A 62,812-nucleotide genomic window follows, 5' to 3' on the forward strand; every position below is an offset into this window, starting at 1 on the left:
ACACACACACACGTCTAAAAAGCTATAAGGCACGCATTCCAAAGTTCCTCTCTCTGCATATCCCTGCAATAATTTTCCGCTTTCCTTCGATAAAATTGCCAAATAATAATGAATCATTTCATAAATAATGGGTTTAGGGGCTTATCAGGGCAGGCGGGCCACTGCCAGCGCCTTATCTCTCTTGGCCACATTGCTCCGGTGTTCCGCTCTCCATACTAAATAGGAAACTGGACGTGATGTGGGAATGAGATCCCTGCGCCGTGAAGCCACCCAACACTTTTTTTCTTTTTTACAGTAAAGGGAGGCGGGAAAAAAAATTACATCCAGCCGCCATGAACAGGCCACAAAATGGCTCCAGTAATTTTCACCAATGAAAAGCAAATGGTGAGTAAAGAGAAAGGAGATTTTCTTTTGAAAAACGAACGCGCTCTTGTTTTCTCAGGGTTTATTCTTTTCTCCGAGATCTCGCTTCACTGGTCTCGTATTGGGAAATATTACGTGGAATATAGAAGGGGCAACGTGTTAATAGGTATACAATATATATATATATATATATATATATATATATATATATATATAAAAACCAAACACCTAAAACCGCATCACCGCACCGTTCTCAAAATAGAAGATCCTCTCTCCCAATCTGGGTGTGTATTTTTACACACACGTAGACCACACTCTCGGCACACTAAAATAAGAGAGGGAGGGAAGCGGACAAGGAGAAATATCAAATAATATGCCCATGGTAAATTAATTTGCGTTTTCGTTTATTTATTTGCTTGTCTCCAACGGGCTTGGTTTTTATTTGGAAAGCACCTGGATATTCCAACCATTGGCAGGTTAGCAGAACTTCAAGAGTCGAGGCGTCTCTCACTTAGGGCAGCTGCTCTTAGGTTCCTTTGAATCCGGATCTGGGTTGGTATCGGGTTGATCCGTCTGCGGAGGCGGTGTGGTTCTGATATATGATGGCTTAAGCTGCAGTCCTAAACACACTGAACTGGGAGTAATTCTCATGGATTTCAATGGGACTGACTTCTGAGTAGATACAAATAGGATTGCACACCATACACTTCTCGGGGGCGGGTGTGAAGGGAACCGACAAGTCGGCGTGGAATCTGCGAAACGGTAAAAACAAATGAAGTCAGGATCAGTACAGAGTGAGGGGGGAAGGGTTGCCGGGGGGGGGGGGCGGACGGATGAAGACGTTCAGAAATTCCAGGATTCACGATTCCCCCCCCCCCCATTCTCTCGCCTCCCCGCAAGATAATTCGATTTGCGGGGACGGAAATGAAATACGGTCTTCAACTGCGAGGTGCGAGGTATTAACGCGCGACGGAAGGGAAGCGCCGAGGAGAGAGGAGTAATAGGAAAATCCGTGCCTGGGAAGGGTTGCTCGGTCTCTCGCCTCGGTCTCTCTTGTTCTATTGCCTGCGAAGGAAGCGTGGGCGGTGGCGCACGTGAACTTCTCGCCTTCTTTTGGCCCAGTGCGCTTACATGTTCATTATTCGTGATCTGAAAGGGAACATGTTTGCAGTTGGGTAATATATTGAAGGAGCGGGTGAACTAGAAACATTTGATCAGCCTGGCCAAGTTCTACAAATCCGGATGTCCTTATTGCTGCTCCTGTGTGGGGCCTTCCCGACAGCGGGGAAGGCAGGAGGGGAAACCGGTTCCAGATTCAAGAGATCGGTTGTAATATTTCGCATTGGAATTTGTTCCCCTCGCCAACCCAACCCGGTCCTTTAGCGTTGTGATTCTGCACATTTCCTATACAATTACTTTCTATTTGTGGGCGTGCGGTGGGGCGAGTCTCTCCCCCTCTTCGAATTTCCCCGTCAAACTATTTCTGTAGACAGTTCCAGAAAACAAGAGGCGTAGAACAGTATTTCACAGTTGAGGAATATACATACATTTGTAATAATAGTAATATCCATTTCCTCTGGTCACCATGTTTGTGTATAGCAGCCTTCTAATTTCTCCCCTGTGATAAAAATAAGACAAATACTCTGGTCTATTAATGTAGAGAGTGACTTGTCTTCATTGTACAACACAGCAGATAATTTATTTTAGCACATTCATATTTTATTATGAATGTCCATACCACAATGATAACAGTCCTAGAGAGATGGCTGTGTGTGTGCCTATGAGCTGAAAGAGAAATAATAAATTGCACATACCTGTAAGATAGAGCAGAGATACACCTTTATGTGGGAATTTAGAGAGTAGGTACCAGGGTTGAATCCAGACTCAGTCATACTTGGGACAGGCCCACTGAAATCAATGGGACTTCAGTCTAAGGATAACTCTGTCTGGATCCAGTCTTCACTCCTGATGGTGGCGAAATTCAATTTTCGTGGAAAGAAATGATAGTGTTTGTGCTTCATGTCAATGCTAAACCGTAGTTAAGAATATAAAAACCAAAGGACTAGCTGTGGCTAGTCAGATGCCCCAGAATATATCTCACAATTCTTTCTGTGCGTGTGTGTGTGTGCGTGTGTGTGTATACACACACACACACACACACACTGTTTCCCCCCTAAATCGATGCTTTATTTTATTTATATATAATCGTGGTGCCCCCTAATGAATGTATTGTAATTTTAATATTAAACGGCGTTTTATGACACCGTTATTATTATGTCTTAACGGTCTTATTGTAAGGGTTTTTTTAATGGCCTTAAAAAAAAAGACTTTAAAAGTAAATATAAAATAAATAAGGCAAGAGACCAATGATAATCTCCTGCCGTTTCTTACAGCATCTAATGATCAAAGGTCTGCTGCTCCTGCTTAAGGAGGCTCTACAGCCTTTGATAAACGCATCTTCTTCCATGAATTTGTCTACCTTCCTCGTCGTGGCTACATTTTGTCATAGTACTTCTCCTTGACCGCGAAATCGAGGCCTACTTCCCCTGTCCATTTTCCCTTTCGCATTTGGGAATTTCTCTACCGAACAGATTATTGCCCATAATAGTTGCGAGGCTGGCCGAATAAATCCGAGGCTGCCGTCCGTCTCTGGATGCACAGAGTCCCTGCAGAACAAAACCCCAAACGCCACACGCTCCTCCAGATCTCCACAAAGACGTCTGAATTGCTCTGCATCTTATCTTCGAGATGCAGGCCGCTTACCTCTCCGGCAGCCCCGTTGACTCAAGGTTACAGTGGCTATGTCAGGAGTAGGGCTCAACTGCCTTGAGATCGTGGCTTCCTTACGAAAATAAAGAGTCGGATCCCCCCGCCGCCACTCCCCACGATATATCGGGAAGGAAGCATCGAGGTAATTAAACGATCATTTGATTTGCGCCAAGCAAAGATTTTAAAAGCAGGGCGCAAAAAGCAAGCTTCGTGGTCAGACAGGAATCGTCCTTGCCTGGAAGTTAAAAAGACAACGGGAAAAAATTGCCCCTCCCCAAATTGCAAAAGACCACCCTAAAAAACAAGGAGGGTGTTTTTCTGTAGGAACTAGTAATTACCTATACCTTTTCCAGTCCTCAAATGGAGTTGGGAGAATATTTAGGGGTACACAGGGGAAATTGAATTGGCCTGTGGCCTCTCTTTGGTGAGACTGATTTCTGTGTGAGAGTATAACTCCCAGCATAGACGGCATCGGAGGGGGCGCGAAGGGAGGACAAGCCCTCCTGCCAACAACTAGCCTCCCCCTCAAATGCTGGACCCCCGTTCTTACTTGAAGGAAAGACATTTTTTATATACAAATTAGAATCGAATCATAAACTGGAAATTAAAATTAGGCTGAAATCCTATATGCTTACTTGAAAATGGACTCCATCAAAACCAATAGGACTTCCTTCAGAGAAAATACTTTTAGGATGGGGGCGTTAATGTGAAATACACCGTTATTCTTCCTTCCCGATGAATTTTGTCCCCTCCTGTATTTTTCCCCTCGTTTTCCTGTTTGCAATATTTTATTTCTGCTTCCCAGACCCACATCTCAGTAACTCTCCTGTCCTCAACCCCACGCCAATTCCTCGACCCGCATGGATGCGGATTTTTCCTGCTCCGAGATTTTCAATGCCCCAAACCCATCGGGCCAGCCCCCGCCGAATTCAAGCCACTTTGCTTCCATCCGTGTGTCTCCTTCAGCACCTTCCAGAAGTGGGAGGGGGAGAGGCGGCCTTGACAATGAGAAGCGCTTTGTTGAACCAGGAGAAGTGAGGTCGCTACTTAAATCTGACAGATGTGGATTATACTTCCCTGCGCAATATCAGAAGGTCCAATTAAAAGGGGGAGGGAGGCCGGGGAGGGGGGAAATCTCGAGTGGCCAGAGACTGAGCTAGGCTATTTTTATGACGCTTTTCATATTCTCAAGCCACTCTTCCCTCCCGCCCCCGCCCACCCCCCAGCTGCCACCCAAAGATCAACCTCAACTGCGCACTCGCAGAGAGGCCCAGAGAAATAAAGATGAAATCCCGCGTCCTTCTAAACAGAGATTTACCAGGAGCCAGGAGGGAAATCCCGTTGTGGCATCACTAGTATTTTCGGGAATCACGCTAGTTAAAGTTGGCTTAATGGAATCTAAAGGTCCTTGAGAAACAATGGCTAACTTTTCATTGGAGGAGGAGAGTAATCCATTAAGGCTATAACCTTCTTACCTGGGAGTAAGCCCAAGTAAGTCAATGGGACTTACTTCTGAGTAGACATGTTGCAACCTAACAGTGCAATCAGTGCGTGTCCGCTCAGACGTAAGTCCCACCGAGTTCATTGGGGCTCACTCCCGGGTAAGTGGGAGTGAGCTGAGCCCCGGAGCATAAATAACAGAATTCGTTACCTCAAGATGTAGTGATGACCACCAACTTGGATGGCTTTAAAAGGGAGTTAGACAGATTCCTGGAGAAGGCTATCAATGGCTACTAGGCTTGAGGGCTATGTGCTACCTCCGTATGCCTGTGTACACCAGTTGCTGGGGAACATGGGGGGCGGGTGCTGTTGTGCTGGTGTCCTGCTTGTGGGTTCCTGGTCAACAGCTGGTTGGCCACTGTGTGAACAGAATGCTGGACTAGATGGACCCTTGGTCTGATCCAGGATGGCTCTTATGTTCTTAAGTGGGTATAAGATTGCAGCTTAAACTTGAGCAAAATCGATCTCAAGTCCAATGGGTTTAGATGGTGCTTGCTGTGCCGCCTCAAGCACCTTAATTCGGAATGAAACTGGCGCAGGCCCTCATATTTCAAAGACAATGACTTCAGAATTGGTAGCTTTTTCAAGGCTGCGTACAAAACACGCAAGAACCATACGGACCAGTAGCAACCGAGACGAATTGGAAGGCGTCTTTCCCCCTTGAAATCGAAGGGAGCCTTGGGCTGCAATCTTCCCCCCCTCACCCTGGAGTAAGGCCCACTGAATTCAAGGACGCCTCCTTCTAAGTAGACGTGGAAGGGAGTGTAGTGCGAGGGCGGTACTGTAAATCACTTCAGAAAAGCCCCACGGCGGGCTTGGATAGGTCCTGGCGGATTCCAGGGGTTGCGCCTCGAGTTCGTTGGCGAACACTCTATAGCGCCCATTTCCCCCACCCAGTTAAGGGGGGCGGATTTATACGTGAGGCGTGAAATTAACAACCCACAGCTCAGCGGAGAAAGCCAAACGGAAAAAATTACATGGCATGCATTTAAGCGATCTTAAAATATGAGTTTCTTTAGGCCTTATCGCCAACCAGGCCCGATAGAAATTCGCTTCATACGCTGTGTTTCTCTATACTTTATTTTTGTCCCATTTTGTTTAAAAACAAAACAAGTCTCTTAAACTGAAACTCCAAGACGGGCGGTTAAGGGTGTAATCCTCAACACATTTTGAACTAGGGAATCCTTCCCGTTGTATGTTCTGTGGAACTCCTCCTGAGTAAACATGCTACCGCTGGGGAGGCCATCACATGGGCAGCCCGGTCCTCCTAAGCGCGCTTATTTGGAAGTACGTCCCACTGATTTCTGTGGGACTTACTCCCCCCCCCGCCAAGTGAGTTTAAGATCGCAGCCCAAAAGGGCTAATTTCAGGGTATTTGAGGTAAGGGCGGGGTTGCAGAAACTAAAGACGAGCGTAGCCAATAATGATTTGGATTTAAACTCATTTGGGTTGACTGATTTCAATAATACATCCCGAGCCTAACATTTACTGGGGAAAAGGCCCATTGATGTCCATGGAGAAACTCAGTTTAATTGGATTGTGAACTGGCTGATGTCCAAGTCCCCGACTTTAACGGGGTGCCTTGTCAGAACAGAGCCAAATGTAAAGGAGAAAGGACAAGACAAAAGGAGGGGGTTTGAAGCGCAAGCTGGTTCGGGACAAGCAACTCCTCTGTTTGTGGATCAGAGCTGACTCTGATAAATCTGACTCTGTTCTCTGATCTGGGCGCAGCTGAGATTGGGAAGGTGCTTTATTTACTGTGGCGGTGCCATGGCAAGGCAAGTGGAAGGACTGCTCCAGATGGGGGTCTACCCCGCCGCTCCACTATTACATCCCAACGTGTCGATATTTCTATGCAAAGCTAATGTAAAAGCTGAGGAATAGAGTTCTCCTTAGCGACATCGTAAGGGTAGCATTACTGCAGAACATAAACCTGCGCGAATATTTCTCATCCTCCGCCTCTCCCATAGGCAGAATAAATTAAGGAGGAAACGTGAACTCAGTTACAGCTGGGTTTTTTTTACAGCCTGCTACAGATAGTCTGGGTTAAATCAATCTTCTCTCTCTCCTGCTCGGTCTTCAATTGTGGTAGATATGACTTCTTATTGTATACTCCCCGCCTATTATCACTGGCACGGATGTTGAATGAAAAGCTTTTGGGGCATGCTGGCTGCGTGGTAACTGACTTTCTTCTTTTTCTCCTCCTCCTCCTCGCTGGGCTTGAGTCGAATTAATTCGAGCACGACACATCTGCCCCCGCGCCCATCCGCTTTTGGCTGACATGGTCATTTCGCCACCACGAACTTCAGCCAAATGGTTTGTCTGATCCTCTGGCCCTCCCCAACCTGATGCCCTCCGGATGTTTGGGACGACAACTCCCAGCATTCCTGACCATTGGCCATGCGGGCTGGGCCTGATGGGAGTTGAAGTCCAACACATCTGGTTGGGGAAGGCTGCGGCCTATCCCATGAAAGAATGGCATTCCCTACTGGACATCCATTCCGTTAGGAAACGCACTCGGTCCCAAGCGTTGTGTGTGTCATGCGTCCGACTACCGAATTACTAAATTGTGACGGGGGATTTAAAAGAGTGGATAAAAGAGAAGGCAGAAGAGAGACATGGCAAGGATGGACTAGAGGACTCTAGAAGAGGACAGGGCTGAGGAGAAGATACGCCCCCCCCCCTTCCAGGGCTTCTCCTTCCTCCTGTGGAGCGCAGGGAGGTCTTGGAGCCGCTCGATGAAGGTCCCTCTGCCCCGTTCTTTGGGCCCGTCGACGTCCCCGAGGTTGCCGGGCCCAAAGGCCACAAAAGCCGCGCTCTCCGTCGCCCGGGCAAATGCCCGCAAGAGCTACGCGGCAAGCCCGTCTCCTTGCCCTGCCCGTCTCCTTGCCCTGCTGCCAATGGCAGGCGGGCAACGTCTGAAGGCGGCGTTGCTTTCCCGGTCCTTTGGTTCCTTATTTTTCTTTCCCCCTCCAGCGCTTTTGGCTTTAACTTTCTCTTCTCTCTCTCTTATGCCTCCCCACGATCCTTCTCCTCGTTTATCGCTTTACCTGCGTATCGCTTCCCTTCTCCTTCCTCTTTTCGTTCCTTGTCTTCTCTCTCTCCTCCCTTTCTCTTCGTTCGTTCATCTTCCTGGGTTTTCTGCCTTCCCCATTCCTCCCCCCTCCCCCTCCCCCCCTTCTTTCTCTCTTCCCACTGCCTTCTCCTTCTCCTCTTCATGTTTTCTCTTCCCCCACGTTCCCTTTCCCTCCCCCTCACTCCACCACCAATTTTCTCTTTCTCCTCCTTTTCCTCTCCCCTCCCCTCCCCCCGCCCGCGCCCCTCCTTCACCGCTCTCCGCTTGGTCTTTCTCTCCACCAGGATGCTGATGGAGAGGTCCCCCAGTGACCCGCCGCGGGATGCAGCGCACGGAGCCGGAGCCGGAGCGGAGGGCGTCGGCGAGCCGGACTTGGGCTTGGGCTCCGGCAGCAGCAGCGGCGGCGGCGGCGATCCTCGGCGGCGCGGGGAAGGGATGGCCCTCCCGGGGGAGCCGGCGTTGCTCAACGGGGTTGCCAAGGAGACCGGCCGGCCGCCCCCCTCCCCCGGCCCAGGGCCCCCCGCCGCGCCGGTGCCCGTGATCGAGCTGGTGCGCGGCGGCCGCCCCCCTATAAAGGCCAGAGACGCGCCGGCCGGGGCCCTGCGGAGCCCGCGCGAGCGCGACAGCAGCAGCAGCAGAGCGCCGCGCTCCGAGCCGGCCGCAGCCCTCGCCCTCGCCCTCGCCAGCGCCGCGGGCACCAGCGCGGGCACGCCCCCCGCCGGCGGCAGCGGCAGCGGCGGCGGCGGCGCCGACGCCCGCATGGTGCAGCTCAGCCCCACCGCAGCGCCCGCGCTCCCGCTCCAGCCGCCCGCCAGAGCCATGCTCTACGGCCTCGGAGCCCCGCTCAGCGCCGCCAGCAGGTCCGTTGCAGAGCCCGGCCGCGACAGCTTCGCTTGGGGGCGGGCGGGCGAGGGCTTCCGCGGGCGTCTTCTGCCCGCCATCCATCTCAGGGACTTGGGGTGGGGGGTGGGGGGTTCGAATACTTCGCAAAAAATCATTTCTAACATCCTGCGCTCCCTGAGCTTTCTTTCCTTTTAAAACTTTTTTAGCCTTTCCTTGAGCTGTTTTCTTGTCTCCTTTCTTTCGATTTTCCTTCGCTTTCGAAAATAAGCATCTAAAATTTTTTTGGGGGGGGTTGGTCCCTGCTTTTGGTATTCTCTCGGTGCTAAACCTGGGCTGTGTGAAAGGCTCTCTGTCCCCCACCCTCTTTTGCATTCATTGTCAGTCGTCTTCCTGGGATGTGATTTTAGGGTCATGGACTAAATGTAGGTTTCGTCTATAAGAGACAATGGGCCATGCTTCGCCAAAAAGCAGAATGGGCCTTCCGAGCAAAATATCCTTTGTACCCATCTATCTACGCAGACGATTTATGTATAGGCAATTCTCCCCTGAAAGCAACGAGGCTTACGAAGACTAAGTGCCAAAATTGAACAGCTTGCTGATATCTGCATACATCCTTTCCCAGAATGTACCACTTACGAAACCCTTTACAGCAAGATCTTTTAAAATGTTGCCTCCCCCCCCCCCCCGTTGTTGAAGTGTATGTGACAGGAAGATGGTAAAGCACTCCATATGGTGACATGCAATAGGACTGTTACCCGTAAGAGGAGCGGTAATGAGAAAAAGCATAGACGTAACAAAGGTGATATTGGTGTTCTGAACTTTCCCACTCTCTAGGGAACTGTGTGTGGCACTGGCCAAGTATATGAAGCGAGAGAAAACATTTCCTCCCACAGATTATACTGAGTGTTTAATAAATGTGTTGCCACCATTACTTAGGCAATTGTTGAAGGTGTTTCTCTCTGCCTGCAGAAATGCAACACAGTTTAATGGCAATTCGCCTGTATGTTGTAGTGAAATCTCTGTAAAGCAATAGCCAAGCTGCCCTCTTCAAGGTTAGCAGGTGCTTTGACAATGATTTCTTGGACCCAAGTACTTAAACCTGGTACGCATCCCTTGGGCTAATTTTTCTTTAAGTGCTGCAAATTATACCTTAATTCTCTGATCAGAAGCACTGTAAAAGGCTACCAGTCTCCATTGGAATCCTGAAACCATTTAGAAGACAAATGGGTTTTGACAGAACTTACATCCAAATAAATTTGCTTAGAATTGCAGCCGAAGCTGTGTGCATGTGTTTATGTGTGACAGGCATTTATAAATGTGTGTACACAAATTATGAATGCTTACACCCAAAGAACATTCAGACACACACACTCATCCACGCAAACATAGCTATATCTGTATCTTCAGCTGAAGAAAACGACATTGAACCATTTCTCATTGGCTCTAGCAGAAGTCTGCTGAACGGGTCTTTCCTCACTTTTTTTGTGTTTTCTGTCCCTTGCTTCGCAGTGGATTTTTTGGAGAGCCAGACAACTTCTCAATGTACAACAACAACAATCGGGTGAAAAGAAGACCATCCCCATATGAAGTGGAGCTTTCTGATGGTGAGGAGATTTTTCTTCTTCTTCTCCATCCATCCTGGATGGGGTGATTGCTGGAGCATCAGGAACTGTATCTGCTAGTTAATTTCCTGTTATTGGTAGGGTAGGAAAATTGCTTAGAGCAGATTATGGCCTAGAAGTTGGACCTGCAGCAAAATATTCAGGGTTCCACACAGCCTGCCATGTCTTCTTCTAGGATATTCTCCATGCACTCAACAGTAAGCCAGCATTTCATGGCCACTGAGCTGTTTTGAGAATTTTAAATTTTTATTTTAAATCCTTTGGATTTTCTACCTCTAACAACACTCTAAAAAATATTTTTTATACTTCTGCAAACCTTGGAGTTCTCCCAACTCTCTATTGTGTGTGGAGAGTATTGTTTTGGCTACAAAAGGGTCCATGCTCAGATAATGACTTTTTAGTATAGAGGATGGTTAGGGGCACTGTCCTATATATGTTTAGACAGAAAAACGTCCTACAACTCCTGGCATTCCTCAGCCAGCATGGCTAGCTGGGGAATGTTGGGAATTGTAGGACTTTTTCTCTGTCTAAATATGCGTAGGATTGCACCCTAAGACAATAAATAGCTGTGGTGGCACTGATGATAATGGATATACTAGGATTAAACACAAATCATTCAAAAGGAGCCAATATTTGACCGATATTTGTGACTCCTCCAGTGTTGGTCTTGAAATGTCTATTCGTGTAGTACACAATGCCTGTGAAGCAAATTAATCAAAGCTGGCAATATTGGGTTTGTGGGCAGGACCTATAGAACTTCAGCTGAGGCTGCCAGGTTGCAGCTCAGAGATCCCCCCTTTCCCTTTACATCTGCTGTTGAACTGGGAAATGAGGCAGCACATTTTTCCTGCCCATTTCCCCCCAAGTCCTGTCATGCAACCTCTCCCTTGCAGGGACAGGTCTGCAGGTGTTCTGCACAAGAGATGGGGGAGAGAAATGGATTACAGTAAACAAGGGGTGTTGAACTTCTTTCAGCAGAATTCCATTGTGGGGAACCTCTTGTTGGCCGTATTCCTGTGGTGGGCGGGGCCAAAGGCAAAAGGGGTGGTGACAGAAGCAAAAAGGGCAGGGCTAACATTGCAAAACATACCAGCATATTTTAGCTTAAAGTTCTCACTGCCAGTCACTCAGCCTTAGGAGAGGCATTTCAACTTTTCAGAAAGGCACATAAGCTGGGAAAACCACCAAATGATTGGTGGTCAGGAAAGGAATGTGGACATCTGGTGAACCTCAAAGGGCCACATTGGGTTGCAGGCAGGCCAGATTGGCCCCCGGGACTGAGATTTTGCACTCCTGCAGTAACAGCTAAGTGAGAGGTGTTCGTTCTTGAATTTTTGCAATTTCCATAACAGCGGAACAGCCCCAGAGAAGTAAAGTCTAGATTACTGTATGATTTATGAGTTGCAGATGGGAAAAAATGGAAAGGAAAAGCAACAGCTTTCTCCCCTCTCTGTTCAGTAGTCAATGTAACAGTAAAAGGAGATGGTGGTGGTGATGGCCTCCAAATAGTAATCTGGTGACTATAACTGCAACTCATAAACAATTTTCAAATGTAGACTATCGTTCCAGGCTGCTCCCCAGTTCTGGAACTCACAGATGTCCAGCCACAGACACTGACAATTTTATTGTTTTTATTATATTATGTTTTTAATTAATGGTGTAAGCTGCCTGGGTTCTGATATTAAAATAAAAATCAGAACGTTGTAAGACCTATTTGTATAGGGTGGTCCTTGGAGCTAAGTGGTGAGTTATCAACAACAACAACAACAACGAGGGGGAAATATCAATGAAGTTTTAATATGAAGACATTTTATTCTGTGTTATTAGCATTCTTTTTCATTGTTGTTGCTTTTGTGATCCTACAAACTTTTAGGATGAGGATTGGTTATAAACTGAAATACTTTCATGCATATATATACAGATACTGGAACTGAAGTCCATGGATTTTAAGGCTTCTCTGGAGTGAATGGTTGAGAGTAGGTTTGTTTGCACATCAACTCTGTAGTGATCGTATATATGTCTACACAGTGGTGTAGTGGTAAATTTGAAGTTCAGGCACTTATCATGACAGGCCCCATAGCTACACCCCCAAGGAGGGTCAAAACGTTTTGGCAGCTGTGTTAATCCATATCAACAAAACAGTTCTAGAGGTTTTAGCAGTACCAGGAGGAGGTCTTTTGTAAAGCTAATGGGTCTTACTTGCCCATTCAAGACCAACCCACCCCAAAATACTTTGCATTACAACAGGAAACAATATGCTGTTGTGGGGAAAATTCATCCCCCCCAGCTACTGTTGAAAGATTGCAGCTAAGCTTAGAGGGAACAGGGGAGTCTGAGCGGAGTGGGGCTGGCAGATGACATCTGCATCCCTCCCAATAAAAAAGTGCCAGTGCTGCATCCCTATTAGCCCCAGCTCCACTACCCCACTGTATATACATGACTAGTGGGTTGTGTTCTGCTTGGTTAGCTTATACTGAGGATGTTAACTTCAGACCCTTGGCTCAGCTGTCTGGGCTTTGTATAAGTCAGGCCTGTACAACTGTGACTCACCAAGCTGAACATAGTCCACAAGTCACATGTATTGCAACCTTCCAGATTCTTGACAGCTCTTCCGCTGTTGTAGTCTCAGGCAGGCAACAAAACACAGGAAGTTTATTGAGCCCCCTGGTAGGCTGCAATGTATGGTTTGGGGCTGCCTTTGCTTTCGCAAGTCACAGGTTGTGTAGGCCTGGATTAAACAAAGCCAAAGCAAGCATGAGGAGCAGGTTTTATTGATATGGAGTAATAACATGAATTAGCATGTTTGGTAACAACCCAGGAAACTGTTAGGTGAGTGGGGCATATGCTGCCATTCACACCAATTTACCCAAGAACCGTTATGAAGAAATTAGGTTATTGTGACCATAGTAACTTAACTATGCTTGGATAATTTAACTGGCTAAATGCTGTACAGAAATCAGGATCATTTCTCAGTGTGAGATCACCACTTAAGGAAGATGGTCAGGATTTGTAATATGCTTTAAAGCAATAGACATCTCCCTTGATTTGTTCATGATCTTGCTGCTTTTCTACATGTGCTAATTAATTTTTTTAAGGGATCAAACTAAGATTAAAAAAAAACATGGAAAAGACCCATATAGCTGACTTTTTCTAATATTTAATGTTCAATCTCAGGTTTCAGATTTAGCCAACTTATTGACATATATTGGCAAGGTGCTTCTGCCGCCTCCTCCTCCTCCTCCTCTTCTCTTTTTCTCCCTTGCACAAGTGCCACAATCCACCAAGGCATACTTAAACTACAGTGGGTTGTGGCACGTGCCAACTGCCCTTTTGAATATTCAAGTTGGGGTGGGCGTTCTCCGTGGTGGGCGGTCCCCATGGCTTATTGTGTCGTGCCTGTTATTTATTTATTTCACAGCAGTAAATTGCCTTACAATGACGTCTGAAGGCATAATATTATGTCACAGGAATGCTGAACCTCTTTCTGTCCAAGGCCTGAATTCCATTTTGGAGACTCTCTCACAGGCAGAATTCCAGTGGTGGGCAGAAACAAATGCAAAAGGAGTGGGACCAAAGGCAAAAGAGGGCAGAGCCAAAACACCAAACATACCAATATATCTTAGCTGCAGGCTCTCACAGCCAGTAACTAAGTCTTAGGAGAGGCATGTCAGTTATTTAGAATGGGCGGGGGGCTGCACAAAAGCCACGAAACCACCAAACCGTGGGGGGGGGGAGGCGGTGGGGCCGGGGGAGGGGGCATTTGACCTTTGTGATGCAGTTGACTGAATACGACACCTTGACTAGGGCAAGGCCTAAAATACTGGATGTGTATCTGTGGCATCTGCACTCAAGTCCCCTTCCAGCTGTGAATTGTGCCAAAGATGCATCATCACATGCAATACTCTGTGCCAAAGCATGGGAGATGAACCGGGATGTCAGTGGATCCTAACTATCAGCTATTCCTTTAACCATATTAACAGGCACTTACAGGAAGTCAAACAGGATGTGGCCTCCCTGGCAAAATAACAGTAAGAATAAATAAATGGCTGAGGAAGGTCCTTCCTGCAGTGCTCCTGCTTTGGCTTGTGGCATACTGTGGGACAGGGGTAGGCAATGTGGTGCCTGTGTGCACCAGTATGGCGTGGACACCTTGCTTGATGCCCACCAAGGTGCCCTACTCCTCCCACTTAAAAAAAAAATTAACACATTTTCTTACCGGCAGCTGGGGTTGCTGTGAAATAGGTTTCTGTTGGTGCTGAGAACTGTGGGTTCAAAGGAGTTGTTTAGTGCGTAGAGGTTCAGACATCCCCCTCTGCCTTATACTCAGTCTTTTGGGCAGGTAACTTGTCCTTTGCCGCACCTCTCACGGCAGTCATTTTGTGGTGGGTCCCAGGACAGTTTCTCAAATTGCCAAATGTGCCCAGAGCCCCAAAACGTTGCCTACCCCTGCAGTGGTAGGTTGATTGGGAGTATATGGGATGGGGACTGAAGGATGGATGATGGTTCTGCCTCATCGCAACAGTGACAAGGACCACTTTTTTGTATCCACCAACTCCATGCTCCTATGAAAATAACACAGTGCTATCACCATTTTTGCCAATACCTCTGTAGCATAAGGGGAAGAAATATCTCTTCAGTTGATGGACTTTAGGGCTTAGGACTCTGAGTAGCCATCAAAAGTCAGGGTAGAAAATTTAGATTAGCAAATCTATTTGGATAATGCTTACTTTAAAAAAAGTTTTGCTCTCATAATAATAATGTGCCTTCAAGGGCGATTTTTACAGTTGGTTGTTCAGGCCTCATTTAATTTTAGCTTTCGTGTGCATGGGCGGTGAACATATCCTCGCAGTTTGAGCACTTGAGTGGAATCAGAGGTAGTACCCATTTTCTCAGTTGTGACATAGTCTTAAAATAAGCCTTCAAGATTTCTGAGCTGTGCACAAATGGCTGCAGAAGGTAGCCACAGTTTTCAAATGTTACTGTCATTCTCATTGTCATTAAAAGCATCAGGTGGATAGAGCTCCTTTAGTTGAACCTCTAGCGATGAGGGATCCATAATTTGTACATCCATAATTTGTACATGCATGTACAAGGATGCAACAATCTAAAACTGTCACCTCACATGGATTCCTAGTCCTAACCCACCCCCATAATTCCCAGCAACCCCAAGAGCTCCTTGACACAATTTGACTGTTTTGCTCCAGTTGCCTGCCTCCACACCTGACACAAATACATAAGATGAACTTTGGAATGTGGAGAGGGCATTTCTTCACCACAACATACTTATTAATCATTTATGTCAAATTTTATATCCTGGCCCTCTAGCTCGTGCCTGTGCACCACTCAGGGTGGCTCACAGCAACCTAAAACCACAATGCAAGAAAAAATACAATGCAAGCTACAAATACCAAAAGCAAAATAAATAAATAAAAAAAATACAGAGGAGGTGACCATTGAACTTTAAGCAAAGCAAGCACTTAGCAGGCAAAATGGAGGAGCTGTGGCAACGGAGGGGCTGTGGCTCAGTGGCAGAGCACCTGCTTTGCCTGCAGAAGGTCCCAGGTTCAATCCCCGGTGTCTTCAGGTAGAGCTGAAAGAATTTCTGCCTGAAACCTGGAGAGCCTCTGCCAGTTCATTCATTCATTGATTCATTCATTCATTATATTTCTATATCTCCCCATAGCTGAAGCTCTCTGGGCAGCTCACAAAAATTAAAACCCATTAAAATACATTATATAAAATATAAAACCATTCATGTAATGATATAGAACAAATAACACACACAACAACAACATATATCGAAAACAATTTAAAACAATCAGCCAGAGACAATCAAGAGACTCATGATACACTGCCAAATGCCTGAGAGAACAGAGGAGTTTTAACCTGGCGCTGAAAAGATGACAATGTTGGCGCCAGGTGGGTTTCACCAGGGAGACTATTCCATAAATGGGGAGCCACCACCAAGAAGGCCCCCTCCCTTCTTGCTGCCATCTGATCCTCCCTCAATGTTGACAGTAGTAGATGGACCAATGGTCTGACTTAATATAAGGCAGCTTCCCCTGTTGCTGAAAGCCTGCTGGAATAGAACTCCCTTCACCGACCAATGCAAAACATCCGGGAGGGGGACCATCTGTATTTCAGGAGCTGTTCCGCAATATTAGTATAGCCTGTCCTTCTGATCTAAGGCAGCAGGCAGATTGGTATGGGGGAAGGAAATCATTCAGGGATCATGGATCCAAGCCATTTAGGGCTTTAAGCATAATCACCAACACTTTGAATTGTGCCAGGATGGAATCAAATTGGCCATCAGCGCAAGATGGGTGTAACACCAACCATCATCCTTGCGATGCATTCTGGACCAGCTGTGGCTTCTGAAGACTCTTCAAAGGATTGAGAAGCCAATCCTTGCAGAAGCATTCTGACATATGTATGGGGATGGTGGGAAGACAAACATTCTCAGGTTTCAAAATAATGGTTACCAGTGTATGTAGATATGGTTCTTCATGAGAGAACTGGCTCTTAGTCTGACTGGAGAGTAGAGACCAGTGGAGGCTGGTGGCTCCGATTTCAGTGGGGCTGTGAATCAATCTGGGGTTTGAGTCACAACCAGCCAGAACTCTAAAGGAGCTATCCAAGGTGCTGAGACCTACCCCCAAATAGGTCCAGCACCTTTGGTAGCTCCTTTAGAGTACTGGCTGGTTCTGACTGAAACCCAGAATGGATTATAGCCCCACCAAAATTGAAGCCACCAGCCTGCACTAGTAGAAAGTGTATCTGTGAGCATATGAAGAATTATTTTTCTTAAGCCTTTAATTCACCTCTATCTTGGCCTGGGATCAAGCAGGGCTCACTGGTATGGACACCTTCCCTGCTTCTGTGAGCCACCATTTTAAGTTTTCCACAATGTCTCAGGGTCAAGGGAGTTGAGTGAAATTTTAAATGGCCGCTCTTAGCACCTGCCTCTGCCACCAGGTAACCCTGTGACCAGAGGCTCACTGATGTTGGAGGGGGACCACCAGAGGGCGCCAGAGGGAACTAAGACTTCTGAATCAGAGGGCAGAGCATTCAGTCTTAGTACATCTCATTTTGCAAACTGGGAACCAAAGCCAGGTTTATGGCATCACTTTTCTTGTTACTGTTTAGCATCAGCAGCTTCAGATTAACTTTTTGCAACAGTTGCAAATTGCCTTCCCAGCCCCAGATTCCTCAGTGCATCCCCAGAGAGATCCTAGAATAGGGGTGGGCAACTTGAAGCCTTCCAGATGTTTTGGTCTGCGACTCCCATCAGCCAGCATAGCCAGTGGGGGGATGATGAGAGTTGTAGGCCAAAGCATCTGGAGGGCCACAAGTTGCCCACCCCAGTCCTTGGTACATGATGATCCACTCACCCCAATTACCCTTTGACATCACTGCTGCTGATTTTAAAAGTACCTGTTTCATACCAGGGTAAATGATTGCCAATTAAGTCAACTGTGTGGAGACTCCTTAACCTGAGTGATGCACTGTTCCATACAGAATACAGATAAAAGGTTGCTTGCAGAAAAGGGAATGGCGTTTGCTGCTGCCTTCTGCTTTAACATAGGGTGATTCTTGCTCTTATGCACAGGGTTGAACTGGCCGCCTGGGTTGGCATTGGGAAAGAAATTCCCTCCACGGCACATTGGCAGACACCGGGGCTTTTCCACCTTCCTCTGGAGCCTTGAGCACGGTCATCTGTTAGGATCAGGTGGGCGCATCCCACACGATCAACTTCCTGTTTTGGTTTTAGGGTGGGTTAGCTGGCGGGGGGCACTGGTGGGTCTCAGGCCTTGACCCCCCTGTGTGGTCTATAGGGTGAGGTGATGGCAGCCAAGCCCTGGTATCCACTAAACCTGCATATTTGTGTTGTCATTTGATTAAAGCTTATGATGTGCAAATTTCTTGGAAATGGGTTGTGAGTTACGCTCATACAGTTGTATTCAGTGGGAAGCTTTTCCCTAATGGAAGCCACTTCTTGGGCACCCGATTTTTGATGATTCCCCCCTAGCCACTGCAGCCCCCTGTACCCCCTGTAAAGTAGCTCCTGGGGGTTGGAGGATCCTTTGAATTAGTATGGGATATGACACAGGCGGGGGTGGGTAGGGATCAACAAAACTCTGGTTTATGTGAGTGGAAGTGCTTTTTAGGAGCACTGCTTTCCCCAACCTGGTGCCCTCTAGATGTGTTGGACTACAGCTCCCAACATGGGGGTCATAGTCCAATACATCTGAAAGGCACCAGGTTGGGGAAAGCTGTAGCAGAACAAAACCACCGCTGGATTTATCCCATAGTCTGCAAACAGCTGAACTTCTGTTTCCAGCCCTGGAACTCAGTTGCAAGGATATTTGGATCTAAAGGACCCAAATACTCACAACATAGGGTGTTGTATCATGAACATCAGATCATCTAATTGGATGGCATGGATATTAGAAGATGGAATAATTCACAGACCAAATAACAGGCCATAGATTTTTATACTTAGTGTTTTAATTTGACAACAGACAGACTTTTAAAGATCTCTCTCTCTCATTCTCTCTCTCTCTCTCTCTCTCTCTCTCTCGTGCATAGTATTTATATTGTGCTTTCTCTAAATGCTTAAGTATTTCACATACATCTTAGTAACCCTTGGGTAGTATCCAATATTAGTTCTTCATTTCAGTGGGTCTACTCTATGTAGGACTAGTATTGGATACTATCCCTTATGTCAGCCCTTTAAGATAGGCCAGGGTGATCATTCCCATATTACAGATGTGAGACAGAGGCTGAGAGAATAGTGGCTTGCGTGAGACACCTAGTGGGTTCCAAGCCTGCGCTGCAATTTGAGCAGGAGACTTCCAGTCACAATGCACTAGCTCTAAAGAAAAGTCAAAAGAACTGTGAGTGCGGTACTATATTCACTCAGTATATTGTCCATCTATATTATTGATTAATTCTCAAGATTGCCCTCTTCCAGATTTTTGATTGAATACAATATCTATGCCGTATAAGTTGCTTTTACCATAGGTCAGAGGTCTCCATCCTTTTTGGGCTGATGGACACATCTGGAATTCTGAGAGTGTTGTGGGAGGTGTCACAAAATAGCTGCCATGGTGTGGGAGCGTGTCCATTCACAAAATGACTGCCATGACAGGCATGGCAAGTCACAAAACACCCATTTCCCAGAAGGCACATTGGGCAAGCTAAAAGAAATCTAACTTGCCCAAGAACCTAAGTATGGGGCAGAGGTGGGATATGAGTGCCAAAACACAAAACCACTCTTTTGAACCCACAATTTTCAGTTCCAGCACCCACTTCACAGAAGGTAAACTCATGATTCTCAGAGACTTGGCCAAGAAACTGAGAGGAAGGCAGAGGTCAGGTCTGTGCCCCAAATACCAGGCCACATATTTGCTCCCACAAAGCACAGTGCATTTCATAGAAGGCAAACAGGTGATGCTCAGAGAAACACAAACATACACACACAGACACAACCCAGGCAAACCACTAACTCAAGTCAAAAAATCCCCCAACCCAAAGACAGGCAAAACCAACCAACCAACCAACCAACCAACCATAGAAACCCACACCAGAAAAAAAACCCCACGCACATAGGCAATATACACACATATGCAGCACAGACAAAACACCCCCTTGGCTCTCCCCTTTAGCCTATAGATTACCCTTTTCTTTTCTTCTTTCTGGGTGGCTGGGGGAACTTCAAAACAAAGCACCGGGTTGCAGCTGCCTGCCATTTTTATTGTCTAAGAATACATTTTGGAAATAAAGATGGCGCTGGAGGCTGGTGCTTTGTTTTACAGCATGACAGCCTCCCAGTTTAAAAAATATATATTTTAATTTTTAAAATCTTAAACACATTTTTTAAAAATCAGGAGAGTCAGGAAGCCTGGCGAGCACTAAGGGAGATGTCCGTGGGCACACTGGTGTCCATGGGAACCATGTTGGGCTCTCCAGTATTGTGATGTAATGCTGCTTGGTGGCTGTAGTACAGGGGTGAGCAACTTGTGGCCCTCCAGAAGTTTTGGCCTACAACTTGCACGATTCCTCACCCTTGGCTTTGCTGGCTAGGGCTGATGGGAACTGCAGGCCAAAACATCTGGAGGGCCACATGTGGCTCACCCCGCTGCAGAGGATATGAATTTGCATACTATTTTAGGCATAAAGATTTCAATCCCAATCCTACCTCTCCTGCATTAGTAGTACTAGGTAGTACTAGGAATAAACACACCAAAATATCTGCAACTAAACAGACAACAGATAGGAAAATCGGTTTCCAGGGACATCTGATCTCCGGCCTTTGCTGAGAATCTGTCAACAATGGTTCCTGTTGGTCACATTAAGGAGGCGGATGGCGATCTGCCTACCAGGAAGACAGTAGCTTGCCTGAAAGCCATAATGGATTAGATCACACAACAGGGCTTTCCTGCCTCCTCTCCATTGCATCCCTCTGCATCCCACTAAAAATCTGCCCCTGAGGTCCAAGGATCTTCTGGCATGGCATGAGATTGGGTGCAGCAGGAGGAGGGAGTCAGCAGAATTGGAGGAGCAGGTTGCATGAGTGTGAGGGCCTTTCTGATTACACTTGAGCACCTTTGGATCCAACCCAATGTTTTAAAGATTGTTATCACAGCTCTTAAATGGCCTGGGAATAAGGGTATTATTCCCTTATTCCCAGTACAAGCAATGGGACTCCTTTCCAATAGACTGTACTGCTCCCAAAAGACAAACCCTTTGTATTGTTTTAAAGAGAAACAAGAAAAGTATACAGGCAGCAGTGTGAACTGCTTTGTATATATCTTTTATCAATGGATAATAAGAACATCTGGTTTAAAATGGTGCTTCCACTCCCCCCCCCCCAATCATTCTAGTTCAATTTTATAGAAAAAAAATGCTTTTGGAAAGAAATGCAGTGGAGTAGAACATTTCAGAGAAATTCTCATGGGTTGGGTTCAGGAACCTTGTGCTTACCTCATTTATGAGGTGGCCAGGGAGTGTGTGTTAATGGCCTGTCTTTCATTGCACACTCAACTCTCCAGCAGCCTACAGCCTACTCAGCTTCCCGCACTTCATTTAAAACTAGGCTGACCATATTTCCTTGAGACAAAAACGGGATATTGGGATGACAAAAACGGGACGGGGTTATTGTAACATTCTGCTATCACAAGCTGGTATATGCTAATGTCCCACCGGAGAGGTCTGCTGTAATAAAAAAAATAGCTAACAGCCTGTTGAACCGAAATATGAGTCTGAAAAGTCCAAATTAAACTGAATGTAGGGCAGAAAGAATCTCTGTGGGCGGAATGTTGGTAGAAATAACAGTAAGACTCCCCTTCCTGGCTCCCACACGCTGAATGGGGCTTAGCGACCGCCTTTTGAATTCCCCACCACTGCAGACAAGCCAGGGGGCGGCGTCTGATCGTCGCTAGCTCAAGAAGCCTGGCCCTGACTGGATAAAGTAAATGGAGCTTCCTCTTTCGTCACACTAGTAGTTTTACTGCACGCACTGATTAGCATAGAGCCTTATGATAAACACATTCGGGTTTTTTTTTACAAAAAATAAAAAACAGGACAAAATTGACATTGATATTAAAACGACGGGAAAGTCGGGAAATATGAAAAAAACGGTACCATCCCATTTAAAACGGTATGTATGGTCAGCCTATTTACAACCCAGAGGAAGACATCATGAGGTAGCTCCTCTCATAGGACATAGGGATCAGGAAGTGCAGGCAGCCTGGGAGGCTGCAGAGCAATGGAGAGATGTATAATAGAAAGGAAAAAAAAATATATACACACACTCCACTCCTGGCCACTGCCAAATTTTCACCACCATTTATGTGGCGGCCCCCTTCACCCCCACACTATGCCCTTCAGTGCACTAGGTATGGAACATGGTGAAAGGTGCAAAAAGGTGACCAATCTGCCAACACATGTGCCGCTGTCTCCATTTGCAGTGGCAGCAGAAAGGACAAAAAGGAAACAAAGAAAGAAGCCATGCTAGATCCCCTGCCTGTGGTAAGCCCTACCTGTGGGAAACTGTTGGTGAATTTTTCATTTTCCTGGAGAAATTTGGTGAAATTTCCCCCCTCGCCCCCAATTACTCTCCCTACACATGATGCTGGGAAAGACTGAGGGCAAAAGGAGAAGGGGACGGCAGAGGATGAGATGGCTAGAGAGCATCACCGATGCAATGAATATGGACTTGAGCACACTCCGGGAGAGAGCGCAGGACAGGAAGGCCTGGCGTGCTATGGTCCACGGGGTCACGAAGAGTTGAACGCGACTGAATGACTGAACAACAACAACAAAGGGATGTCAGAGAAATCCACAATGGAATCAAATGAGTTCAGTTTTCTATGACCCACGGATTGCTCAGTGGACTGGCTTTTTCTGAGCTGCATGGATTCTGTAGACTCGCAGACCAAATTTTTTACTCTCCAGAGTATTATGCAAATTTAGTTGTAGAAAATACATAAAATAAAACACCAGTCAAAAATGTACATTTCCCCCATATGCTAAATCACGAAAATGCATATGGTTGGGGTTTTTTTGCACATTTGGAGGGGGATTTGCGCATTTTGCAAGTATGCATTTTTGCAAGTGTGGATTTGTGCAAATGCAGGAAATTGGAAAAAATCCAATTCCATCAATGAGCAGATGATGGAACAAAAGGCATCTGACAATCCGCAAAACACAGACAGAACAGACTTTACAAAATCCATACATCCCTGGGCAAAGCTCAAGTTTAAAATGGTGTTTGGGCAAAGCTTTACAATCTAGGTTCTCTTTCTACAACATGATGATAGTGAAGCAGCACCGTTGTTGCCTATTTCTGTCTCCTACAATATGAATGTTCCTTACTCTTACAGATGCTCTGATTACTAGCCAGCCAAGTTGCATTGTGGGAGGTTTTGCTGTTCTACCAGAAAGATAGATAGAATATGCAAAGCCCCTGCAGGCTAGGGCTGACTGTAGCCTGCCCCACATATTATGGGAAGAAGGAACTGGGCATCTGTCTTTTTTAATCTCCTGTTGGTGCTAAGGTATATCCAGGGCCCCACAGTCCAGGTGGGCCCCAGTGACTACTCAGAGAGTGGCAGGTGATGAGGGCAGCAGAAGTATACTCCATTTTATTTCTGTAGTCATGATGGTGCTATGACTTAAGTGAGTTTGAAATGCAAAGCTACACATGCCCAAATTGTTTTTTTTAAAACAGCATTGGCAAACAGCTTTGTTGTTGTTGTTGTTGTTCTAACATATAAGGACTGTAGAAGCAGCTGTAACGCACAGAATAGTGATGGGGTGTGTGTGTGAAATGTTAGTTGTTTGTCTCACAACTGAGGTAAGACACATGGGCCATCTAAAAGGGAGCCCCAAAAGAACAGTAAGTCCAGGGTCTAAAATTACCTCGCTGCACATATGCCATCTCTGAATGCCAGGGTAGTTCTGCTAAGATATTTACAGTTTGTATGCCACTTTTTTTTTTAAACGAGCCATTTGATTCAGAGCTTTTCTACATGTTAATTTGCTGTATCTATTTTTGGTTTCGTCACAGAATTGAGATGTGAGCATTACACAAAGAGCATTTCCTTAACTGCTTTTTCACTGCATAACCTTTAGGTGGCACTGTGGTATAGTGGAATAGTGTAAATATTGTATTTTCTTTTGCATTCACAATTAAATGTAGCATTGCCCTTGCTCTAAAAAAACTCACCGAAAGTGCTGGTTAGACACAGAAGCAAAATGGGAGGGTCATGACATCATCTAAAGAACCCATAAACAACCATGAGTAAGGAATGACCACATGATAAATGCCTTGTGTAGAAAAGCCCTCAGTGTCTCTATATAAATATATATAATTTCCTGAGCATTTCTTTTCATTTTTAGGTCCGCATACAAAGGTGGTCCGTCGAATATTTACAAATAGCCGCGAGAGGTGGAGGCAGCAGAACGTCAATGGGGCATTTGCTGAGCTCCGGAAGCTCATTCCAACTCACCCACCTGACAAAAAGCTGAGCAAGAACGAAATCTTACGTCTGGCTATGAAATACATCAATTTCTTGGCCAAGCTGCTCAATGACCAGGAAGAAGAAGGGAACCAAAGGGGTAAAGTCAGCAAAGATACTGGCATAGTGCAAGAAGACCTTCTTCAGGACCTGTTGTCCCCAAACTCGAGCTGTGGAAGCTCATTAGATGGAGCAGGAAGCCCAGACAGTTTCACAGAAGAGCACGAGACATTAGATCCTAAGCACACAAGAGGTCTCCACCATTCCATTCTTCCCATAGAAAGCAATGCACAGCGATGATGAACCTACAAAGAGGTGCAGGCAAGCCTGTGAATACCTGGTATTTGGAATTTATGCATGTCCTCCCCCTCCTCCTCCTCATCTAGAAAGAAAGAAAGAAAGAAAGAAATGGGTACTTCATAAGTTCTCCTTTCAACCTGAAGAAGTTGAGAAAGGACAGGAATGAATAGCAGGATGAGAAAGACTAGCCGGATAACATCAAGTGCATCTTTATTGCTTAGGTCACTGGTGAAAGGTTGCCTTGCCATCACTGTGCCCCTTAACATTGGAGGGATATAAAATGCAGGCAGCTTTTCTTGCCTTCTTACAAGGTTTACAAAAGATCAGACGGCTACTCCACCCTTCTGCAGATTGCTGATGTGTCACCCACCCTCCTTTCAGCCATTCAAACCCAAGCATCTTCCATAATGTGTTTACATACGTGGTGAGAGAAGCCCTTAAAAATCCTTCATGCAGCGTGGTGGTTTTTTCTCCAGTTCACTTTGAGGAAATTTATGCAACTTGTCTGCCTTCACTCAAGAGCGTTGCCTTTTTAAGGAAGAAAGGAAATACCCCTTGCGAAGGAACAGTTGACTTTGTGTTGTGGGTTTGTTTGGTTCCCCCCCCCCCCGCTCCTCGTCCTCCTCCTCTCCTTCTTTTTTTATTATAAATCTAGCCCAACTTTGGATTGTTTGAGGTCTTGTATTTATGATGTGGAATTCTTTTTGTTTAATTCCAACATGCAGTATCTGCTGAACTAAAAAGGTACCCCAGTGGGGGGTTTGTATCTCAACTTCTGACACCTCATCACAGTGATGTTTTCTTCTGACAAGGGTGAGCAACAGTGTTTTCTTGGAGTTGTCTTCTTGGGATCCCCCTGCTTTTATTTTTCCTGAGACAAGTGCGATGAGAAATTGTGTGTGCGTGCGTGTATATTTATATAGAAAACTGGTATATAAACAGTGTTTCAGTTATGCACTTTGACTTGTTTGGATCTGCTTATGTAAAAGATATGGGGCACAATCTACCAGGAACTTCTCCTGCATGAGATCCATGGAAATAAGTGGAGGTTGTACAAGAGCACATCCATGTTTATGGCTGGTGCCATCAGTCAGCAAAGTTGGGTACTTACTGCATCCAAGAGGCTGGCAAACAGAGGTGTAGTCAAGGCAGGGCTCACAGGGATGCAGTGTCGGTGCTTTTTTTATTAGCAGAGATGCTGACGTCCTCTGCCGCCCCCCTCAGACTCCCCTTTCCCTCTGAGCTTAGCTACAATTCCCACAGTAGTGTGTGGGGGGTGAATTTTCCCAGCAACAATATATTGTTCCCTGTTGTAATGCAAAGTATGTTGGGATGGCTTGGCCTTGAGCCTCGTGTGGCACAGAGTGGTAGGCGGCAGTACTGGAACCGAAACTCTCCCCACGACCTGAGTTCGATCCCAGAGGAAGCCGGGTCCCAGGTAGCCGGCTCAGGTTGACTCAGCCTTCCATCCTTCCGGGGTCGGTAAAATGAGTACCCAGCTTGCTGGGGGAAAGGTAGTCACGATTGGGGAAGGCAATGGCAAACCACCCCACTATAGTCTGCCATGAAAACGCCAGCGCAAGCGGCATCCCTCTAGGGGTCAGCAATGACCTGGTCAGCAATGACCTGGTGCTTGCACAGGAGGAACCTTTCCCTTTTCCTGGCCTTGAATGAGAAATTAAGACCCATTCACTTTACAAAAGACCTCCTCCTAGCAGAGATGAAAACTACTAGAACTGTTTTGTTGATATGGATCAACACAGCTGCCTGGATTTTAGGACGTTCCTTGGAAGCATATCATGAGGAGCGCCTGCACTTCAAAATTTCCCACTACAACACTGCTGGCCAATGGCCAACAGTACTCTGTGCCAGGCAGTCCAGGGCTGTATAGAGGAGAAGCCCCAGAGGATCATGCTTGTGGGAAGCTGCATGCAATCCAAGCTAACTTGCATTTGGCTGTGCGATATAGCCCTGCGATTGTGTGTTTCCTGTAGCAGGTACCCTCTGCCCACGGCTGTTTTCTATATGCCGCTTCACCTGGTCAAGCTCAGACACTGGATCCAACGTTTTTGCCATTGTGAGGTCGCAATTCACAAGCCACTATACTCCTCACAGTCTCATTGAAGCTCCATTGACATCTATGATACCATTTCAGGATTAGTATGAGTTTGGGGGGTTACAGCCAACACTTGTTTGTATAGAGATTGCAGAATCAGGAAAACTTTACAATTCTCACGGCCACTTTACCCAGTCCATTTGTTTTAGGTGTGCACCTGAGATCGAAGTGTCTCAGATCTCAGATTTAAATGTACACCTAAAAATTTAAAGTGTGAATGTGTTAAGCAACATATTTCCAAATGTATGTATCACTCAAGCCTACACGTTGGGGACCCCTAATTGTCTGAGGCTCCCAGGTTTGCCGCTGTGCTATCTGTTCTGTGTAGCTACAGAGGTTTTACAGGTTCAAGACATGATTCAGAATCCTGTGCATGCATCCATTATTGGCTCCGAAGGACACAGCTTTGCAAACATATGGAAGATTTTCCTCTCCTGGATTACAGCCCTAGTCTTGCTTTTTCTTTCCTTTATTTTTTTAATTAAGAAAAATTGTTTGGGCATCCAAACAGCTTCATAGTAGGGTGTTGTTTTAAAAATAATAATGCTGACCATGTCTGATTTTTATGTGTGGGGGTTGTGTTCAAGTTAAACTATTTTCCTTTTGGGCAAACAGCTATGAAAGAGAGAGAGAAGAAGTGTGTGTGTGTGTGTGTGTGAGAGAGAGAGAGAGAGAGAGAGAGAAATTAATTTCCCACATTCATGCAGTGGTCCTATAAACATCCAAAGTTATGTGGAGAGTTTGCTGTGGAAGAAATGGTTTGTTGTCTGCTGCTTTTAAATGTCTCCCTTCAAACATTTTTTTTATTAGTAGGAAGCAATGACAGAAAAATCCATAGACAGGAAATGGAATTTGAAGGTCAGGTTAAATTAATTGCAAAGCACTAAAGAGTGGTTTTTAAGCTGCAAGCCTAAACACATTTCCTAGGGGTTCTGTGCAGCCACCACAGTTAGTCCAAGTCTTGGATGTTTTCGCCCAGCCCTAGTTGTGCTTTCTTGTTTTTCTGTCTTTACTCTTTACAGGCAAATGGGAAGTTGGATGCACTTCCCTCCAGTCCTTTGGCCAAGGAAAGCTATGACATAGATAGGGTGGCCCATCCCTAAATAAAGGGTAAGATTGGCTTTGATAGAACTGCCAGCAATATGTATGGGAGAAGGAGAAATGCATTTCTGCACAAGGTCTGCAGTGGATTTATAATGCTGCCGCTCTTTTTTTGGCATCAAAAAAGTTAAGAACTCCTAGTGTAGTAGACAGCAGTTCCCTGGGAATGGTATGACAAGCATATACCTGGCCAGCCTGTAGAGCAGGGATAGGGTATCTGTAGATCTCCAGATGTTCATGAACTACAATTCCCATCATCCCTCACCATTGGCAATGCTGGCTGGTGCTGATGGGAGTTGCAGTCCAACACATCTGGAGGACCACATGTTCCACATCCCTGCTGCTGAGGAAACAGGTGCCTCAGGCACTCCTCTCCATTGAGTGATGCTTTAACTTAGCAGCCATAATTACTGTAATGGTAATAAAATGTTCAGAACTGGGATGGGAAGAAAGGAGATCAGGATCTCCAGGTAGAACTCCAGATAATTTGCAGTACATCAGCAAGGGGTATTGGGGGGGGTGTCTCCCAATAGTTTAACAGTGGTAACAGCAACGTGGCTCCCTGCCACCCAAATTAGGGTGTTGAAATCCCTGATCTGTACTGACTTAGATGTAGAGCTGTACTTTTATATGCAGGCTATCCCATTGTATGGCGAAGTACAGTATATTATTGGTTCACCTGAGCTGCCATTGTGCAGTTGGCTTTGGGCTTTAGCAAAAAACAAAAGAGGTCCCATGAGCCTGAACTCTGCCCATGTCTGGTCCAGATGATTCACCTGGGCAACCACTGTCACGTTAGTGGTAATCTAAGGGCTACTCTACACCTGTATGTTCTAAGTGGGCCTGATCCAGAGATTGTCACCCAGAACCTATTGATGGATCAGGCTGAGTGACATTACTGCTCAATTACATGCAGTGTTCTAATTCAGAATACTTATGAAAATCTCTAAACTTACTACACACACAAAAAAGAACCCCTTCCGAAATGCCCAGTTTGTAATAAAGTCATCATAGACTTGCACACCTTCTCTAACTTGAAACATAGTTTTGTCAATTTAATCATGAGGGCGATATGTGAAATTCTGCAGTTACTAATTGGACATCATCAGCATGTGAGTAAGCATCCATAGGATCTTGCTGCATGTCTGTTTATTCCATGATACCCTTCAATTTTCCCAAAAGAACAACTGTAGGATCACAAGAGCTATCATATATCCTTGGTTTTTAAAATTCTTTCCCCTATCTTTCTAATATGGCCATCTTATATGAAAGCAACTAACCATATATTTTCCACCAATACAGTAACTAATGTGGTACCCAGGTGCTTCTAGATGAAGGGCTCCTAGCGCTACCAATCAAAACACTGTGTAGCTTTTCTTCCTTACTGTTTGTGTGTGTGTGTGTAGAAAGAAAAAAGACAGAAGAGCGGAGGGAAGACACAGGAGGGTTGAAGATGGACCCTCCATAAAATTCCATGAATGAGGCACGGCAATTGCATGACAAAAGCCTCATCTGGAAGCATTGCCTGTCTCCGACAAATGCTTCCTCACTTGAAAATTAGATCCAGATTTTAGGTGAGATTTAAATCTGAATTGTTCCACATTTATACAAGCTATTTCATCTATACCATCCACAAAGCTGAATTCTCTCATGTGATATATTTTGGTATGGGGGGGGGAACAGTTGTTTGATTGATAGCCTTTCACATTCTTTAACTTATTATCAACATAATGGTACAACAAAGTATGGTTATTTCAGTTTGTGCTTGGTTAGATTTCCACTTTATATCCCAGATGGATCAACTAGGAATAAATCCCAACTTCTGGTCTCTTCCCACACTCACTTGTGCCCATTAATGTCACCCTCCATACTTCTTTTCTCACAGAAGGGTATGCTAACATGTGTTGAGAAGTATTTTATATAGAGAGGTATTTTTGGTTGAAAATGCTACTTTTCAAAGACCTTGCTTCTGATAGGGCCCACCTGGTCTGCTTGATTTATTTAGAATTGGCTTCACCCATATGCCTGCCCATGTGTCTTGGGAAAGATTAACCTAGATTTAATAAAGTACAAAAGACCCCCACTCCTTCCACTTTAGAGTTAAATTCATCAACTGATCTTATTTGATTGCCAGATCCCATGGGGATATTCTGATTTCACAAGATCATAGGCAAAAAATAGTACTTGGCATGAGGGAGGAGTTCTATAATCTAGTTCCACATCTTGCACTCTCAAAATAATTTCCGCACACCTCATGACCAACCCTTATGCTTGGTTAATGCTTGGTTGCTTCAGGCTAGTTACCCCTTCTGTAACCACAGACACAAACACACATCCCTCCTCCATATGCACCAATTCAAGGCAGTCACTTAGGAAAAATAAATGTGAAGCAGCTCCACAAAGTTGTTCAAGCAGAGCAGCCTTCCTCAATCTGGCCCCCTCCAGATGTTTTGTACTACAACTCCCATTATCCCCAACCATGGGTCATGCTGGCTGGGGCTGATGGACATCATAGTCTAAACCATCTGGGAGAAGCTTGGGGAAGGCTTGGTTAGAGAGCTGGACTATATTAGTAGACTGTATTAAAGAGGTTCAGTGGTGCAGCTAAGTAATTTTAGACTCTGGACTTAATGGTCTTACAGGGGAGGGGGACTTGAGACAGGAATGTAGATTCCTTCAAAAAGTGGAAAGCTGGTCCTGCTGCATTTGGAGGCCCTCTTGCTCATTCTGCTGAAAAGAGCCTGGGACGTCTGTTCCAAAGTCCTGCCCTAACAGCACCACTGCTTTCAGACCTTATACTATCCTGCCAAAGGAGCTCTGTGAGCAGCTTTGCATTTCATATGAATGCAAACCTGGATATGCAGTGTTCGTTTCGCCTGTTCTCCTATGCAGGTATGATAGGATATAATAGGATATGAGTATAGATCAGCCTCCTCCAATCTGGTGCTGTCAAGAAGTGCTGGACTGCATGGCCTATCATTCCCAGCCAGCATGGCCAGGAACTTCCATCATTCTCAGCCAGCATAGCCATTGGCCATGCTGGCTGGGAATGATGGGACTTGCAGTCCAACACAGCTGGAAGGCACCAGGTTGGGGAAAGCTTGTAGAGACCTTTAACAACATTTGGCCTTCTGAATTAGGTGGTAGCTCACACTATGGACGACTGCACGAGTACAAAACTACCATGAATCTCCCACCAAAATGCCTCTCCAGCAGCTGACCTGACCTGGTTAAGCACACCAATCTGTGTAGTACCGGTTCGATGGGGGAGGATTTATGGATCAATGAAAGGCTGTTTTACATCATCTCTCTGTGTATGTAATGGCTGGTGCAGCCTGGGAGGTGGGGAGAATAACATTAAAAATCTAGACAATTTCTACACACACAGACACACACACTTCCCCTATTTTAATCCATACGAGAGAATGGTACAATCCATATTCTTTTCCAGCAACACAGCCTGTTTGTAGTCTCCTAGCACAGGTGTACCTGGGGTCTGTTGATGTGTACTTTAAGTCGTGATTTGGATGGTACATCTCTACTTTCCCATCATGCTGCCTCTCTTGCCTGCTCTGTGTCTTGGTGTATATCACACCCTCAAATGTTTAGGTTCTGAAGAAGCAGCACTCTTGGTCAGTGTTGTACTGTTTGATGGATTCATTTTTTGGCGCCTTTTTTCTGCATTTTACAGCAGAATGGAGTTAAGTAACCAGAACTGGTACCTTTTTATTCTTATTACCTTTGTAAAGCCCACAAGGTGATGTGCTCTTTAGAAAACACATTTGTTGTAATGTGTATGTATATATAAATAAATATATATATATAATGACTATATTGAGGATATTTCTAAATAAAGGTTTACAAATCAACTGAGTCTCCCGTCACATCTTCTTTTGTCAAAGGTGACTGTACTAAAGGAGGTTTATGGAGCCTCTGGTAGGATGCCGTGTCTGACGTGGGGGGTGGCGGGGGGCCCTGAATTCTGGCTAGGTGGTTCGCAAGTTGTACAGCCTTGTATAACCTTGAGTAGGTGGGTGGCAGTGCAAAGCCAGGGTTTATACATCTAAGGGTTCAATCCTATGCACGTTTAGGCAAAAATATGTCCTGCAACTCCCAGCATCTCCCAGCTAGCCATGCTTTAGACAGCCATTTTTCTGTCTAAACATGCATAGGATTGCACCCTAAGTTTTCTTATTTATTTTATTTAACTTAAATCACATATAAAAGTGCACGTATATTAGTGGACTACAGGCAGCAGCTTCCAGCTCTTACTATTGCTGTAATCCTACACCCACTTACCTGGGAGTAAGCCCCGTTGTTGTTGTTGTTGTTATTATCCTGCTTTTCCTCCAAGTGACCCAAGGTGGTGTACATGATCCTCCTCTCCATTTATCCTCACAACAACCCTGTGAGGTAGGTTAGACTGAGAGTCTGTGACTGGCCCAAAGTGAGCTTCATGGCAGAGTGGGGACTAGAAGCAAGGTCTCCTTAGTGTCCAAGGAGGCTGAAGCTTACATAGGAGAACTCATTAAAAATTGAGTCCTAGTCCAACACTCTAACCACTACACCACACTGGCTCTCCATTGAACTCAGTAGGACTTACTTCCAAGTCAACATATATAGAATGGCACTCAAGTAAGCATCTAAATTTCCAAATGGCTTCTCTAATTGGATGCACCTTTTGCTTTTGTCCATGGTGGCTTCAATTTTCAAAGCAGAACTACCTGCCTTCTGAGGAGAGCTACCTCCTGTCTTTCTGTCACTATGATGGACTTGCCTCCTTCCAATCAACAGAAGAAGCTGCCTTATACCAGCTCAGGGTATCTTTGTCCAGCTCACCCAGTATTGTCTCTGCTCTGACCCGTAGCAACTCTCTGGGGTCTCAAGCAGAGGCCTTTGCCATCATCTGCTTCCTGAGATCCTTTAAACTGGGGTGTCTCGGACCAGACTTTAGCAAGTCCTCTCTCCGTATTTCACCATGAGTTAGAAAATAGTCCATAGGCCTACTAATTGTAGGCCTACTAATAATAATAGGCCTAATAATAATAGGCCTAATAATTGTCCATAGGCCTTGTTCATTCCCAACTCAAATCTCCTGCTTGCAACCGCACCCAGAAATAAAGAGGCAACACACCCAAGGTTGGGTGAACTAGGGCCCCAACTTCATCAAACGGACATGAACTGGATCTCCAAGGGTAAGAGCTTGCAACCTCACATGGCAGATGCTAGGGGGCAGAGGTGGCAGCTCAGTGCCGTTCCTTCTGAGCCCCCCCCCCATTCCTCACAGTTGAAGGACAGAGTTGTGTGTGCCACATAGCTTGTCCTGTACCACTTAAACAAGCCTGTTGCCCCTGGGTGTGGTAAAGGACACTGTCCTATCATCAGCGTTGAAGGAAGATTCAGCTGTCAGCCTAGTCAGCTTCTGTCCATGGAGTGGGGTGGAGGTACCTTGTTCTTTGCTTCAGGCAACAAAATATCTTGGGCAGGCCCTGCTACTCAAAGCAACGCTGTTCTATCACTAGGGATGTCAGAGGACTTCACAGAGGAATCAAAGGTGTTCAGATTTTTATGATTACAACCCACAGATTCCGCAGCAGACTGGCTTTTCCCTAGTCAGGTGGATTCTGGGGACTTGTGGGCTGTTTTTCTAACTTTCTGGAATTTTGTGCACATTTAGTAATAGAAAAATGCACTAAAAAAAAAAAAAGGCTAAAAATGCACATTTCTCCATAGGCTAAAGCGTGAAAATGCACATTTGGGGGGATTTGTGCATTTTCGCAATGAAAAAAAAATCCAATTCCGCCAGTGAGTGTGGACGATGGAACAAAAGGTGTCTGACAATCTGCAAAATGCAGATGGAACAGATTTTACACAAGCTGTACATCCCCATTGATCACCTATTGATTGGCTAAGGAAAGCCCTGAGATTTTCAGTACTTTAAACCCCCTCCTTCTAGCTGGGGATGATGGGAGTTGTGGTCCAATACATTTGGAGGGAACCAGATTGGGGAAAGCTGAATTCGGGAATCCCAGGCTTGTGCCCAGTCGTCCTTTCCTATCCAGGGCAGTCGAACAGGATGTGGATGAGAAGCTTCAGGCACTCCTGGATAATCTAGCTGATCTCTAGACCCATTTCAGTCTGACTTCCACCCAGGTTTCATGTCCCCCTAAAGACAAATGAACTCCTTGTTCAGAAGACAAGCAAGAGACAACAGCGTCTGAAGTACTGCCAGTCCAAGCATTGGAGCTGCTTTCCTTCCCTTTTCCCCATTTAATCCACATGAGCCAGTGTGGTGTAGTGGTTAAAGCAGCCTTCCCCAACCTGGTGCCCTTCAGATGCATTGGACTACAACTCCTATCATCCCTGACCATCGACCATGCTGGCTAGGGCTGACGGGAATTGCAGTCAAAAACATCTGGAGGGCACCCAGTGGGGGAAGGTTGGGTTAGAGTGTTGGACTAGGATTGTGGAGACCCAGGTTCAAATCCACTCTCAGCCACGAAACGTACTGGATGTCCTTGGGCCAGTCACTGTCTCTCAGCCCAACCTGTCTCACAAGGTTGTTGTGAGAATAAAATGGAGGAGCTCTTTGGAAAAGGGTGATATACGACAGATAAAGAAATAAATAAAATAAACCTGGGCTCATCCCATAATCAGCCCTTGAGATTTGAAGTGAGGGCAGATGTAGGAGAAAGCACAGTAAATAACGCTTCATGAAAAGGGGTCTTTCACGGAGAGGAAAGAGCAGTGGAGGAGGAGGAGCTGCCACTGAAGATTCAGCTTGTTGGAATGTCAGCCCTGCCGGCAGGCTCGCATCCTGCATTTCTCTGGTGTGTAGGTGGAATGCTTTGTCCTTCCCTTCTTTTTGTTTTCCTCGAGTAATCACACTCTGTGTCCGTACAAAATTGCTTTCTTCGTGCATTTGCTCTGTCTTAGAGGTCTTTGTTCTATATAGGGCCCCTATTTGGGGAAGTGGGGGGTAGAAAAAGACATAATCTATGGAAGACGTATTTTTTAATAACAAATAAATGGCACGAAATGTGTTAGGCAAAACTCTGGGATGCTTCACAGCACTTTTTGAGGTTCACCTCCCCTCTTTTTAAAAACTGTTGAACCTTCCTGTGGGGACTTTCTTGTGGGGTCCTACAGGTATCTATTCCATTCTTCTCTCTCTCTCTCTCTCATCTCTGTCTCCATATGAAACAGCAAGGAGAGGCCATCCAGAATTTTGAGGTGAGATGCTATCATATGCTGTTGACACCCAGTTCTATTTGTCATTTCCACTTGAACCAGGAGTGGCAGGTCACCTGTATGAAGGGATCCCCCCCCCCCCAACAGAAGGTTAGGAAATCAAGATGACAGTAACTTTTTCTTGAGAAAAGTGTCTAAAAATCTAATAAAATAAAACTTTATTTTTTCTTTCTTTTTGAAATATATTGTATTATATTTATGCAAAACAGATGGGTTATGGCTAATTTCCCCTGACAGGGACAGTTTGTCCTTATCTGGAGGCAGATTTATTAATATTCATTCATTCATTCATTCATTCAGGCATCCTGGCTCCACTCATTCCCAATGATAATGATGAAAAGTGCTTCATCTCCTTACAGAAACGGCAGTGGGAATGAACAGTTTATTGCTTTCCGAATCTGCTTAGCACATCCCTCTTGCCATATGCTGGACAGAGACCTGCCTGTTAACTGCCCCGCTTTGCTTATTCTCACAGCACCACAAAAGCTGCAGTGAACACCTCCGCTCCAGGGAGGAAAGAGTGATTTCTTGGCTGAGTCTAGAATATGAAGGAATTGGTATCTGACACTTCCAGAGTCTTTGGATGTCTAATAAACAGACAGTAAAATGTCCTGGCATTCCATTTTAAAACAAAGCGGATCTGATTGATACAGCTCTTCCACACAATATATTTTTATTTTTATTTTATTTACAGGATTTATATACTGCTCTGTATCTAATAAGATCCTCAAGTGGTGAACAATAAAAAGAAAGAAAGACAAAAAAAGAATCAAAATGCAGACATCAAATATTTAAAATCAGATTATGTTATCTAAAACTGTGGCTGGTCACTCAGGGAAGGCTTGTTTAAATAAAAATGTCTCCAGTGGGCACCAAAAACAAAATAGTGCCAGTGCCTGACTGACATCAACAGGCCGGGGGTTCCACAGAGAGGGAGCAACAAAACAGGAAGTGTTTGTAACACGATGGGGAGGATGACTTGTGCATGGGGACGTGCTTTAGCTTTCTTCATATGTGGAGCTCATGCATAGAAATCCAGGCCTTTCTGGGCTCGACGCAGTTCTGCAGCATGCTTGACTCAGCTTGCATTTGTGAGGAACAGAGGAACTCCAGGGACTTTTTGTGTATTTTTCTTGTGCTGAGGTAGGATTTGTGCAGAGATTTGCACAAATTGTGGCCCAAATTTACACAAACCCCACCCCAAATTTGCGTAATGTGTGCAAATTCCGGTCATACTTTGTGTAATTTGCACAATTTAAAAAACACAGAAAATCCTCTAGTTGGCCCAACTCGCTGCAGACCGAGTCAGGCCAAATAGTGGAAAATGGATCCAAGTCCATGGGAACGAGCCACCGCCCAAACAGATTCCTCCGACATCCCCATGCATGCATGGTGGATGACGGCTGATGGCCAGGAGTGAGCCAAGCTGCTGCTGGGACCTGAGAGAGTCTTCTGTGTGTATGTAGTCCTCACATGAAAGCTACACACTTCGAGGCATTACTCCCCCTCCAGGGGATGGGGCACCTGCTTTGCAGGCAGAAGGTCCCAGGTTCAATCCCCAACATCTCTGGTCGAAAGGATCAGGTGGCAGGAATGACCTCTGTATGCCTGAGACCCTGGGACTCCTGCCAGCCAGAGCAGACAATACTGGGCTAGAAGGACAAATAAACTGATCTGGTCTAAGGCAAATGTTCCCATGGCAGATTGAGGAAGCAATTCTATGGGCCCTAGAGATTGTCTGAGGGGCCACAGGGTACTGGGGATCACCCCTCCAAGGTTGGGGACAGTGATCCAACCTCAGAAAGGGGAGTCGGAGATCTGATCCTCCTTCCCCACCCCCTCGTGGTTGGCATGGAGAGAACCATGCTGGCTGCCCTCTGAGGTCAGAAACTGGACTTTGGAGAGGGGGGAGAGGGGGCATTTCGGTGGGCAGGGAGGAGAGGAGGCCAGAGAGGCCAGGATAGAGCTATCCTGAGCCTCCTCCAACCTCTTTCTCTCCCTGTTCAAAGTGCCATTGCTAGATGAGCAAAAAAAGGCCATCTAGCACAGAATGAAGGGCGGGAGGATAGGGAGGTGAAGATCGCCTCCACTGCTCCTCCTGTCCTGCATTGGATGATTAGAAGCCTCTGTGTTTGGGGGCTTCCCATCATTGAGGGGGCAATCGATAGGATTGTGCCCTAAGTGGCAAACTCACTTGCAGCAGAGCATGGAATTGAACCAAGCTGCCCACTTTAATGACCAGTCTCATTTTCTCTGTCTACCCCTAACATTTCAGCTCAATTTGGCCCGCTCTCAGGGTTCCTGATGCCCTCAGAGCACATGCTCAGGCAAGGGACACCCCCTTGGGCCTCCAGCACACACAGTATAATTTGAACTTCTTTTTTCACTCACTGATCTGTATCCAATGTTAGTTTAACTTAAGTGCTGTTCATTTCAAAGGGTCTGCTCTAAGTAGCATGAACCTTGGATACTGTCCATTAATTTTAGCAACCAGATCAGCCTGCCCCCTGCCCCATCCCCAGTCCCAAACAACAGAACCTGGACGTCCCTTTCCTGATCCTAATCCTCCTCTGGTCTGTATGACTTCTGAAGAGATGTACATGTTGCATTGTGTTGCTTTTCCCTGTCAGTATATTGTCAGCAGCTGGTGGGATCCTGGTGGAGCGGACATTTCCACAGCTCCCAGGGGGCTGCCCTGCCATTTGTCAAAAGGGCTTCAATTATCAGTTTGTTAAACATGGCCTGAGAATCTCTAAATAGGGACAGACACACTATTTCTCAGTGAGGAAGGGGGGAGGCGGTGGCTTATGATTTTCTAATTAGTCCGTCTCTTCAGTCCTGGAAGCCTGCCCTTCTTTTCACTCCCAGGCCCCACTTGACAAAACAACAAAATAAATCTAATTTTTCCATTGCCCTCATCTGGCGTTGTCTCTTTTACTCTCAGGACACACCATGAATCTGTCCTTCCCAGCACACAGCAATGAACAACCGTCTTTGTTTTACATAGAAGGTAAAACAGGCGGTGCCCTTAAAAACAAACAAAACATATTCCTTGGAATCAGTGCAAAACCCATCATAGAGTTCTGGTTCCGTCGTGACTCTGGAGCACTGGCGCATGCCCTTGTGCACAGCTTCCGTCAGTACCTGCAGCTGCTCACTTGGGCTTTGGCCAGCAGCAGAGCGACTAAAGAAGTTCTCATGTTTGTGCCTGATTTCCTTCCTTCTTTGTTTTTCTTCTTTTTTTAAAAAAATGAGCCAATCCGCTGGGTTGTTGAGGTGCTTTCGCCTGAGTAGCCAGGCCAAATCCCATCCCACTGTTATGGTAATGCAAGGGGCCTGTTGCCACTGCTAAGCAGATGCAGGTTGGTAAATAAAGAGCTTGTTTAACAGACACCAAAGAGGAGAGGAAATCTTTTGTTAGGCACTTGCTGGGGTTTTGAGTGCACTTGTAAGGAAACAACAGCGTGTAACTGGAGCTTGTTGAATGGAAGTGGAGGTGATTAGATGCATTTCACTTGCTTCTGATGAGTCCCCCCCCCCCCACCGCTTCAGCTTAATTATGGAAGTGACTTGGATGTAATACTTTTGACAATCAGTTCTCTACTCTAAAAAGAGAAGAACAAGAGATTACTGCTTTTGAGACGTGGGCTTGGGTGGCTTCTGGGGAAATAAATGGCTGGTTAAGACGCTGAACTGCAGACTGGAGGGTCGGCAGGACAGCAGTTCGAGACCCGAGTGCTGCGTGACGGAGTGAGCTCCCGTCTTCAGTCCCAGCTCCTGCCAGCCTAGCAGTTCGAAAGCAAGAAATTGCAAGTAGATAAATAGGCACCGCCTCGGCGGGAAAGGTAACAGCGTTCCGTGCACCTCGGTGTTCAGTCATGCCGGCCACATGACCACGGAAGCGTCTTCGGACAGCGCTGGCTCTTCGGCTTAGAAACGGGGATGAGCACCGCACCCTAGAGTCGGACACGACTGGTTGGGGACACCTTTTTAACCCTAAATGCTGTTCTTGAGCTATACATGAAGGAATATATCTCAGAATCTTCTTGGCTACAATCTGACAGGACAGCCTGAATGATCTTTTTTTTTTCTCCTCCCAAAAGCAGGTTTCTAGTTCTCATGAGTGTGTGTGTGTATGTGTGTGTGAACTTGAAAAGATATAAACAGTATTTGCCTAATGACTTAGGGACTTTGCAGAAGACGCCCCCCCCTTCCCTCTGAAAGTACCTGTCAGTAGGTGCCTTATTCATTACTTTCAAGAATTGAAAGTGATTGGGATTGGTAGCATTGCTGCTGGGGATGGTTTTTGTGAGAGTTTGGGGGGATACATGTAGGGTGGCCACGTACACATCACCAAGAAAGAGGGCAACAGGGGGCACAGATTTGCATATTATTTGCCTGTGCTAATGAATAGATGCAAATTTAGAAAAAAAATACTATAATTTAAATAGAAATACAATACATCTCACCAGGGCCAACCTCAAACATTTTGCTGCCTGACACAGAGCAGCAAATGCCCCCCCACCACCTATGGTTCATAGTATCCAAAGCCAGCCAAGTTATTTTGGTACATGAAGCAGAACATCCCATAAGCACCCCTCCCTATCCCTTCCAGTAGAAATACAATAATAACAAAGTAAATAACTAACAATTGGCTGCCCTTTTGTGGCACCCAAAATCTTTTGCCTGAGGTGACTGCCTCACTCTGCCTCATGGTAGGGCCGGCCCTGCATTTCACCATAGTGGGGGAAACAGACCAGGTGACCTGTGTGCTGTTCAGGTGCTAAGTGTTGATGGGCAATTTCAAGGCCCCATTAAGGTTCTTTATTTTTATCTTTGGACTGGATGGCCCTTCAAATAGGACACCTTCAAACAGAGGACTGTCCTCTGTACAGTAGGACACATGGCCACCCTAATATGTAGCTATTTATTCATTTACTTATTTATTATTTATTAATTTATTCCATTTATGCCCTACTTTTCCACCCCCCAAAATGGTGGACAAAGCAGCTAACAATCGTAAGAACCAAAATTTTTAAAAATAAAAACTTGGTTAAAACAATAATAAATCAAATACATTAAAAACACCATTTAAAAACACAGCAATAAAACAATAAAAACAGCATCCAACCCAACAGACCAGCTTGCATGACAAAGCCCTGCTTGAATACAAAGATCTCTGCCTGCAGGCGGAAGGACAGCAGAGAGGGAGTCAGCCTGGCCTCCCTCAGCAGGGAGTTGTACAGCTTGGGAGCAGCCAGCAAGAAGGCCCTCTCTCATGTCCTCACCACATGCACCTCTGATGGAGATTGGTAACCCAGATGTTTTGGGGAGTGGGTAGAGAAAAAAGATACCTCTTCAAAATGCCAGTATGAAGGAGAAAAGGCTTATGGTGTGTGTTGCAGAGATGCCCCAGACACTGTTGAATAGATGCTCATAACATTATGCCACTGTGATTCACACAACACTCATTACCTGTGGCCGTGTGGGAGCAGACGGTGGTGGGATTTCCAACTACAGTTTTGTTTTGTTTTTTAAAAATTGCAGCGGGAGAGGTGGATTTCTGTTTAAAGCTCAGCCACCCAGTCTGTAGTGCTGGGTCCAAAGCATGACTCGGAAGTTAGATTTGAAGGTGGTAATATATGAGATCACTGCTGTCAAGCATGTCTCATCCTAAAAAGTGCTATAGAAATGAAAAAAGCGTTAAGACGCTGAACTGCAGACCGGAAGGTCGGCAGGACAGCAGTTCGAGACCCGAGTGCCGCGTGACGGAGTGAGCTCCCGTCTTCAGACCCAGCTCCTGCCAGCCTAGCAGTTCGAAAGCAAGAAATTGCAAATAGATAAATAGGTACCGCCTTGGTGGGAAAGGGAACAGCGTTCCGTGCACCTCGGTGTTCAGTCATGCCGGCCACATGACCACGGAAGCGTCTTCAGACAGCGCTGGCTCTTCGGCTTAGAAACGGGGATGAGCACCGCACACTAGAGTCGGACATGACTGGTTGGGGACACCTTTACCTTTAATACATATGAAATAATGAAAGGTGAATTAGAAGGGTTCCAAATGATGGAGGTGCCTAGACCACAGGATGTCACAGTCTTCTGCACAACCGTTATTTGCATGCACTGCAACAATGTATTCTATTAGTTTCTACAATGGTGTGAATATCTACTAACCCAGGACAGAATAGGGATTCTGTTGTTCACCATCCATCCTGCTACCCAACAGTCTCTCTTCTTGAGCTACCTGGAGTGGTCTCACTGGTGACCCAAGTCAGGCAGAAACATGGCTGTATTTGTACTACCAGATTCTGGAGCTTCTGGAATGGAATAGTAATGTTCTGCAGTTTTTCTGTGCCACACTATACTTGTTTTCTATTGAATATGTAGAGACAATCTTTTTCTACTGGAATCTTTTCCAGTAATTTTATCTTTAATCTTTTTCTACTGGAAAAAAACACCTATTCAAGTTAAGAGCTTAAGCACTCTGCTTTTGTTCCTGAGACTTCCTCTTGGATTCCATCCTTCCATCAGCTGCACAAATGCAAAACAAAGTAAAGCATGAACTGCGGGAGGGGAGGGGATAAATTAAGTATTTTGCCACCTATTTACTTGTCTGGGATCCAAAGAAAACAAAATAGGTTCCTTGATGCTGTTTCTCCAACAGTAAGCAATATCCAGCAGCAGATTTTTCACCCCACTTATGCCTCTCCTCCACCACAGAGTGGCACCATTGAGCAAGAGAAATTAAACACCCTGGTTTTCTTCTAGGTCAGAAGGTAGAACTGGATCTCTGGGTAGATCTCCGCGTGATTTGCAGCCAACTGGCAAGGATTTCTGATTCCAAATCTGTTAACAACAGCAGCCACAAAATAACTTCCCTTCTGCCCTAAATTATACTGCTGAGATGAATAAAGTTTGAGGTAACCAGGAATTGATTTTTGTGTGGAAGCGCTGTGAGCGCTGTTTAGTTCTGGTGCTCAAAACAAATTCCTGGGCTCTGAATTCTCTACTTCTAAGTGTCTTGTGTTTTGCACCAGTCTTCATTTGGTAGACACTGGGGTCCTAGTATAAAACGAAGTATATCCTGCAGGTTTGAAGTCTGCCTTCTCCTGCTCTACAGATACTTCAATTTGCCACAAGTGAGTGTGTGTGTGTGTGTGTGTGTGTGTGTGAGAACTCTTTTGAGCAGTAGAAAATGCGATCTAATAGAGAAGTATATGTGCTTAATATGTATGGGCAATCGTGGGATGAGTTCACAGCCATTTAAAAAATTGTAGCTAGCAACTCCAAACATTTTTCTCCCTCTCTCAAAATACCAGAACCCGGAGTCATCCCATGAAGCTGGTTGGTGGGAGATTCAGGACAGATAAAAGGAAGGACTTCTTCACACAGCACATAGTTAAACTATGGAATTTGCTACCACAAGACATAGTGATGGCCACCAATTTGGATGGCTTTAAAAGGGGGTCAAATTCCTGGAGGAGAAGGCTATCCATGGCTTTTAGTCCTGATGGCTATGTGCTACCTCCAATATCAGAGGCAGTATGCCTATGTACACCAGTTGCTGGGGAACATGGGCAGGAGGGTGCTGTTGCACTCATGTCCTGCTGGTGGGTTTCCCATTGGCAGCTGGGCAGCCACCGTGTGAACAGAATGGTGGACTAGATGGACCCTTGGTCTGATCCAGCATGGCTTCTCTTATGTTCTTATGTTCCCATCCCCAACCCAATTAAGATGCGTAAATTGTGTGGATTTCAGAGGGCCCTAGGAGGATTGATCAAGAAAGCATGATCAGCGGCTGGACACAGTTGGCAGAGTTCACAGTGGAAGTCTTTTATTAGGGGTACTGCTCCCTCCATTAAAAGCTAGGCAGTACATAGGAACTGCAGAGAACTCCTAAATTGATGATGGGAGATGGGTTGTCATCTGCCTAGAGCAGCTTTGCCCAACTGGTGGCCTCCAAATGTTCTGACTACAACTCCCATCATGACCAACCATTTAGTGGGGCAGCTGGGGGTTGTAGTCCAAAGTATCTGGAGGGCACCAGGTTGGAGAAGGCTGGTCCTAGGATGTAGAAGAATGATTAGAAAAGAACCTGACACCAAGACCAATCAAGTCAGTGGACGGTCCATCAGAAATGGATTAGTAGAAATGGCATCAAAGCGATAGGCTATGCCTGGTTGGCAGATTGCTTGATCCTTTGTCTGGCTGCATCTCTGTGTCTCTGCAGTCTGCACATTATCACTATCTACTGTCAGGCATCAGCACCCTCTGTTAATGCTATCAAATTGCTAAAAATACTGGCCCGCCAGCATCCATCACCCCCAACAGAGAAGTTCATCGCACGGGTGGAGAAACCCACATCAATACTGAGGCTTTCCCCATCTGGTTTCATCATGGGATTAGATTGGGCTCCTTTACACAGTTGTTTCTGTCATGTTATATTCCATTCCTTACCTTTTCATGGGGTGGCTACTTTTTTGCGAAAACCATTAAATGCACTGGGGGCATCGTGAGATTTCCTCCCTGGTTCCTGCCCCTGCCCCTTGCAGATTACTGGTGGTTGGGCTGTGACTGACACGCAATGCAGGGGGACAGCAAGCTCCACTGAACTGCCTGAACCCCGCTCCCACAGGCACTGGTTTCCTGGCCAACTGCTGGACTGCTGGCCATTCTGTGTTGTGGAGTGAGCACGTGAAGCCAGGAGCAAAAGTTGGTGCATCGCATTTAGTCATGGCACAGCAGCAAGCCTGAATGGCAGCAAGATGGCAGGTCAGTATACTGACATGCCCACCACCCTGATATCACTGCCATTGTCATCATGAACATGCCCCCAGCAGTCCCAAACCAAGAGGGCTTTCCAGGCTACAGGAGAACTACATGGGCAGGCCGTGGTGCTCCTCTTGTGCGGGCCGAAAAAATACTGCATTTTTTCCATTTGGGGATAACATGGGATTGTTGTTGTTCAGTTGTTAAGTCGCAGGCAGGGGGAAATGGTGGGAAAAGCACTGGAGGATTATGACATTGTGTAACGGACCCACAAACCTCCGTGAGTGGCCAATCATGAATGGGCGATAAATTGCAGGTGTAGAGATGCCCAGAAAAAAAAGGCCCCACATTAAAAAGGCCCCACTGTTTTGCATGGCTTTGTTAAACCTCATTAATTATTTTCTATCCCAAATTCAAATAAATAAGAGCTGGCTCTTATTTATTTGAAGTGGGAGTAGAAAATAATTCATGGGATTGAAACAAAGGCATGTCTGTAAAGAAGTTTAATCCGAAAGAGGATGGTAAAGTGAAAAGCATTCAAAAAGGAAGAGGTTCCCAAGGTGGGTGAAACTGTGGCTAGCATCTAGTTTTGTCAGGGAGTCTTTCTGAAAAGGGAATTGGCGGTAAAGTGGAATGCCAAAGCCCTCTCTTCCCCAGCCTCCAAAGAGAGCCTCCTAGCAAATCCCATTGCCGCAGCTGCTAGGACAGCAGTCTTCAAATGACCACATCCATTTTAAGGGCTGCCAGCTGCTGAACCTTATACTGCAAAGAACAACATTATTAAAGTAACATCACAATCAAGTAATTACTGGTGTTTCTTGAGCCAAAAGCAAGATAACCTTGGTTCTAAATTGTCTATTGCTTCATCTTCAAACTACAGACTAAGCCAAATGTATATTAATTTAATTAAGGGAAAACAAATGATGAGAAGGGCCAAATAACTCTAATTATTTCTCTAATACTAATGTGCTGAGGGGTGTGTGTGTGTGTGTGTGTGTCTGTCTGTCTGTCGCCTTATGCTTAGGAGGAAGTATAGCAAATCCAAGAGATTTACTAGGCTTGAAAGTCCACGCTTTGTCTCCCTCCCAAATGATCAGAGAAAAAGCAGCAAGAGAATCTATTATGGAATCACTGACACTGATGGCTATTGGGAGAAAAGATCAATGTCAAAGGTAATTAACTAGAGCTAGAGAGCCAATGTGGTGTAGTGGTTAGAATGTTGGACTGAGACTCAGGAGATCTGGGTTCTAGTCCCCACTCATCCATGAAGCTAACTGGGTAACTCTGGGCCAGTCAATGACTCTCAGCCTAACTTACTTCTCGGGGTTGTTGTGAGGATAAAATGGAGAGGGGGAGGACCATGAAAGCCGCCATGGGTTCTTTGAAAGAGGAAAAAAGATGGGATATAAATGTAATAATAATTTTTTGATGTTATAGTTTTAAAGCTAGGTATAACTTGGACGGCAAGTATAGAGAAAAATACTCTAGATAACAAAGATCTGGGATAGCTGTAATTGGACATATTGTGAAAATTTTGAAGGATGAAAACATAGGAAGCTGCCGTATACTGAGTCAGACCCTGGGTCCATCTAGCCCAGTATTGTTGACACTGACGGGCAGTGGCTCTCCAGCGTTTTAGGCAGGAGTTTTTCCCAATCCTACCCCGGAGAAGCCAGGGATTGAACCTGCGACCTTCTGCATGCAACACATGTGCTCTATCACTGAGCTACTGCTCCATCACAAAGGATACCTTCATAAAAAATATTCAGTATATAGACCAGCCTCCCCTAGCTTTGCACCCTCTATATGTGTTGGATCACAGCTCTCATAATCCCTAACCAACATGGCCGTACATTACCGAAAAAGAGGAAAAAGAGGATATAGATTTGCATAACATGTGCATATGCTAATGTATATGCTTAGATGCAAAATGAGAAATAACTGTACTCTAATTTAAATAGAAATACATCTCACCATGGTAGGGAAGACTGTGACCAGGTGACCTGTGTGTCTGCTGTCCAGGTACTAACTACTGATGGGCAGCTTCAGGGTCCCTGATCTCCCTTCTTGGGGTTCTTTACCTTTAAAGAAGACTTAGAGTCCTCCAAACAGTGCAAGGCTGGGGAAGGTGGGGCTCTCCAGATGCTGTTGGCTGTAACTCCCATCAGGCCTAGCCAGCAACTGGGAATTGTAGAACAGCAACACCTGGAATTGTAGGCCAGCAACACCTGGAGGACCACAGGTTCTCCATCCATGAAATAGAAGACATCTTCAAAGAGAGGACTGTCCTCTGTAAAGAAGGACACCTGGCCAGCCTATGTGGCACTCGCATAAATGCCCCCAGGAGCTCAGGTGGAATCACAAAATGGTTCTTGGCCATCCTTATGTTCAGGTGGTTTTTAGTTTCTTTCTACGAGTGGGTGCCTATACATAGGTCCTTCCCTATATAGGAAGGCCTAGAGGCTTTTGCCCAGGCAGAGTTCTGTTATGTATTGGCTTCATTCACACCAAAGGACTCAAAGGCCTTTATCTGGAGACCAAAAGGCTCCCTTGGAAGGTCCAGATTTAGCTGACTTTGCCTGGATGATCTCTGAGCAGTGGCAATCAGTAGATTCATGGACCCTTCCTTCTCTTTGACCACAGCTGTCTTGCAAGGGTTAGCCAGAGGTCTTGAAAAGACTTATTTTAAAAAGTAGTATTAAAATAAGTTTTCCAAGGGGGCAAGGATCCTATTAGTTCCCAGCCTTGTCACTGTGGACCACTGCAGGATTAAGTATAGCAACCTAATCTACAAGCACATTAGAATTTGCCAAAACAATAATCCCGCAAAGGAAACATATTATCTGGCCTTGTTACTTCACAAAGTAATTTGAATTAATTTTTCCCTAGAGTGGTTAGGGACCACTGCTGCCTGCCCTTGTCTTTTCTCTTTGGCTAATGAAGCTTTACCAGTGACTGTTAGTGAATTTCTATTAAGACCTCATTTTAGAGGTTATTATGGGGCAAAACAATCCCTGCTCCTGGGAAAGATGCCTATGAATGTGTAATTGTAAGTCCATGTCTAGTAGGGATTAGCATTTGAAAGGAATAGAATTTGTGTGTGAACCTAGTTTGGGTAAGGAAAGATAATTTCAGTTAGCAGAAGAAAAGCAATGTAATATTTGATTATAGTTTATGCATTTAATTTTCCCCTGCTCAGGCCATCTCTGGATAATTATTTTCACAAAATATTGTTCCCCCCATTCCTGTAACTCCAGTGACATGTATATTAACATGTGTGATGAAATAAAAGACTTTTGACTTCTACTTTATCCTTCTAGATTACATTCACACTTACAATATTAAGGGAAAGTGTGTGCCTGAGAGAGGAAGGGAGAGGGAGGGAAGGAGAATTTGCCAAAGGGGACAAAGTGAAGACTTTTGTTGTATGACAAACATTGGCCTGGTTCACATATCGCAACCATGACCAATGTTTGTTAACCATGGGTTACTGAAAATGCAGTGAAAGCAAGTGAGCGAACTGGTTCCCACCTACTCACCTGCTCCCACTGCTGTCAGGCAGAGCTACACAGCCCAGGGATTCCCCATCCCTGGATTGTTTATAATGACATCCACACTCAGAACTCTGGGTTGTTGTGGGATGAACAACCCAGAGTTTAAACCCATGGGTTGTTTCATAGGTTCAATCTCTGGGTTGTTCATCCTCCAACAACCCAGAGTTTCAGGTTTGGATGTCACGACAAACAACCCAGAGCCTTTCTACATGAGGCTTTTATTGTACACTCATGATTCCTCACTCACAGTAGTTTGCAGGTCATAGAATCATAGAATACTATGGTTGGAAGGGGCCTATAAGACCATCAAGTCCTTTACACAATGTCGTCATACTACAGATCCTCTCCAGGGCTTTGCAACCATTATCACATTTTTTTTCCTAATGAGAAAAGTCTGGTATTTTTTGCAGTGGTGTTACAGAAACGTCATGTATTTGCGCAATTCTGCTATACCACAGCACCACTTAGTGGTTGTATAATGGAACACATAGAAAGGCAGAGAAAGAAAAAACTTGGAAAAAAAATGTGTAAAGGAGCCGATCTTAATCCTGCAAAGATTCCAGAAGCAGAAGCCTTGGTAAAAGTGCGGGTTAAAAGCCACATGTATAAACAGGTATGTTTATTGCAGCAGGAGCAAGTTGATGGCCAGGAACGAGCATGGTTGCTCACTCCCACTGCAAACCATGTGTTGTTGATGATATGCAAACCAGGTCATTGTTATAGAAAGGAGAACTTGTAGGCTGGTGCTTTTTTTCTTTTTTTTTTAAGGAGAGTCTAAGTTAAATGTTCTGGATTAGGAGGCAAGGATATCTTGAATGGGAATTCATTGGGAAGGTGTCCAAGATCAAAAAATTGTATATGTACCTTCCGTAGCTCCAGGGGCCTGCCAACTCTTTTCCAACTCCATGGGTCCATCCATGCACAGAAGAAACAAACAGCAGCAGTTCTACAGTAGAAGCACATGAAGAGAGGTCCCTTTGTCACCCTGTTGGCACGTGCTGAAGCTGCCATTCTGCCCATGTTATGCTTTGGTTGAAATCTTGGTTCATGTGACATAGCAAGCTAAACCCATATGCCTGGTTTGGTTGTGTGAAACCTCAGCATGGGGAACAGGGCAGAGATTTTGGATCACAAAGACTACAGAATGGATTGGAAAGATGCCCCCAATGTGGACATGAGAACTGACTTTTGCATACCTTCAAAAGTGGACTGCAATACAGGACTGCCAAGTTTATTTAATTTGCTGCATTTTTATCCTGCTTTACAGACAATTATTGTCCCCCAAAGTGGCTCACATTGATAAAAAAAAAAGAGACAGGCCCTGCTGTCAGTTTTGCAAACTAACAAGGCAAGACATGCATGGGAAGAGGTAACTGGGGAGAGGTAATGGCACCTACACTGTATTCCTTTCAGCGCCAGGTGACGACCTTTTTATTTTCCCAGGCATTTTAGCATGTTAGCTTTCTAGGCTTTTAGCTTTGCTGTTTTAAATCTGTATTTCAAATTCCTGCACTGCTGCTAGGTTTTATTGTAGTTGTATTGTTATATTGTGGTTTTAATGTTCTATATATTTTATATTGTTTTATTGTGTGCCGTTTGGTTTTAATTTTTGTGAACCACCCAGAGAGGTTTGGCTGTTGGATGGTATAGAAATGAAATAACAAATAAATAAAAATGAATAAATAATGAGCGGGGTACCGCATAGCTCAGTCCTGGGCCCAGTGCTTTTCAACATTATTAATGACTTGGATGAGGAAGTGCAGGGAATTCTTATCAAATCTGCAGATGACACAAAATTGGGCAGGATAGCTAATACCCTGGAAGACAGAAACAAAATTCAAAGTGATGTTGATAGGCTGGCGCGCTGGGCAGAAAACAACAGAATGAAATTTAATAGGGATAAATGCCAAGTTCTACACCTAGGAAAAAGAAACTAAATGCACAGTTACAAGATGGGGATACTTGGCACAACAATGCTGCATGCAAGAAGGATCTTGGAATTGTTATAGATCACAAGCTGAATATGAGCCAACAATGTGATATGGCTGCAAAAAAGGCCAATGCTCTTTTGGGCTGCATTAATAGAAGCATAGCTTCCAAATCCCAGGAAGTACTAGTTCCCCTCTACTCAACACTAATTAGGCCTCATCTTGAGTACTGTGTCCAGTTCTGGGCACCACACTTTAAGAAGGATGCAGACAAACTGGAAAAGGTTCAGAGAAGGGCAACGAAGATGATCAGAAACAAAGCCCTATGAAGAAAGACTGAAAGAACTGGGCATGTCTAGCCTTGAGAAGAGAAGATTGATGGGAGATATGATAGTGCTCTTCAAGTACTTGAAAGGTTGTCACAGAGCAGGAAAAACGTCCTGTTAGAGCAATATGACGATGGAACCAATTACCTAGGGAGGTGGTGGGCTCTCCCACACTGGAGGCATTCAAGATGAGGATGGACAGCCATCTGTCAGGGATGCTCTGACTTGGATTCCTGCATTGAGCAGCGGGTTGGACTCGATGGCCTTGTAGGCCCCTTCCAACCCTACTATTCTATGATTCTATGATCATGGTCTTCAAGTACTTGAAAGGCTGTCACAGAGAGGAGGGCCAAGATCTCTTCTCGATCATTCCAGAATGCAGGACACAGAATAATGGGCTGAACTTATAGGAAGCCAGATTCTGGCTGAACATCAGGAAACACTTCCTGACTGTCAGAGCAATACGACAGTGGAACCAGTTACCTAGGGAGGTGGTGGGCTCCCCCGCACTGAAGGCATGCAAGATGAAGCTGGACAGCCACATGTCAGGGATGCTTTGACTTGGATTCCTGCACTGAGCAGGGGGTTAGACTCAATGGTCTTATAGGCCCCTTCCAACCCTACTATTCTATGATTCTATGAAGGGGAGTGGAAGGAAAAGGAAGAGGATGGAGATCAGTTTTTCAAGGACAGAACACGGTGATGAGCTCTAAGGGGGCATTTAATTGTACTTCGGGCCAGGCTGATCTTCCCTTGCTGGTGTTCCTGCTTGAATAGCAATTGGTGGCTCTCATTCTTTTGGCCGATGGATGGGCCAGAGCATTCTTTCCACTGACTTCTGCATCTCCAGGTCAGATGGAGCTGAGTATTCTTTCTGGTGGGGGTGAGGTGAGGAAGTGAGTGTCCTGCAACTTCTGGCCAGCTTGGTCCCCCCCTGTGGCTTGATGCTATTCCTGGGAAGCAGCGGGCACAGCCTCACAGTGCCCCCCCATCCCCTAGATGATGGCAGACGCCAGAATGTGCTTCCCTTCGATAAGTCAATAAGGGTGCAATCCTATGCATGCTTAGACAGAAAAAGGTCTGCAACTCCTGGCATGCTCCAGCCAGCCATGCTGGCTGGCACGCATGCTGGAAATTGCAGGCTATTTCCTGTCTAAACATGCATAGGATTGTGCCTTAAATTAGTCATATGCAAACTAAGGGTGCTTCCAGATGAGGCTTTTATTACACACTTGTCCTGCATCATTCATGGATTTTTACAGGGGGTCCAGATGATTTTTTTTCCCCCATTTATAGCCATCCTGTTTTTCCCACTGCTTCTTCCATCTTTTTTCTTATCAGAAAAAAAAAAATCAGGGGTGTGGACCAACTCCAAGATCTGATTTGGATCCCAATTCAGAAAAGAGTCCATTGCATGTGGCAGCTTGTTGCTGGAAGTCAGCGCATGGGCAGTGGATCACATCATGCCACAGAAGCCCTTATGATCACAGTCTAGGAAGTCTCATGCTATTCTTTTTTTAAACGCCATTTTAAAGTTCTTTCCTCCACTGGCTTTGTCTCAAAGACATCCCCACCTGCTGGTTTTGAAAGGCGAAAAGGCTAATTGCAGGTGGTCACCTCTGCTGCCCGCTGGACACCAAACAGAATGAATAATTGACTGTTTCATTGTCCCTAATCTTCACCCTGCATCGAATTGGCGGTGAGATGGGAACATATTTCCGACTGCAAGCTGCACTCGCTGATAAGTCACAAGGCTGATAGCACTGGAAGTCACATGAAAGTGATAATCTGTCATGGGAGCCTAGCCATGGGAGCGTTTTCTGACCTTCTTCTGCTATCTAGGGTGACCCCAGATGGAATGGGTGATCTCCCTTCAATTGTAACGAGATGCTTGGTAGCATCTCCCCCGCCCCAACAGCCATGGCATTTTTACTCATCAAAACTGTTTGTAGATATGCCAAGAAACAGCTAAACCCAATCTCATAGAGAAAACAGTTTAACCACAGGTCACCTTCTGGAGTGACTATAATTTGATTCGTATTGAGTTGTCTGAGCCTGAAAGATTTTGATCCCCAATGTGCTGGTCAGCATGTAACATGAATGTCCATTGATGGCATACCAGATTTAGTGTTGATATGATGGTGTGTATATGTGTGGAATTGCATTTTAAATGTTGAATTACTATTTTATTTTCATATAATGGTAGAATCCTAGAGTTGGAAGGGCCTTCAGAGGTCATTTAGTCCAACTCCCTGCTCAATGCAGGATGCAGTCCGATGCAGGGGGTTGGACCTTATGGTCTTATAGGCTCCTTCCAACCCTACTGTTCTGGGATTTATCCCTGACAGATGGCTGTTCAGCCTCTGCTTAAATGCCTCCAGTAAAGCAGAGTCCACTACTTCCCAGGGCAGCCTGTTCCACTGTTGAACAGCTCTTAACATTAGAACGTTCCTCCTGACGTTTTGCTGAAATTGGTTTCCTTACAATTTCCACCATTCATTCTAGTCCTGCTTCTTGGAACAGCAGAGAAAAAGTTGACTCCATCCTGTGAGTGACAACCCCTTGGATATTTGAAGACTGCTATCATGTCTCCCCATCATCTTCTCTTCCTCAGGTTAAATGTATCCAGCTCTTCCAACCATTCCTCATAGGACTTGGTTTTCAGACTCCTCACTATCCTGTCCTCTAGTTATGGTCCAATTTGGTAACAGCCTCCTTAAAATGTGGTGCCCAGAACTGTACACAGAACTCTAGTTGTGGCCTGAACAGCACATAATAGAGTGCAGGTATTTCTTTTCATGATCTGGGCACTATGCTTCTGTACATGCAGCCTTAGACTACATTCACGTTTTTAGCAGCTGCATCACACTGCTGGCTCATATTCAGCTTGTGAACACGTAAGACACCTACATCTTTTTCACATGTGCCGTGAAACAAAATTTTTTCTTGCTTTATTTATTTATATCCTACCTTTCCTCTAAGGAGCTCAAGGCAGCATACATGTTTCTTTCTACACACACACACACACACACACACACATTCTCACAACAACCCTGTGAGATAGGTTAAGCTAAAGTTCCAAGGTTACCCAGTGAACTTCATGTCCAAGTGGGGATTTGAACCTGGGTCTACTCAGTCCTAGTCCAACACTCTGATTACCTGATTATTTCTCTGCTTTTTATTTGCTTCATATCTGGGCTTAAAATATGAAAGGTGTATGGAGCTGATTCTAGTACGTCAGGTTTAAAAAGACAGGTACTGAAGCTCAAGTCTGCCTGGAAGTCACATTCTCTGACCCTGAAGTCTCTTTATGACTAAATTCCATATATACATGATTTGTTGTTGTTGTTCAGTCGTTCAGTCGTGTCCGACTCTTCATGACCCCATGGACCATAGCACGCCAGGCCTTCCTGTCCTGCGCTCTCTCCCAGAGTGTGCTCAAGTTCATATTCATTGCATCCGTGATGCTATCTAGCCATCTCATCCTCTGCCGTCCCCTTCTCCTTTTGCCTTCAGTCTTTCCCAGCATCAGGGTCTTTTCCAGAGAGTTTTCTCTTCACATTAGGTGGCCAAAATATTTGAGCTTCAGCTTCAGTATCTGTCCTTCCAATGAGCACTCAGGGTTGATTTCCTTTAGGATTGACTGATTTGACCTCCTTGCAGTCCACGGGACTCGTAAGAGTCTTCTCCAGCACCACAGTTCGAAAGCATCAATTCTTCGGCGCTCAGCCTTCTTTATAGTCCAGCTCTCACAGCCATACATTACTACTGGGAAAACCATAGCTTTGATTATGCGGACCTTTGTCGGCAAGGTGACGTCTCTGCTTCTTACTATGCTGTCTAGGTTGGCCATAGCTTTCCTCCCAAGGTGCAAGCGTCTTTTAATTTAATGGCTACAGTCACCATCTGCGGTGATCTTGGAGCCCAAGAAAGTAAAATCTGTCACTGCTTCCATTTCTTCCCCTTCTTTATGCCAGGAAGTGATGGGGCCAGATGCCATAATCTTAGTTTTTTTAATGTTGAGTTTCAAACCAGCTTTTGCACTCTCCTCTTTCACCCTCAACAAGAGGGTCTTTAGATCCTCTTCGCTTTCTGCCATTAGGGTGGTATCATCTGCATATCGGAGGTTGCTGATAATTCTCCCAGCAATCTTAATTCTGACCTGTGATTCATCTAACCCGGCGTTTCCCATGATGTACTCTGCATATAAGTTAAATAAGCAGGGTGACAATATGCAGCCTTGTCGTACTCCTTTCCCAATTTTGAACCACTCTGTTGTTCCATGTCCGGTTCTTACTGTTGCTTCTTGACCCTCGTACAGGTTTCTCAGGAGACAGGTAAGGTGGTCTGGTACTCCCATCACTTTAAGAATTTGCCACAGTTTGTTGTGATCCACACAATCAAAGGCTTTAGCGTAGTCAATGAAGCAGAAATAGACGTTTTTCTGGAATTCTCTTGCTTTCTCCATGATGCAGCGAATGTTGGCGATTTGATCTCTAGTTCCTCTGCCTCTTCGAAACCCAGCTTGTACTTCCGGTAGTTCTCAGTTCGCCTACTGCTGAAGCCTAGCTTGTAGGATTTTGAGCATCACCTTGCTGGCATGTGAAATGAGCGCAATTGTGCGGTAGTTTGAACACTCTTTGGCATTGCCCTTCTTTGGAATTGGAATGTAAACTGACCTTTTCCAGGCTTGCGGCCATTGTTGAGTGTTCCAAATTTGGTGGCATATTGAATATGCACTTTAACAGCATCATCTTTTAGGATTTTAAATAGCTCAGCTGGAAGACTATCTCCGCTAGCTTTGTTGTTAGTAATGCTTCCTAAGGCCCACTTGACTTCACTCTCTAGGATGTCCGGCTCAAGTTCAGTGACCGCACTATCATGGCTATCAGGGACATTCAGATCTTTCCTGTATAGTTCTTCTGTGTATTCTTTGCACCTCTTCTTAATCTCATCTGCTTCTGTTAGGTCCCTGCCTTCTTTGTCTTTTATCATGCCCATCTTTGCACAAAACGTTCCCTTGATATCTCCGATTTTCTTGAAGAGATCTCTAGTCTTTCCCATTCTGTTGTTTTCCTCGATTTCTTTGCATTGTTCATTTAAGAAGGCCTTCTTGTCTCTCCTTGCAATTCTCTGGAACTCTGCATTCAGTTGGATATATCTTCCCCTTTCTCCCTTGCTTTTCGCTTCCCTTCTGTCATCAGCTACTTGTAAAGCCTCCTCAGACAGCCACTTTGCTTTCTTGCATTTCTTTTTCTTTGGGATGGATTTCGTTGCTGCCTCCTGAACAATGTTACGGACCTCTGTCCATAGTTCCTCAGGCACTCTGTCTATCAGGTCTAATCCCTGAAATCTATTCCTCACCTCCACTGTATATTCATCAGGGATATGATTTAGGTCATACCTGAATGGTTTAGTGGTTTTCCCTACGTTCTTCAATTTAAGCTGAAATTTTGCAACAAGAACCTCATGATCTGAGCCACAGTCAGCTCCAGGTCTTGTTTTGACTGACTGTATAGAGCTTCTCCATCTTTGGCTGCAAAGGACATAATCAATCTGATTTCGATATTGACCATCTGGTGATCTCCATGTGTAGAGTCGCCTCTTGTGCTGTTGGAAAAGAGTGTTTGCTATGATCAGCATGTTCTCTTGGCAAAACTCTATTAGCTTTTGTCCTGCTTCATTTTGTACACCAAGGCCATGCCTGCCTGTTATCCCGATGATTTCTTGACTTCCTACTTTAGCATTCCAATCCCCTATGATGAAAAGGACATCTTGTTTTGGTGTTAGTTCTAGGAGGTGTTGTAGGTCTTCATAGAACCGATCTACCTCAGCTTCTTCGGCATCAGTGATTGGGGCATAGACTTGAATTACTGTGATGTTGAATGGTTTGCCTTGGATTCGTACTGAGATCATTCTATCATTTTTGAGATTGTACCCCAGTACTGCTTTTCCCACCCTTTTGTTGACTATGAGTGCTACTCCATTTCTTCTAAGGGATTCTTGCCCACAGTAGTAGATATGATGGTCACCTGAATTAAATTCGCCCATGCCTGTCCATTTTAGTTCGCTGATTCCCAAGACGTCGATGTTCAATCTTGTCATCTCATGTTTGATCTTGTTAAGCACCAGACAGGCCACTTAACAAGATCAGCCTCGGATGGCCTTCTCTCTGTCCCATCAGCCAGGACAGCTAGACTGGTGGGGACGAGGGAGAGGGCCTTTTCTGTGGTGGCCCCCACTCTGTGGAACTCCCTTCCTAGGGAACTCCGTCATGCCCCCTCTTTAATGAGCTTCCGTCGTGCATTAAAAACGTTGTTGTTCAGGCAGGCATTTGGGGTGGGTTAGGGTATTTTAGAAAATGTTTTTATTGTAGAATTTTGTTTTAAACTGTTTTTATTGTATGTTGTACATCGCCCAGAGTGGCTGGGTGACCAGCCAAATGGGCGATTAATAAATTTAATAATAAATAAATAAAATAAATTGATCACCTCCAGCTTACCTGGATTCATTGATCTTACATTCCAGGTTCCTAAACAATATTGTTCTTTACAGCATTGGACTTTCTTTTCACCACCAGACACATCCACAGCTGAGTGTCCTTTCGGCTTTGGCCCAGCTGCTTCACTCTTTCTGGCGCTACTTGGAAATACCCTCTGCTCTTCCCCAGTAGTATATTGGACACCTTCTGACCTCAGGCCAAAACAGATCCATGATTGTTATGTGTCAAGTCTGTGATTAAATCCCCCCCCCCCAATGTAAAAGCTGCTATGGAAGGGGGACCCTACAATTTTTATTGAAGCAGTCAGTGGTGCTGGGGATGGGATGTTTAACTCTCCCCCCATTCCATTTCCCTGATCTAAATAGCCTCCTCCAAAGCTGCTGTTAACCCTGGTTGGAGAGAGAGAAAAAATACAGGTAGCTGTATTATGCTTGTATTTTTCCCCCAGTTGGAGTTCCCTGCAACTGCTGTAAAGAACAGGGAAAATGTTTGGAGTTCTGATCATGAACCTCCCATGACATGTCTTTTCCAGCCTTCAGTGATATGGGACTCAGCACAAGTTGAAAGGCGGCACACCATTAAAAGAAATTATTTCACATGTTCCAGGGCTGATTCTTGCAATGGAAAAACAGGTTCCATGACCTGGCTGACTTGAATTAGAGCATGAATTGGCTTCAGCCCAGCTAACTCTAGGTGTGATAAAGCCCCACTGAAAACAATATGACTTTAGTCATGATTAATGTCTTCTACTGGATTCAATGGGGTTTACAATGGAATCCTAGGCATGTTGACTCAGAAGTCTCGCTAAGTTCAATGAGTTTTACTTCCAGAGGATTGCAACCTTTCAGCATCGTCCCATATGTGTTTGCTGAGAAGTAAGCCCCACTGTGTTCAGTGGTATTTACTCCCAGGTATATATGCATAAAATTCCAACCTTAGCCACAAGCAACTTTAGCTTGAACCATGCTAAGATGTTCAGATTCATCTGTTTTGATCCCTCTTTTAAGGTTTAAATTCCCACTAGCAACATGCAAATCCTTGAGATTCTGGAAACACAAATATTACTGTAAATGCTAGACAACTTTATGTGTGAATTAGGGGTGGACAACTTATAGCCTTCCAGATGTTTTGGCCTACAACTCCCACCAACCCCACCACTGGCTATACTGGCTAGGTCTGATGGGAGTTGTAAGCCAAAACATCTGGGTGATAAGTTGCCTACCCTACTGTAAATCATCATCATCCTTTTTCAATGTATGCAGCCAAATTTCTGAAGAGGGTGTGCCATGTCTACTAGATCAGTCATACATTCTGACATCCAGAGGAGTTCAGTTTCCATGCCTTCCAAATGTTTTGGTTTTCCATGTGAACTGGAAATGAGAAGGCTCAGTTAAATGACATTAGGGGGAAGATATCCATTCATGTCCTGGAGAAACAAAAAACGTGGAAGTGATTCCTCTAAAATTCTGAATTGGAACTAGTAGGGACTTGTTTCATTTTTCAAAGACACATATTGTTATGGAAAGAATTGTGAAATCATAAATCAGACAAAGGGGTGAGATTTCATCTTTGGAGATAGCATTTCCTGGTATTATAGCTGCTCACCGCTTCCTTTCCGCAGCTGGAAAGATTAAATAGTCACATCTTTTATTAACTTGTTTATGTCTGTCACTGCAACTTTAAATAAAATTTCCTTTAAGTACTGCTCCACCAACGATGACCAGATCATGAAACCAGAACAATCTGATGGACCAATTGAGATGACACCAGGGCCTGATGAATGCATTTTTAGGTTGCTTTACGATCACAGTTATTCATGTATATTATAACAAGTAACAACTAATATGGAGTAAGAATGCATATGAAATCTCAGACGGCCAGAGCCACAAACCAGTTAAACCAGGATCATGGAATCATCGAATAATAGAATAGTAGGGTTGGAAGGGGCCTACAAGACCATCGAGTCCAACCCCTTGCTCAATGCGGGAATCCAGGTCAGAGCATCCCTGGCAGATGGCTGTCCAGCTTCACCTTGCATGCCTCCAGTGTGGGAATGCCCATTACCTCCCTAGGGAATTGGTTCCATTGTTGTATAGCTCTAACAGTCAGGAAGTTTCTCCTGATGTTCAGTCATAATCTGGCTTCCTGTAACTTGAGCGCATTATCCTGTGTCCTGCATCCTGATCTAGAAGAGATCCTGGCCTTCCTCTCTGTGACAACCTTTCAAGTACTTGAAGAGCGCGATCATATCTCCCCTCAGTCTCCTCTTCTCAAGGCTAAACATGCCCAGTTCTTTCAGTCTCTCTTCATAGGGCTTTGTTTCCAATCCCCTGATCATCTTTGTTGCCTTCCTCTGAACCCACTCCAGCTTGTCTGCATCCTTCTTAAAGTATGGTGCCCAGAACGGGACACAGTACTCCAGATGAGGCCTAACCAGTGCTGAGTAGAGGGGAACTAGTACTTCCAGGGATTTGGAAGCTATGCTTCTATTAATGCAGCCCAAAAGAGCATTGGCCTTTTTTGCAGCCACATCACATTGTTGGCTCATATTCAGCTTGTGATCTATAACAATTCCAAGATCCTTCTCACTTGTAGTGTTGTTGAGCCACGTATCCCCCATCTTGTAACTGTGTATTTGGTTTCTTTTCCCTAGGTGCAGAACTTGGCATTTATCCCTATTAAATGTCATTCTGTTGTTTTCTGCCCAGCACTCCAGTCTATCAAGAACACCTTGAATTTTGTTTCTGTCTTCCAAAGTATTAGCTATCCTGCCCAATTTATGTTTGTGTTTAAGCAGATGTAAGCTGAAGTAAGAGCCAGTTAATACAATTCTGATTATAGTTGGACCTACTAATACTTGCTTTTAGCAATCCACACTCACGAAGAATGACATATCTGAATTGCTCCTTGCCACTGCTCAAATCAAATCTGAAAAAATTCTGGTGGCAAGCAAGATGGTGACTTCTGCTCGTAGTGAATTGTTTACAAACAACAGGAATAAACATGAGGCAAGATAGCCCCTAGTTACTGTATGAAGAAATGAATCATGGATATCTACATTTGAGGTAATCTTGAGATGTTTTTGGGATATATAAAAATATAACATTTGCAGATCAATCCATTAGAGCAGGGGTGTTGAACATCAGACCCGCATGCCAAATCTGGCCATGCTCCCTTCTCCCATCCCCATCCACTTTCCCTCAACCTCCAACTGTTTGGTGGTTTCTGGGCTTTTATTCTATCTATCTATCTATCTATCTATCTATCTATCTATCTATCTATCTATCTATATCTATTTCATTTATATACCGCCCAATAGCCGAAGCTCTCTGGGCGGTTCACAGAAATTTAAACCACAAAACACAGCATAAAACAATATAAAATTTGAAAGCTTAAACCCAGAATATAACAGTACAACCAGACTAAAACCTAGCAGCCATGCAGAGATTTAAAATACAGATTTAAAACGCCAGAGCTAAAAAACTAGGAAGGTAAAATGCTAAAATACTGGGACAATAAAAAGGTCTTCACCTGGCTCCAGAAGGAGAACAATGTAGGTGCCAGGTGAACCTCTCTAAGGAGCTTATTCCACAGCTGGGGTGCCACAGCAGAAAAGGCCCTCTTCCTGGTAACCTCCCACCTCACTTCCTTTGGCAGGGGCTCCCAGAGAAGGACCCATGAAGATGATCTTAGGGTCTGGGCAGGCACATATGGGAGGAGGCAATAGTTCAGACAACATTTTTCTGTGTTTTTTCCCATTTCAAAAGGCTGGTATACCAGCTACGCCCTTATCTGGGCAGAGATAGCCTAGCTATAGTTATTCATGCTCTGATAACCTCTCATTTGGATTACTGCAATGTCTTATACATGGGGCTGCCATTGAAAATGGTCTGGAAACTTCAGTTGGTCCAAAATAGGGCAGCAAAATTGTTAACAGGGACTGGCCAACGAGCTCATATTACGCCAGTACTTTTCCAGCTGCACAGGCTGCCAGTCCATTTCTGGGCCAGATTCAAAGTGCTGGTTGTTGTTGTTGTTCAGTCGTGTCCGACTCTTCGTGACCCCATGGACCACAGCACGCCAGGCCCTCCTGTCCTGCGCTCTCTCCCAGAGCATGCTCAAATCCATATTCATTGCATCAGTGATGCTATCTAGCCATCTCATCCTCTGCCGTCCCCTTCTCCTTTTGCCTTCAGTCTTTCCCAGCATCAGGGTCTTTTCCAGAGAGTTTTTCTTCGCATTAGGTGGCCAAAATATTGGAGCTTCAGCTTCAGTATCTGTCCTTCCAATGAGCACTCAGGGTTGATTTACTTTACGATTGACTGATTGGACCTCCTTGCAGTCCACGGGACTCGTAAGAGTCTTCTCCAGCACCACAGTTTGAAAGCATCAATTCTTCAGCGCTCAGCCTTCCTTATAGTCCAGCTCTCACAGCCATACGTTGCTACTGGGAAAACCATAGCTTTGATTAGATGAACCTTTGTCGGCAAGGTGATGTCTCTGCTTCTTACTATGCTGTCTAGGTTGGCCATAGCTTTCCTCCCAAGGAGCAAGCATCTTTTAATTTCATGGCTACAGTCACCATCTGCGGTGATCTTGGAGCCCAAGAAAATAAAATCTGTCACTGCTTCCATTTCTTCCCCTTCCATATGCCAGGAAGTGATGGGGACAGATGCCATGATCTTAGTTTTTTTTAATGTTGAGTTTCAAACCAGCTTTTGCACTCTCCTCTTTCACCCTCAACAAGAGGGTCTTTAGATCCTCTTCGCTTTCTGCCATTAGGGTGGTATCGTCTGCGTATCTGAGGTTGTTGATAATTCTCCCGGCAATCTTAATTCTGACCTGTGATTCATCTAACCTGGCGTTTCTCATGATGTACTCTGCATATAAGTTAAATAAGCAGGGTGACAATATACAGCTTTGTCGTACTCCTTTCCCAATTTTGAACCAATTGGTTGTTCCATGTCTGGTTCTTACTGTTGCTTCTTGACCCTCGTACAGGTTTCTCAGGAGACAGGTAAGGTGGTCTGGTACCCCCATCTCTTTCAGAATTTGCCACAATTTGTTGTGATCCACACAATCAAAGGCTTTAGCGTAGTCAGTGAAGCAGAAATAGACGTTTTTCTGGAATTCTCTTGCTTTCTCCATGATCCATCAAAAGTTGGCGATTTGATCTTTAGGTCCTCTGCCTCTTCGAAACCCAGCTTGTACTTCCGGTAGTTCTCGGTTCGCCTACTGCTGAAGCCTAGCTTGTAGGATTTTGAGCATAACCTTGCTGGCATGTGAAATGAGCACAACTGTACGGTAGCTTGAACACTGTTTGGCGTTGCCCTTCTTTGGAATTGGAATGTAAACTGACCTTTTCCAGTCTTGTGGCCACTGCTGAGTGTTCCAAATTTGTTGGCATATTGAGTGCAGCACTTTAATAGTATCATCTTTTAGGATTTTAAATAGCTCAGCTGGAAGACTGTCATCTCCGCCAGCTTTGTTGTTAGTAATGCTTCCTAAGGCCCACTTGACTTTACTCTCGAGGATGTCCGGCTTGTAAAGCCTCCTCAGACTTGTAAAGTCTCTCCTCAGACTTGTAAACTTGTAAAGCCTCCTCAGACAGCCACTTTGCTTTCTTGCATTTCTTTTTCTTTGGGATGGATTTCGTTGCTGCCTCCTGAACAATGTTACGGACCTCCATCCATAGTTCCTCAGGCACTCTTGTCTATCAGGTCTAATCCCTTAAATCTATTCCTCACCTCCACTGTATATTCATAAGGGATATGATTTAGGTCATTGTTGTTGTTGTTGTTCAGTCGTGTCCGACTCTTCGTGATCCCATGGACCATAGCACGCCAGGCCTTCCTGTCCTGCGCTCTCTCCCGGAGCATGCTCAAGTTCATATTCATTGCATCCGTGATGCTATCTAGCCATCTCATCCTCTGCCGTCCCCTTCTCCTTTTGCCTTCAGTCTTTCCCAGCATCAGGGTCTTTTCCAGGGAGTTTTCTCTTCGCATTAGGTGGCCAAAATATTGGAGCTTTAGCTTCATTATCTGTCCTTCCAATGAGCAGTCAGGGTTGATTTCCTTTAGGATGGACTGATTTGACCTCCTTGCAGTCCAGGGGACTCGTAAGAGTCTTCTCCAGCACCACAGTTCGAAAGCATCAATTCTTCGGCACTCAGCCTTCCTTATAGTCCAGCTCTCACAGCCATACATTACTACTGGGAAAACCATAGCTTTGATTAGATGGTCATACCTGAATGGTTTAGTGGTTTTCCCTACGTTCTTCAATTTAAGCCGAAATTTTGCAAGAAGCAGCTCATGATCTGAGCCACAGTCAGTTCCAGGTCTTGTTTTGACTGACTGTATAGAGCTTCTCCATCTTTGGCTGCAAAGGACATAATCAATCTGATTTCGATATTGACCATCTGGTGATCTCCATGTGTAGAGTCGCCTCTTGTGCTATTGGAAAAGAGTGTTTGCTATGATCAGCGTGTTCTCTTGGCAAAACTCTATTAGCCTTTGTCTTGCTTCATTTTGTACACCAAGGCCATGCTTGCCTGTTATCCCGATGATTTCTTGACTTCCTACTTTAGCATTCCAATCCCCTATGATGAAGAGGACATCTTTTTTTGGTGTTAGTTCGAGAAGGTGTTGTAGGTCTTCACAGAACCGATCAACCTCAGCTTCTTCAGCATCAGTGGTTGGGGCATAGACTTGAATTACTGTGATGTTGAATGGTTTGCCTTGGATTCGTACTGAGATCATTCTATCATTT

The 62,812-nt window shown here is 45.1% G+C and overlaps 1 protein-coding gene across 1 annotated transcript; it reads left to right on the plus strand.

Moving 5' to 3' along the window:
- Positions 1-235: 235 nt before the first annotated feature.
- TAL1 (TAL bHLH transcription factor 1, erythroid differentiation factor) lies at positions 236-31,569 on the plus strand. Its single transcript, XM_084852574.1, has 4 exons — positions 236-384; positions 7,993-8,568; positions 10,061-10,155; positions 24,079-31,569. The coding sequence occupies exons 1-4, from the start codon at positions 371-373 to the stop codon at positions 24,495-24,497; spliced, it is 1,104 nt and encodes a 367-aa protein (XP_084708700.1). The 5' UTR covers positions 236-370; the 3' UTR covers positions 24,498-31,569.
- Positions 31,570-62,812: the final 31,243 nt, after the last annotated feature.

Source organism: Heloderma suspectum, chromosome 4 (assembly GCF_057233095.1).
Source record: "Heloderma suspectum isolate Gila_16-S chromosome 4, 16-S_ref, whole genome shotgun sequence".
NCBI lineage: Eukaryota > Metazoa > Chordata > Lepidosauria > Squamata > Helodermatidae > Heloderma > Heloderma suspectum.

Excerpts from the sequence above, each read along its gene's own strand:
- TAL1 (XM_084852574.1), top strand. Across the intron at positions 8,569-10,060 it reads CCGCTCAGCGCCGCCAGCAG|TGGATTTTTTGGAGAGCCAG; the intron begins GTCCGTTGCAGA and ends CTTGCTTCGCAG. Across the intron at positions 10,156-24,078 it reads TGAAGTGGAGCTTTCTGATG|GTCCGCATACAAAGGTGGTC; the intron begins GTGAGGAGATTT and ends TTTCATTTTTAG.